Source organism: Dama dama, chromosome 6, assembly GCF_033118175.1.
Source record: "Dama dama isolate Ldn47 chromosome 6, ASM3311817v1, whole genome shotgun sequence".
Taxonomy (NCBI): Eukaryota; Metazoa; Chordata; class Mammalia; order Artiodactyla; family Cervidae; genus Dama; species Dama dama.
In genome coordinates, this window is record NC_083686.1 from 31,522,205 (window position 1) to 31,594,293 (window position 72,089).

A 72,089-nucleotide genomic window follows, 5' to 3' on the forward strand; every position below is an offset into this window, starting at 1 on the left:
GCAGAAGATATTAAGAAGAGGTGGCAAGAATACACAGAATGGCTGTACAAAACAGATCTTCATGACCCAGATAATCACGATGGTGTGATCACTCACCTAGAGCCAGACATCCTGGAATGTGAAGTCAGGTGGGCCTTAGAAAGCATCACTACAAACAAAGCTACTGGAGGTGATGGAATTCCAGTTGAGCCATTACAAATCCTGAGAGATGATGCGGTGAAAGGGCTGCACTCAATATGCCAGCAAATTTGGAAAACTCAGCAGTGGCCAAGGGACCAGAAGAGGTCAGTTTTCATTCCAATCCCTAAGAAAGGCAATGCTAAAGAATGCTCAGACTACTGCACGGTTACACTCAACTCACACACTAATAAAGCAACGCTCAAAATTTTCCAAGCCAGGCTTCAGCGATACATGAACCGTGAACTGCTGGAGGTTCAAACTGGTTTTAGAAAATAGAGAGGAACCAGAGATCAAACTACCATCTGCTGGATCATCGAAAAAGGAAGAGAATTCCAGAAAAACATCTATTTCTGATTTATTTGACTATGCCAAAGCATTTGACTGTTTCCGTCACCACAAACTGTGGAAAATTCTGAACGAGATGGGAATATCAGACCACCTGAATTGCCTCTTGAGAAATGTGTATGCAGGTAAGGAAGCAACAGTTAGAACTGGACATGGAGCAACAGACTGGTTCCAAATAGGGAAAGGAGTACATCAAGGCTGTATATTGTCACCTTGCTTATTTAACTTACATGCAGAGTACATCATGAGAAACTCTGGGCTGGATGAAGCACAAGCTGGAATCAAGATTGCTGGGAGAAATATCAATAACTTTAGTATGCAGATGACACCAAATTTATGGCAGAAAGTGAAGAAGAACTAAAGAGCCTCTTGATGAAAGTGAGAGAAGAGAGTGAAAAAGTTGGCTTAAAGCTCAACATTCATCGAGCTAAGACCATGGCATCTGGTCCCATCAGTTCATGGCAAATAGAAGGGGAAACAATGGAGATAGTGGCTGACTTTTTTTTTTTTTTTTTTTTTTGGACTCCAAATCACTGCAGATGGTGACTGCAGCCATGAAATTAAAAGAAAATTACTCCTTGGAAAGAAAATTATGACCAACCTAGACTCTATATTAAAAAGCAGCGACATTACTTGTCCAACAAAGGTCTGTCTAGTCAAGACTATGGTTTTTCAGTAGTCATGGATGGATGTGAAAAGTTGGACTGTGAAGAAAGCTGAGTGCCGAAAAAATCAATGCTTTTGAACTGTGGTGTTGGAGAAGACTCTTGAGAGTCCCTTGGATGGCAAGTAGATTCAACCAGTCCATCCTGAAGGAGGTAAGTCCTAGGTGATCATTGGAAGCACTGATGTTGAATCTGAAACTCCAAAAATTTGACCACCTAATATGAAGAACTGATTCATTTGAAAAGATCCTGATGCTGGGAAAGATTGAGGGCAGGAGGAGAAGGGGACGACAGAGGATGAGATGGTTGGATGCCATCACTGACTCGATGGACATGAGCTTGAATAGACTCCAGGAGTTGGTGATGGACAGGGAAGCCTGGCTTGCTGCAATCCATGGGGTTGCAAAGAGTCAGACACCACTGAGAGACTAAACAGAAACTTAACTCCATAGCACAGTTTTGCAGTATATCTGGGTCAGCCTCATCAAGGGACACAAATTTGGGCTACACACAAACAGAGCCACAGATGCCTACACAAGTGGTATATAGGATGTATGTGCATACTTAGTCACTCAGTCATGCCTGACTCTGCAATCCGAAGGACTGTAGCTGGCTAGGCTCCTCTGCCCATGGGTTTCTCCAGCAAAGAATACTGGAATGGGTTGCCATGCATTTCTGCAGGGGATGGTCCTGATCCATGGATTGAGCCAAGGTATCCTGCATTGCAGGCAGATTCTTTACTGGCTGAGCCCCTGGAGAATCCTGGTATATAGGACATCTGTGGGCAAACAGACCTCATTGACTTTAGCACTCTCCACCCTTGGAGAAGGGAGAAAAAAATAATATGAAAAAAAGCCTGATTAAACCTAACTCTTAGGACTTCTTTTCAGCAAGTTGGGAATAGACTCTACCCATGACAGGACGGCGACAGCTTTAGAGCAGAAAAGAAGTCCCACCTCACACCCTGCTATGTTTTAGAAACTTACACAGCACAACACTCCCTATCAAGGTTTTAACCCCCAGTACACACACTCTGAAGAAAGATGTGACTGACGCCGATTTCCAAACCACCGCTCACACCAAAGACATTGAAAACATGTAGTCTACACAGGAATAGTCACATATAGGTGAATACTCACCTTATCAGGACCACAAAATAGAATTATTTCTCCTAAAATCAGAGAGACAAAGTTAAGTGAAATGAAAAAGCAGAGGAAACAACCCACTAAAAGAGCAAGAGAAATCCCCTGAAGAAACACATAATGAAACAAGCATCACCAATCAACCACACCCTGAGTTTTAAAAGGAGATATTATAAATATTAATTAAATTTTAAGGAAAGTTATAGATAAAACACAAATAACTGTAACAAGGAGTTAGAAATTATAAAGATCAAACAACCCAAATTAGAGAATTCAATTTCTTAGACAAAAAGCTATTTATAAGCAATCAATAGCTAACTAAAGGACACAGAAGAATAAGTCATTTGGAAGACAGCATAGGAAAAAGTCACCCAATCAGAAGAGCAGATAGAGAAACAAACGAAAAAATGAAAGCAACATACAAGATCTGTGGGATAATATAAAATGAGCCAATTTATGCACAAGATGGATTCCAGAAGAGACAGAGAAGGAAATAAAAAAATTATTTGAAGAAATTTGGGCAGAAAATTCCCTAACATAAAGCAAGAAACAGATATCAAAATGGTATGAAACAAAATCAACCTAAACAGACCCACAACTAGACATGTGAGAATTAATATGGCAAGCATTAAGAATAAAGACAATATTCAAAGGTAGAAAGAAAACACAGAGAGTCGTTTTCAAGGAGACTTCCATAAGTCTATCAGATGATTTTTTGACAAAAACAAGCCATTGGAAGAGTCATGCTAAAATCAAAATCCTGAATGGGAAAACCCTTCAAACTTGCCCAAGAAGACTGTCATTTAGAATAGCAGGAAAGATAAAGAATTTCTCAGACATGTAAAAACTGAAAGAATTCAGCAGTACCAAGCCTCTCTTAAAAGAGAGGCTGAACGGTCTCTAAATGAAAAACAAGCAAAACTCTTTAGAAAGATAAGATCTGAATAAGAAAGGCAAGCATAGAGTAAGGGCTGAGGATCACTTAGATAAATCAGTACATGGAATAAAAAACAATCAAAAAATTGAAAAAACAACTATAATTATAGTAAACAGTCAAAGAATAAGCAGGATGAAAATAAAAATAAGATTAACAAAGTCAAAAAATGTGGGGAAAAGAAGTATAAAATATAAATATTTTAGAGTATGACTGAACTCAGAAGTTATTTAGTTTTAAGCAAGTAGACATATTTGGTGTCAACTTAAACAAATGCCATGGTAGTCACAAATCAAAAACATAGATAGATTCACAAAAACCAAAAACATAGGAACTATACCAGAATACAAGGGGAAAAAAAAAATCAAGAGATAAGTGGAAAAATAAAATGAAGAAATGGACACAGAAATACCCTATAATAAAAAATATAAATGTCTGTAACTACACAATTTTGAATAATTACTCTAAATGTCAATGGACTTAATGCTCTAATCAAAAGATATAAAATAGATGAATGGATTAAAAAATATAAGAATAATGATACTTCGGGGCGAAAACACACAGAGACAATGTAAAGGGATGAAAAAGGATATTTTATGTACATGGAAACAAGAGAGAAGTAGGGGCAGCCATACTTACATCAGACAAAATTAAAAGACAAAAAATAAAGAGTCATTACTTAATGATAAAGAGATGTGCATAAGAAGATATTATCCCACTTAACATACACACACCTGATTGAAGAACATCCATATATTTAAAGCAAATATTAACAGAAATAAAGGGAGAAATTCACAATAATACAATAAGAATAGCAAATGTTAACAACTGTCTGCCATCAATGGTGATATAACCCAGATAGAAAATCCATATGACAACAGAGGTCCTAAACAACACAGTATACTAGGGGTCTTAATAAATATCTATAGGACATTACTTCCAAACAAGAAGAATACATATTCTTTTCAAGCATATGTGGATGATTCTCTAGGACAGACCATGTCGTAGGTCAGAAAACAAGCCTCAACAAATACAAGAGGATGGAAGTTTTATCAATCATTTCATAAATCACAATGGTATGAAACTAGAAGTCACCTATAGAAAGACAAAGAAGATAAGAAAGAATATGTTGAGACTAAACAATATGCTGCTAGAAGACCAATGGTCAATGATGAAATCAAAGAAGAAACCACAAATACCTCAAGACAAACAAAAATCAAAATACAATTTTACAAAATCTATGGAATGCATCAAGAGTAATTCAAAAAGGGAAGGTCATAGTGATGAAGAGCTTCTTCACTAAACAAGAAAAATCTCAAATAAAAACCTAAACTACCACATACAAGAAGTAGAAATAGAAGAATAAGCAGGCCCCAAAACAGAAAAAGGAAGAGATTAATAAAGATCAGAGAGGAAATGAATAAAATAGAGATTTTTTAAAATTTTAATAAAAAAATTAAAGCCAAGAATTTGTTTTTTAAAGATAGAATTGACAAACCTTTAGCCAGGCTCACCTAGAAGAAAAGAGAGGCCCAAACCAAATAACAAATGAAAGAAAAGAATAATTAATATCACAGAGATAAAAAAAATACTATAAATATACCATGAAGAGTCCAACAAATTGGAAGAAATGGACAAATTTCTAGAAATAAACAACTTACTAAGACTAAATCAAGAAGAAACAGACAATGTGAACAGAATGATCATTATAAGTGAAATAGACTCTATTAAAAAAAAATAAGCTATCATCCAAGAAAAGAATAAGACAGCTTCAATGAGAATTCTACCAAACGTATAAATATGAGCTTATCTTTCTCAAATTCTTCCAAAATATTAAAGAGACAGAATGTCCCCAAATTCACTATAGAAGGGAAGTATTAACCTGATATAAAATCAGACAAGGACACAACACAAAATGTTACAGGCCAATACCTTTAATGAATTCAGATGCAAAAATCCTCAAAAAATAGTAGCAAATTGAATGTAACAATATAAAAAAAGATCATTCAACTCATTCTGTTTGAACTTTTCCATGGTCACAAGATGATTTGATATATGTAAATCAATCAATGGAAAACATACAGGAAAAAAAGAAACTGAAAAACCACACACTCATCTCAATAGCATTTAACAAAATCCAACATCCATTCATGAAAAAAGTGCTCTCATCAAAGTGGACATTGAAGGAACATATCTCAACATAATAAATGCTATTTATTGTAAAATCATAGTCTATATAATACTCAAAAGTGAAAACTTGAAAGACTTCCTGCTCAATTCAGAATTAAGACAAAGATGTCTACTTTCACTGTCTCTGTTTAGTGCAGAATGTAAATTCATACCCACAGCAATCAGAGAAGAAAAGCAGAATAAAATTATCCAAATTGGAAGGGAAGAGGTAAAACTGTCACCACTTGCAGATGACATGACCCTCTATGTGGAGAACCCTAATGTATCCTAATAAAAATTATTAGAATAAATGAATTTAGCAAAGTTGAAGGATAAATGATTAATACAGAAATCTGCTGTATTTCTATACCCTAATCTTGAAATATCAAAAAGTGAAAGAAAAAAGTCTCATTTAAAATCAAATCAAAAACAAGTAAAATACCTAAGAAGAAACCAAAGAGTTGAAAGTCTTAAACACTTGAAACACTGATGAAGGAAATTAGAAGTTACTCAAGGAAATGGAAGGCTATCCCTTGCGCTTGGATTAGAAGAATTAACATTGTTAAAATGGCCATATTGCCAAAAGAATCAATATATTTAATTCAATCCCTACAATAATAACCAGAACATTTTCACAAAACTAGAAGAAATAGTACTAAAATTTATAAGAAGGAAAAAGGGATCCAAATGGCAAAAGCAACCCAGAGGAAAATAAAGTTGATAGTATAACCTTTCCAGACTTCAGATAATACTACGAAGCTATGGTAATGAAAACATTGTGGTATTGGCACAGAAACAGACTCGCAGATCAGTGGAACAGAATAGAGGGTCTAGAAATAAACCCATCAAGCTAAAGCCAATTTATGGCAAAGGAGGCAAAAATATACAAAAAAGAAAAGAGTGTCTACAACAATGGTGAAGGAAAAGTAGACAGGCACATTAAAAACAATGAGATTGGAATATTCCATTTCACCATATGTAAAAATGAATTCAAAATGATTTAAAGACTGAAATATTAGATAGGACACCATAAAACTCCTAGAAGAGAACAAAGACAAAATACTCTCTGACACAAATCATAACAAAATTTTCTTAGATTATTCTTCCAAGGAAAAAGAAATAAAGGCAAAAATAAGCAAATGTGACCAAATCAAACACAAAAGCTTTTCACAGGAAAGAAAACAAAGCAAAAACACAACTTATGGAAATGGGGGAAAATATTTGCACATGATGTGACAAACAAGGGGATAATATCTCAAATATACACACAGCTTATAAAATTCAATATAAAAAAGAAAACAAGCCAATCAAAAAATGGACAGAAGACTTGAATAGATATTTCTACAAATAAGACAAACAGATAGTTAACGGGTACATAAAAAGATGCTCAATGCTACTAATTATTTGAGACATGCAAATCAAAACCACATAGAGGTATCACTTCACAGTGGTCAGAATGTCTATCATCAAAAAGTCTACAAACAGTAAATGCTAAAGAAAATGTGAAGAAAAGGGAATCCCCATACACTGCTGCTGGGAATGTGATTTCGTGTGACTGCTATGAAAAACAGTATGCAGGTCCATTAAAAACCAAAAAAAGAACTACTACATGATCCAGTAATTCCCCTCCTGGTTATATAGCTGAAAAAAATCAAACACTAATTCCAAAAGACACATGCAACTCAATATTCATATCAGCACTTTATATAACAGCCTAGACATGGAAGCCACATGAGTGCCCATTAACAGACAATTGTCTTAAGATGTGGGATATATGTATAAAGGTATATTACTCAGCCTTGGAAAGAATAAACTATTGCCATTTGTAGCAACATGGATGGAACTAGAGATCATTATTCTTAGTGAAATATGTCACACAGAGAAAAATACTATGTCACTTAATATAGAAAGTAAAAATATAATACAAATCAATCTATATACAAAAAAAATTGACAAATATAAACAATAAAATTATGCTTACTAAACAGCAGGGGAGAGCAACCAATTTAGAAGTATGGGGTAAGAGATGTAAACTACTATACATAAAATGAATAAGCAACAAAGTTCTACTGGATAGCACAGGGAATTATACTCAATATCTTGTAATAATCTATAATGGAATATACTTTACAAAAATATTAAATAATTTTACTATAGCCCTGCAGCTCTAACACAAATTTGTAAATCAACTACACATCAAGGTAGATAGAACAGATAAATAAAAATTTTGCACCTTGACCTCCCATTCCTTTTTCTTTTAATTTGTGGCTGTGTTGGATCTTCTTGATGCACAGGCTTTCCTCTAGTTGCAAAAACTGGGGGCTACTCTCTAATTGAGTTGCACATGCCACTCGTTGAGGTGGCTTTTCTTGTTGTGAGATGGAGGCTCTAGAGCATGCACGCTTCAGTACTTGCAATGCATGGGGCTCAGTAGCTAGTTTTCTGACACTAGAACTCAGGCTGAATATATGTGATGCATCACCTTAGTTGCCCCACGGTATGTGCCACCTTCCTGAATCAGGGATCAAACCTATGTCTTCTGCATTGCCAGGTTGATTCTTTACCACTGAGCCACCACTGAAGCCCCAAACCTCTCATTTGTTAGATAGTAACATGATATATTTTACAAATTCTTATGTGAAGTAAGAAACACTACTGAAAATTATTTTTTAAAACAGCTATTCAGTGTCTAGAAAGTGCCCTAAAGGTATACAAGCAAGTAAAGAAACATTTATTCCAAAAAAAATATATTACCAGAAAAATCATTGAAAGCCTATGCCATTTAAATCTAAAAGAGCTCCCTCTCTCACCATCCTTATTCAGAAAACTAGACTTCACTCTGAATAGGTTCAGAAAGAACACAAGTTTCACACTACCCACAGGTCACATTTGAGTGTTCTCATATCTTCTTAGAAGAGTCAAGTCACTTGAATTTCTCACACACACTCAATATAGCTATGGGTTATAGCCACTAAGTTCCAGATAGTGGTCAACAAAATTCTTCCTTCTTCCACCCAGTCCCACTCATAGGCCAGAGATTCTATTCAGGCACAGCATATTGAGAATACTGAATCATTTGTGATGAAAAGGTAAACTAAAATTAGACATTACTATTTACACATCAAAGAGGGATGTCACAGAGAAAGAAGTCTACCACTGTTCCTATCCCCAGCTCTGAAGGCAAAGTTCAGAGTATGACCAGAGGGAGACTTAAGGATATAAACACTATTCTCAAGGAACAAAGTTTATTTGAATCAGATGGTTGGAAGGTCAAGCTTATAAGTGCCCACAAATTATCAAAGGTTTGCTGGTAAGCAGTTAAGAAGAAAGCTGGTTGCTTCATGACAGATACAAGCTAAACATTGGCAAGCAAGTTTATCAGAGAAAATCAGAGAAAAACACAGCTATGAAGAGCATTCCTGAGGTCAGAACATACCTTAGACATTGACTTCTAAAACTATCCTTGCAGAAGAGAATGAACTTTTGGGGATCAGGTTCTGAATCAATTTATGCCCCCAAGATATTATAAAAAGCTGGAGTATAATCACTTGAATGATGAAAGCTAATGGTACAAAAAGAGACTGTTAAAAGGAGAGTGCTACCAAGAACAACAGCAACCCAAGGAATGTGCATATGCCTAAGGTTACATCTTCCAAGTAGCTGCATTAGAGACTTTACACTGTAGGGGAAAGTGACTTAAAATAGTGCATGGAATCACTAAACATATATCAGTAACAAGATATGGAATCAGAGTTGCTACACTGCACTGTCTAAATGTAATACTTTGACAATAATTTCACAAGACATATAAAGAAATACAAATATGTGACCTAAATGAGGAAAAGCAGTCAACAGAAACTGCCTATGAGAGGGACTAATGGTTAGCTGTAACAGGGAAAAGCTTTAAATTAGCTAATGTCAATGGGTTCAGTGACTCAAAGGAAACTACTAGAAAGACAAAACACTGAAATCAATAAAATGAGGAACTAAAATAAATATAGAAGTGATCATAGGAGACTATCGGAATCATTATATTACTTCAAACAGAGAACTTATGAGAAATGGAGAAATTCTTGGAAGCATATGACTTACCTTCATGAAACTATGATTAAAGAAGAAAAGTATAATAAAAAGGTCATATCTAATAGAGTCTATAAGTAAAAGATAGAAATCATATTTTCCAAATGAAAAAAATGGAAATTTTGGAGTTGAAATTTACTACATCTGAAATGAAAAATTCACTGGAGGGAGTCAACAGTCGATCTGAAGAAGTCGATGATAATGCAAGTGAACTTGAAGATAGATCAATAAGATAATATAATCCAAAGAACAGAGACAAAAAATGAATAAACAAACATGAACAGAGGCTTAGGAAAAAGCCTCGGTTGGTACATAGTAAAGCAAACTGAAATATACAAAAAAGGGGACTGCCAGGAAAAATGGAGCAAACTAAAATATTCAAAGGGCGTCCCTAGTAGCTCAGACAGTAAAGCTTCTGCCTGCAGTGCAGGAGACCTGGGTTGGACCCTGGGTCAAGAAATCCCCTGGAGAAGGAAATGGCTACCCACTCCAGTATTCTTGCCTGGAGATTCCCAAGAACAGAGGAGCCTGGTAGGCTGCGATCCATGAGATTGCAAAGAGTCAGACACGATTGAATGATTAACACACACACAAATATTCAAAACAAATAATGACTGAAAGCATATCAACTATGATGAAAAATATTAATCTACAAACCCCAATTGTCCAACTCCTTCCAAGCAGGATAAACTTGGGGAGCCATAAACAGATGCTACTGAAATGCTGAAAGCTAAAGTCAGAAAGTCTTTAAACACTAAAGAAAAATAACTAAATCTCACAAGCGAATATCAACGTAGGGCTTATATCTCATCAGAAACAATGGATGCTCTCTGGCAGTGAGATGACATAGTCAAAGTCCTAAAAGTCAAAACTGTCAGCCAAAAATTATATATCAAACAAAATACTCTTTCAAAAATGAGGGCAAAATATAGATAACCCTTTGCCCACATCTGCCCAAAAAGAATTTATTGGGCAGAATTCTGTATCAAAGTGATGCAGACACAATAGCCTCTCACTTGCTATTGTTTTACATTAGTCTTCTTTCTTAAATCATATAATTGATATAATTCATTTGTATGTACAAGGTCATCAACTTTTAGATAGGTGACAGCAAAGACAAAATGGAAGCATTCTACAACTTTACCATTTCACCTGTTTTCTACATCTGCTGACTATTTGTGTAATCTACTTATTTGAGGCATAGGCGTTATAATTTAACTTGCTGAGTGATTTCTTCTGGATATAAGCCTGAGCAATAGCAAAAGGATACAGTAATTCCATAAATTCTTTCATATGAGCAAGACATCTATGAAGTGGTGCTCACTTCTGCTGCTGCTACAGCTGACTTGATACTTTAGCTCTGGGAGTTGTGGAAAGGTGCTGGTGTGGCCAGTGGAATTTAGTCATTGGATGATGATAAAGACAATTCTGAATGGACTTGTCTCAAAGGGTCATGAGGTGACTGTTATAATATCTTCGGTTCTCACTCTCACTGACTCCAATAACCCATCTGTTATGAAGTTTGAGATTTACCCTACATCTTTTTTTTTTTTTTCTTTTCCAGTGGGTTTTGTCGTACATTGATATGAATCAGCCATGGATTTACATGTATTCCCAATCCCGATCCCCCCTCCCACCTCCCTCTCCACCCGATTCCTCTGGGTCTTCCCAGTGCACCAGGCCCGAGCACTTGTCTCATGCATCCCACCTGGGCTGGTGATCTGTTTCACCATAGATAGTATACATGCTGTTCTTTTGAAATATCCCACCCTCACATTCTCCCACAAAGTTCAAAAGTCTGTTCTGTATTTCTGCGTCTCTTTTTCTGTTTTGCATATAGGGTTATCGTTATCACCTTTCTAAATTCCATATATATGTGTTAGTATGCTGTAATGTTCTTTATCTTTCTGGCTTACTTCACTCTGTATAATGGGCTCCAGCTTCATCCATCTCATTAGGACTGGTTCAAATGAATTCTTTTTAATGGCTGAGTAATATTCCATGGTGTATATGTACCACAGCTTCCTTATCCATTCATCCGCTGATGGGCATCTAGGTTGCTTCCATGTCCTGGCTATTATAAACAGTGCTGCGATGAACATTGGGGTGCACGTGTCTCTTTCAGATCTGGTTTCCTCAGTGTGTATGCCCAGAAGTGGGATTGCAACTGGAAATAGAACTACCCTACATCTTTAACTAAAGATGATTTTGAGGATGCTGTCAAGCTTCTTAACTTTAAATGGATGCTTCTGGTGAAAGATTTCTTTTGGATCGATCTTTCAACAATGCAAAGTTTATTTTGGGAATTTTCAGATATTGGTATAAACATGTGTCAAGGACTTGTTTCAGACAACAAACTTATGACAAAACTGTAGGAATCGAGGTTTGATGTCATTCTTGCAGATGCTGTTGGACCCTGTGGACAGTTGCTGGCTGAGATACTTAAACCACCTCTAGTGTGGTCTCTGCTCTTCGCCTGGCTATTCAATTGAAAAGAATAGCGAAAGCCTTCTATTTCCACCATCCTATGTACCTGTTATGTTTGCAGAATTAAGTGGCCACATGAAATTCATAGAGAGGGTCAAAACTATGATATATGTTTCTTATTTTGACTTTTGGTTCCAGCTGTACGATGAGAAGAAGTGGAATCAGTTTCACAGTGAAGTACTAGGTAAGTCATGCTTCCCTGAGAGCTCAGCAGTAAAGCATCTGCCTGCCAATGCAGGAAACATGGGCTAGATCCCTGGGTCAGGATACTTCCCTGGAGAAGGAAATGGCAACCCATCCCATTATTCTTGCCTGTAAAATTTCATGGACAGAAGAGCCTGGCAGGCTACAGTCCATGGGGTTACAAAAGAGTTAGAAATGCTTAGCAACTAAACAACAAATAATACTTAGGTAATTTGTGTCTTTATTTGATAGGATTAAGTCCTATCTTTCCTAGTGTCATGAAGGATAGTTCATATATATATATATATAAATCCACAAAAATTTGTCTCAAATAAGCGAAAGAGTGAAATAAAAACACAAAATGGCCCATCAATCTTTCAAATATTATGGAAACACCTAAGTTACAAGATAGGTTAGAACCCTGAATTCCGTTAGTAGTATCGGACAGCAGGAAGTCATATAAAAAAAGTTGAAGCATTTAGGACTCCTGCAACTGACTATAAATCAAACTCACAAATTTTCTTTCTTTGGAATTTAAAAATTTTAAGTCATTAGAAATCTCATAAAATGTCTTGATAAATAAAGACATGCACATTGAAAATTACACACATATTTGTAGCACAAGTATCTAGGCAGCATTTAGAAGCCAGCTTGAATATCTGGAAGTTCTCGGATCATGTACCATATGAAGCTTAGCTTGGAGAATTTTGAGCATTACTTTGCTAGCATGTGAGATGAGTGCAATCATGTGGTTATTTGAGCATTCTTTGGCATTGCCCTGCTTTGGGATTGAAATGAAAACTGATCTCTTCCAGTTCTGTGGCCACTGTTGAGTTTTCCAAATTTGCTGGCATATTAAGGGCAGCTCTTTTGCAGCATCATCTTTTAGGATTTGAAATAGCTTAACTGGAATTCCATCACCTCCACTAACTTTGTTCTTAGTGATGCTTCCTAAGACCCACTTGACTTAACATTTCAGGATGTCTGGCTCTAGGTGAGTGATCATACCATCGTGGTTATATGGGTTATAAAATATTTTTGCATAGTTCTTCTGTGTATTCTTGCCATCTCTTCTTCATATCTTTTGCTTCTGTTAGGTCCATATCATTTCTGTCCTTTATTGTGCCCATCTTTGCAAGAAGTGTTCTTTAAAGGACATTCCATAATGGACTGCAGAGGAATACTCACAACATTTATGGAATATAAGTGTTCCATGAAGGACAGCAGATGAAATACTCCTAATCAAAAGAGCAAGAGTCATCTCCTGAAAGAATAACTAATGAAACTGGCATTACCTATCTACCAGACACTAAGCTTAAAAAGAAAGTAATAAAAATGTGAGTTGAATTAAGAAAAAATTATAGATATAATATAAACACATATGACTAGAAAAGGAATTATAAATTTTAAATAACAATGATTAAAAAAATAAATACTTCAATTTCTGAGATAAAAAGCAATCTAGATACAATGAATAGCTGACTAAATGCCACAGGAGAACAAACAAGTGATCTAGAAGAGAAAATAACAGATATCACCAATTAAAACAGCAGACAGAAAAACAAATTTAAAAAAAAATGAAATCAGCATAAGAGATCTATGGCATAATCTAAAAGGCGCCAACTGACACATATAGTGTTCCAGAAGGAGAAGAGACAGAAAAAGGGACCAAAAATGTATTTGAAGAAATTATGGATGAAAGCATCCCAAATCTAAAAAAGACAACATATATCCAAATACAGGAAGCAAAATGGATATGAAATAATAAAAAAAAAAAACACGATTATCTCAGTAGCTATGAAAAAAGCATTTACCAAAGTCCAATATCTATTCATGATAAAACTCTCATTAAAATGAGCACATTTGATGAGAAAATGTCTTACAACATAATAAAGGTCATTGACAATAAACCCACAGCAAACATAATACTCAACAATGATAAAGCCTTATTGCTAAATCCAGGAACAAGACAAGGATACCACATTACTACCTCTATTCAACACAGTATGTAAAGTTGTAGCCACAGAAAGTAGATAGGAAAAAGAAATAAAATGTACCCAAACTTCAAAGAAGAAAAACTGTCAGCATTTGCAGATGACATGATACTCTATGCAGAGAATCCTAAAGTCCCCACATGAAAGCTATTAGAACTAATAATACAATTTCAGCAAGCTAGCAGGATACAGGATTAATTTACAAAAATCTGTTGCATTTCTTTTTACTAATATTGAAATATCAGGATGAGAAAGTTTAAAAAGATAACCTCTTTAAAAATTGTACCCCAAAAATAAAACACATATGAATAAACCTGACCAAGAAAATGAAAGACTTACATGCTGAAAACTGTAAAACTTGAATAAAGGAAATTAAAGAGGATTCAAAGAAATGGAAAGACATCTCATGCTCTTGGATTAGAAGAATTAATATTGTTAAAATGGAAATACTACCCAAAGCTATCTACAAATTTAACGTGATCGCTATCAATTTACCCATGAGAGTTTTCACACAAAACTAGAATCAATAATCCAAAATTTTATATGGAACTATAAAAGATGCAGAATTGGGAGAGTAATCCTGAGTGGGGGAAAGGCAGGAAGTATAACTCTCCTAGACTTCAGACAATATTACAAAGCTGCAGTTGGTGGGAATGCAAACTAGTACAGCCGCTATGGAGAACCATTTGGAGATTTCTTAAAAAACTGGAAATGGAACTGCCATATGACCCAGCAATCCCACTTCTGGGCATACACATCAAGGAAACCAGATCTGAAGGAGACATGTGCACCCCAATGTTCATCGCAGCACGGTTTATAATAGCCAGGACATGGAAGCAACCTAGATGCCCATCAGCAGACGAATGGATAAGGAAGCTGTGGTACAATTACACCATGGAATATTACTCAGCCATTAAAAATAACACATTTGAATCAGTTCTAATGAAATGGATGAAACTGGAGCCCATTATACAGAGTGAAATAAGCCAGAAAGATAAAGACCAATACAGTATACTAACACATAAATATAGAATTTAGAAAGATGGTAATGATAACCCTATATGCAAAACAGAAAAAGAGACACAGATGTACAGAACAGACTTTTGGACTCTGTGCGAGAAGGCGAGGGTGGGATGTGTTGCGAGAACAGCATTGAAACATGTGTATTATCAAGGGTGAAACATCACCAGCCCAGGTTGGATGCACGAGACAAGTGCTTGGGGCTGGTGCACTGGGAAGACCCAGAGGGATGGGGTGGGGAGAGAGGCGGGAGGGGAGATCAGGATGGGGAATACATGTAAATCTATGGCTGATTCACGTCAATATATGGCAAAAACCACTACAATACTGTGAAGTAATTAGCCTCCAAATAATAAAAATAAATGGGAAAAAAAAAGCTGCAGTAACCTAAAGAGTGTAGTATTGATATAAAAATTAAAAATAGAACTACCATCTTGTTTTTTGTTCAGTCACTAAGTTGTGTCAGATTGTTTGCAACACCATGAACTGCAGAATGCCAGGCTTCCTTGCCCTTCACTATCTCCCTAAGTTTGCTCAAACTCATGTCCACCGAGTCGATGATACCATCCATCTCGTCTTCTGTTGCCCTTTTCACCATCTGCCCTCAATCTTTCCCAGCAACAGGGTCTTTTTCAATGAATCAGCTCTTTGCATCAGGTGGTCAGGGTATTGGAGATTCAGTTGCAGCATCAGTCCTTCCAATGAATATTCAGGCCTGATTTTCTTTAGGATTGACTGGTTCAATATCTTTGCTGTCCAAAGAACTCTCAAGAGTCTTCTCCAGCACCACAGTTCAAAAGCAACAATTCTTCAGTGCTCAGCCTTGTTTATGGTTTAAATCTCACATCCATACATGACTACTGGACAACTATAGCTTTGACTGTATGGACCTTTATTGGCAACATGATGTCTCTGCTTTTTAATATCCTGTCTAGGTTTGTCATAGCTTTCCTTCCAAGGAGCATGTGTGTTTTTAATTTCATGGCTGCAATCACCATCTGTAGTGACTTTAGAGCCCAATAAAATAAACTTTGTCACTGTTTCTGCTTTTTCCCCATCTATTTGCCTTGAAGTAATGGGAAGAGATGCCACAAACTTAGTTTTTTGAATGTTGAGTTTTAAACCAGCTTTTTCACTCTTCACTTTCACCCTCAAGAGGCTCATTGGTTCCTCTTTTCTTTCTGCCATTAGAATGATGGAGGTGGTTTAGTTGTAAACTCGTGTCTGAATGGTGCTCTCACATGGACGTATCCCTCCAGGATCTTGTTCATGGGATTTTCCAGGCAAGAATACTCGAGTGGGTTGCGATTTCCTTCTCCAGGGGATCTTCCCAACCCAGGGATAGGACTGGGGTGTCCTGCACTCCAGGTAGATTTTTTGCCGATTGAGCTACCAGGGAAGCCTGCATATCTGAGGTTGTTGATATTTTTCCAGCAATCTTGATTCCGGCTTGAGATTCATCCAGCCTGGCATTTTGCATGATGTACTCTGCTACATTGAACAAAGGACTGTTTCAAATTTGGAAAGAAGTACATCCAGGCTGCCTATTGTCACCCTGCTTATTTAACTTATGTGGAATTTCTATTATGAAAAGTGGCAAACTAAAAAGAGAGGCTAGTGTTTACACCCAAAGCAAGGATATCACTCAGAAAGAATTGTGCCATCGTCCCTATCACCAGCTCTGGAAGCCAGAGTTCAGAGGGTTTGTTCATAGGGTGATGCAGGAACTGAAACAGAGATCTCCAAGGTTCTACAAAGAAACTCATTTTATTTGAAACAGACTATGGAAAGGTCAGGGCTTCCCTAGTGGCTCAGATGGTAAAGAATATGCCTGCAGTACAAGAGAATGGGTTCTATCCCTGGGTTGGGAGCATCCCCTGGAGAAGGAAATGGCAACCCACTCCAGGGTTCTTCCCTGGAGAATTCTGTGGACAGAGGAGCCTGGTGGGCTACAGTCCATGGTGTCTCAAAAGGTTACACACAACTGAGAGACTATACTTTCCATTTCACAGGGAAAGGTTAAGCCTAAGAGTTGCCTCAAGCTATGAAAGATTTTGTTGATAAGCAGTTATGAGGAGGCTTATGAATTCATGACAGATTCAAGCTCAACCATTTGCAAGCTAGTTTATCATAGAAAACCAGAGAAAGACACAGCTAAGAGCCTTCCTGAGGTCAGAACACATCTCAAACATTGACTTCAAAAGTATCCTTGAAAAAGAGAATGAACTTTGGGGTGTCAGATTCTGGAACAATTTATGATCCCAAGGTATTATCAAAAACTATAAGGACTTCCTTGGTGGTCCATTGGTTGACTTCACCTTCCAATGCAGGAGGTGTGGGTTTGATCCCTGGTGTGGGAGCTAAGATCCCACATGGTGTGGGATCTTAAAACAGAAGCACTACTTTAACAAATCCAATAAAGACTTTAAGAATGGTCAACATCTATACCCATATATATATAGCAAATCACTCAACAATTGATGAAAGCTACCAGCCAGCGAATGTGAATATGCCCCAGGCTGCATACTCTAAATAGCTACATCAGAGGTTTTACACTGTAGTGGAAAAAGACTTCATTAAATAGTCCATGTAGTCACTAAATATATAGGAGTAACAATATGTGGAATTGGAGTTGCTACACTCCATTGTCTAAACGTAACAGTTAAACAATAATTTCACAAAACATGAAGAAATAAAGTATGTGACCTACAGAGGGAGAAAAGAGGCAATAGAATCTTCCTGTGAGATGCTAAATGATTGGCTCTAACAGGAAAATACTTCAAAATAGCCATTGGGCTCAGTGAACCAAAGGAAACTATCAAAAAGGCAAAAAACTCAAATTAATAAAATCAGACACTGAAATCAGAAATATAAAAGATTATAGGAGACAATTATGAATATAGGAATGTAGAAAATATTCCTACAAACTGGATAACTTAGAAAAATGGATACATTCTTATAAGCATACAACCTACTTTCAGGAAACTATTCTTTATTTTTCCATTTATTTTTATTAGTTGGAGGCTAATTACTTTACAATATTGTAGTGGGTTTTGCCGTGAATTGACATGAATAGAACAAAAGTATAATAACAAGGTTCCATCTGATAGAGTCTATAAATAAGAGACAGAAATCATATTTTACAAAAGTAACAAAAGGAAATTTTGGAGCTGAAAATTTCTATATCTGAAATGAAAAATTCACAAGCTGGAGTTAACAGTAGATTTGAAGAAGCTGATGAAAAAAGCAAGTGAACTTGAAGAGAGATCAATAAGTTAACATAATCCAAAGAAAAGGGAAGAAAAGAATAAAGAAAAGTGAACAGAGACTCAGAGAATGGTGCACATGCTGTGTGTGCTCAGTCCCTCCGTTGTGTCCGAATTTGTGACCCCACTGGCAGGACTGTGGCCCTCCAGGCTCCTCCGAACATGGCGATTCTCCATGCAAGAACATAGGCGTGGGTTGCCATGCCCTCAGGGATCTAACCCAGCTCTCCTGCATTGCAAGCAGGTTCTTTACCATCTGAGCCACCAGGGAAGCCCTATGTACTAACCTGCTTAGCTTCTGAGATCAGACAAGAGGGTGTGTTCAGGGTGGCATGGCCATAGAAGTAATAATGCACACTAACATACACAAAAATGGAGTGCCAGAAGAAAAAGGTGCAGAGTAAACTATTCAAAAAATAAAGCCTGAAAACGTCCCAATTATTATGTAAAACATTAATCTGTACAACCCAATTGTCCAATTAATTCCAAGAAGGATAAATATTGAAGAGTCATACACAGACACTAATGAAGTATTGAAAACTAAAAACAGAAAGTCCTAAAGCATTAAAAAAAAAAAAAGGGTTAAACAAAAAGCGTTAAAGAAAAATAATTCATCCTTACAAGCGAATGTCAAGATATTGCTTATTTCTCATTAGACACAAGGAATGTTCTCTGGCAGTGAGATGATATATTGAAAGTGCTAAAAGACAAACCTGTAAGCCAAAAATTCTATACCAAGAAAAACTATCTTTCAAAAATGAGGTCATGGGGTTCCCTGGTGGCTCAGTGGAAAAGAACCATCTGCCAATGCAAAAGACATGGCTTTGATCACTGATCCAGGAGAATCCCAGATGGCGCAGAGCACAATGCACCACAACCAGGTCCATGCACCACAAGTAGTGAGCCTGAGCTTTGAAGCCCAGCAGCCCCAACCACTGAGGCCACCTGCCACAACTACTGAACCCCAGATGCCCTAGAGTCTGTGCTAGGTAATAGGAGAAGCCACTGAAATGAAAGATTAGCCCCCACTTTTGAAGCTAGAGAAAGCTCTCGCAGCAGCAAAGATCTAGCACAACCAAAAATAAATAAATACTTATTTTAAAATGAAGGCAATATAGAGATAGTCTTATTCTCCCTATCATCCCAGAAAAGAGTTTATTACTGGGAAATCTGCCTTATAGAACTTGAAGGAAGGCCTCTGACTGAGGAAAATAAACCTAGACTACAATCCTAATCATGGTGATAGGCCAAAGGGCCCTGGTAAAGAGAAGCAACTATGTAAGATAGTGTAAGTGCATAAATCTTCTCCTTTCTTCTCTTAACAAATATAAGAAGCAAGCAAGTAAACTGTGTTTAGTTGCATTTCTAGACATATGACATGGTTATTTAACAATATATTTGAGAGGTGGGGGAAGGCAGCGGTGGTTTAGGCCCTGAGATGACAGGGCTGTGCAGTGGCCCAGGCCCAGCTGCTGTACCTGGGATGCACAGCCTGGGGATGATGAGTCCAAGTTCCACTTCTGGCCACAGAGGAAGGGAGACAACTTCAGTGGTTATGTTCCTAGTAATGACCTATCAGAGTCACATGTTGGGCCCCAAGGGTGAGGTGCAGAGAAGCAGTGGTGTGAACATGGTAATTGTGGATCGGAACCCTGACTAGGACCCATGTTGAGGCACAGAGTATCTGCACTGGTGCCCCAGCAATGACAGGCTAAAGCCATGTCTCACGACCCAGGAATGGTGTGTAAAACAGTAGCAGCTCAGCCTGGGTAATGGCCAGTCAAAACCAGAATTAGGAATAACAGGGTGAGACCCAAATAAATAGCAGCATGGCCACAGTTCTTAAGGACAAGTCACTGACTTAGAACCTGGGAGCTGGGCACAGATCAGAAACTCTAGTTGCACAGATAGTAAGGCACTGTGACACCTCGATCAGGGAAATTGGGTACAGGAGAGATGCGGAGACTCCTTGACCCCAAGGAGTCTCACCACAGTGGCATTTCCAGCCTCAGGAAGGACACAGCAGCAGGGCCCCTGGGCAGCTGAATCAGTGTAGGTGCGCACTGTGGAAGCGTTCAGGAGCAAGGCTGCAAAGGTCATGATGATGAGGTTGCCGGAGTTCCCTTGCGTGATTGTTCCTCATGGGCTGAAATCCCTCCGAGGGGATCTCTGCCCGTGCCAAGCTCCTCTGAACTGAAGGAAGGGGTGTGGGGGTAAAATCTTTCCCATGCTTTTCTACACAGTAGTCCTCAGATTTTGCAACCTGCAGGGTTTCCACTGCTTCTTCATTGTAGCCCAGAAATTTTGAAAAGTAATTTATATTGGTTCATAGTTGTTCATTTATTGTTTTTCTTGTTTCTGTGAAGGATGCAAGTGTTGGGACCTCCTAATGGTCCATCTTGTTGATGTCACCTTTCTCCCATTCCATGTCAAAGTGACTGAAGACACAAGGGCCTCTCACTTGCTATTGTTTTACATAGTTTTCACTCTTACATAATTGATACAACTGATTTGTGTGTACAAGGTCATCGACTTTTAGCTGGGTGATAGCACTGAAAAATCAATATAAACACACTGTATAATGTCGAAGTAGTCTACACTTTGCCCTTTCATCTGATTTCCACATCTGCTGACTATTCATGTAACCTATTTATTTGAGACAAAGGAGTTATAATTTAACTTCTGAATGATTTCTTCTGGATATAAGCCTGAGCAATAGCAAAAGGATATAGTAATTGTTTAAACTACGGCATATGAACACGATGTCTATGAAATGGCTCTCGCTTCTGCAGCTGGTACAGCTCACTTGCTACTTTAACTCTGGGAGTTGTGGAAAGGTGCTGGTGTGGCCAGTGGAATTTAGTCACTGGATGAATATGAAGACAATTCTGGATGAACTTGTGATGAGGGGTCATGAGGTGACTGTACTGGAATCTTCAGCTTCCACTCTTATTGATCCAAACAAACCACTAGCTATGAAATTTGAGACTTTCCCTATATCTTTAACTAAAGATGATTTTCAGAGCGTTATCAAGGTTTTCATTGAGACATGGATGCTTGCAGTGAAAGATTACTTTTGGATCCATCTTTCAACAATGCAAAGATTATTTGAGGAATTTTCTGATATTGATATGAAGATATGTAGTGAAGTGGTTTCAAACAAGAAGCTTATGACAAAACTACAGGAATCAAGGTTTGATGTCGTTCTTGCAGATGCTGTTGGACCCTGTGGAGAGCTTCTGGCTGAAGTACTTAAAGTACCATTAGTGTACAGTCTCTACTTCTCACCTGGCTATTTGGTTGAAAAGAGGAGTGGAAGACTTTCATTTCCACCGTCCTATGTACCTGTTATGTTGTCTGAATTAAGTGATCATATGACATTCATGGAGAGGGTAAAAAATATGATATATGTACTTTATTTTGACTACTGGTTTCAGATGTACAATGAGAAGAAGTGGAATCAGTTTTACAGTGAAGTACTAGGTAAGTCAGGCTTTCCTAATGGCTGAGTGATAAAGAATCCGCCTGTAAATAAAGGAGATGTGGGATAGATCCCTGGGTTGAGAAGATCCCCTGGAAAAGGAAATGGCAACCCATTCTGGTATTCTTTCCTGGAAAATCCCATGGATGGATGAGGCTACAGTCCATCGGGTTGCCAGAGTCAGACACGGCTTAGAGACCAAACAACACACGACAACTAGGTAATTCATGTTCTTACTTGGTAGCATTAAATCCTATCTTTCCTTGTGCCTTAGAACGTGAGTTTGTATAAATATAATTTCATATAAACCTGTCTCAAATAAGTGAAAGAGTGAAATAAAGATATAAAATGACCCATCAATCTTATAAATATTATGAAAATGCTTAAATTATAGGGTAAAGTAGAACCCATTACTAGTTTCAGATACTAGGAATTCATATACCACAAATTGAAACACATAGGACTTCTGCAAGTGAATATTATCCAACTCACAAAAATTCTTTTTTTAAATTTAAAAAAAATCACTAGAAATCTTATAAAATGTCTTAATAAATGAAGACATGTACACAGAGAATTACACACATATTATATTATACTATGTTATGTTTATATTTATCAAAGAACAGATACATTCAAACATCTTTGACCACATCATCCCAAACTCCTTTACAAAAACTACATAAAATATATACACATGGCAATATTCTCATTTGATCCAACATTTATTGTTGCTTTTTGTTTTTTATTTCACTTTCAGGAAGGCCGACTACATTAGTTGAGTTAATGGGAAAAGCTGAAATGTGGCTTATTCGAAACTACTGGGATTTTTCATTTCCTCGCCCACGGCTACCAAATGTTGAATTTGTTGGAGGCCTCCACTGCAAACCTGCCAAACCCCTGCCTAAGGTCACCTGCTCCTCTTTGTTCTTCTTTGTTAACTTTGTGTTTGCAATAGGAATCATTCTGCATTCTTCATTTAAAATGTTTGATTACAGTGAGTCAGATGTGGGAAGCTGGATAAAGTGACCTTCTAGTTAGATACTGATATATTTCTATATGAACAAAGTATCTGAATTTCACTGTCATTACCAAATAAGCTAGAATATGTGGGACACTTTAAGAATATGTCAGTTAAATAACAGCTTCATTATTCGACACATAATGAAGCACAATCAGATAGTCACTAAACAATATTTATAGTTATATTACATTTTATCTAAGTAATATAATATTAGCTATATTATTATTATTATTGTAAGGTTATAGGATGATTACATATTTCACATATTCTAGAATTGAGTTCTAATATTCACTAATGGTGTAGACACAGTTTTTGCTACCTGACACTCCACATGGAAAGACAGAATACAAGCAAGTCATAAAAATTGTGTGAAAGTGTTATAAAAAGGAAAGTACAGAATGCTAAAAATATCCAGCATGAATCATGGACAGTATCTCTGATTCACTGATAATTAAGGTGAAATCAGAAGAATGCTCAAGAATAAACAGAAGGGATAGGGCAGGGGTAGCAGAAGATAGATAAGAAAAGCATGTAGAGTCGTAATGGCAGTTGCCAAGAAGTCCAAGCTTCGTCTAAACAGGAAGAGCCCAAGTAAAGAGACAGATGATGCTGGTGAAGTCAGCTGGCAACAGACAGCAACTTTAAACATCTAGTAGGGGTATTGGGAAAACATTGAAAGGATTAAGAGAGAAAAGTGCAGTCAAATATTGTTTAAACAGGTTTTCCTGGTAGCTCAGCTGATAAAGAATCCACCTGCAATGCAGGAGACCCCGATTGGATTCCTGGGTGGGGAAGATCCCCTGGAGAAGGGATAGGTTCAGTTCAGTTCAGTCACTCAGCTGTGCCCGATTCTTTGCGATCCCATGAATCGCAGCATGTCAGGCCTCCCTGTCCATCACCAACTCCTGGAGTGTACTCAAACTGATATCCGTCGAGTTGGTGATGCCATCCAGCCATCTCATCCTCTGTCGTCCCATTCTCCTCCTGTCCCCAATCCCTCCCAGCATCAGGGTCTTTTCCAGTGAGTCAAATCTTCACATGAGGTGGCCCAAGTATTGGACTTTCAGCTTCAGCATCAGTCCTTCCAATGAACACCCAGGACTGATCTCCTGTAGGATGGACTGGTTGGATCTCCTTGCAGTCCAAGGGACTCTCAAGAGTCTTCTCCAACACCACAGTTCAAAAGCATCAATTCTTTGGCGCTCAGCTTTCTTCACTCCAACTCTCACATCCATACATGACCACTGGAAAAACCATAGCCTTGACTAGACAGACCTTGGTTGGCAAAGTAATGTCTCTGCTTTTTAATATGCTGTTTATGTTGGTCATAACTTTCCTTCCGAGGAGTAAGCGTCTTTTAATTTCATGGCTTCAATCACCATCTGCAGTGATTTTGGAGACCAAAAAAAATAAAGGCTGACACTGCTTCCACTGTTTCCCCATCTATTTGCCATGAAGTAATGGGACCAGATACCATGATCTTAGTTTTCTGAATGTTGAGCTTTAAGCCAACTTTTTCACTCTCCTCTTTCACTTTCATCAAGAGGCTTTTTAGTTCCTCTTCACTTTCTGCCATAAGGGTGGTGTGATCTTCATATGTGGTTTTTGATATTTCTCCTGGGAATCTTTATTCCAGCTTGTGCTTCTTCCAGCCCAGCGTTTCTCATGATGTACTCTGCATATAAGTAAAATAAGCAGGGTGACAATATATAGCCTTGACGTCCTCCTTTTCATATTGGGATAGGTCACCCACTTCACTATTCTTACACTTCCCTAGTGACTCAGACAGTGAAGAATCCATCTGCAATGTGGGAGACCTGGATTCAATCCCTGGGTTGGGAAGATCCCCTGGAGGAGGGCATGGCAACCCACTCCAGTATTCTTGTCTGGAGAATCCCCATGGACAGAGGAGCCTGGTGAGCTACAGCCCTTGGGATGGCAAAGAGTTGAACATGACTGAGCAGCTAATCACTATACTATAATATTGCTTAAACAAACAAACAACAAGACAACAAGCAACATGTAGTCACTGGGTTAGATGTAAAGGGTAAATTGTGGGGGAAAAGACCACTTTGCAGGTTGTTACTAGATGTAGGTAACAATGAGTGAAAACTAGACTACACTATTCATAGCTATATGACCATACTATAACTTATGATTTTACCAACCTTATATTGTTGAGAGAAAAAATTTGTAAGTACATGTGAAACATCCAAAATGTCACTGGCATATACCCAGTGGTTCAGAAGAAATATTAACTGTTGTCATTATTTTTATTTTGTTATAACATACTATCATTAAACCAATATGTGCCAGCCACCTTGATCTAATTCCTAATTGAAATTGATTTTCTTAATCATCAAGATTATAGTATTCAGCAAACTGCTAGAGATTAGATATCCGAGTGTTTTAATGGTCAGTTATAAAAGTTTACATAAAAATTAATGAAAATAATTTAATAAATTTAATAAAATTTACTCTACATAAAATTTAATTTAACATACTTAATGTAAACTTTTTTAATGTTATGAATTTTTAAGATTTTTGCCAATCAGATATATAAGATGAAATGCTAAAATCTTTTTGTGAGTTTTGAGGCTCTTCACCTGTGCTTTGGCTAAAATGAACATCCTTCTTCTATCATGTAAATGTATGTATTTATAAGGAATATTTAACTACACTAAATCATATATAATATTTAGTTGAAAAACATCAGATATAATAAAATCACAATTTTCTCTAACATTAAAAAAACATAAACTGGAATTACAATTTTCAAGATTAAGAAATTTCTTTTTATGTTCCATAAGGGCTAAACCAACTTTCTAACAGAGGTGAGGTAATATCTCATTGTGATTTTGAAATACATTTCCCTGATGATTAGTGATTTTGAGCATCTTTTCATATACCTGGTGGTGATTTGGAAGTCTGCTTTAGAAAATGTCTATTTTGTTCTCCTGCCCACTCTTTAACTGAATTTTGTTGTATGAGTTCTATATGTATTATGGACATTAACCCCTCATTCAATATATGGTTAAAACATTCTTTTTTCCATTCTGTAGGTTGCATTTTCACGCTGTTGATTGTTTCTTCTACTGTGCAGTTGCTTTAAGTATAATATAGTACCACTTGTGGGTTTTTTTCCTTTTGTTGTGGTTTTGAAGTCATCATAAAAAAAAAAAATCATTTTTAAGGCCAATGCCAAGGAGTTCCATACTTACCTTTTCCTTTAAGAATGTTATGGTATATAAAATCCTTTATGGATGTTATAAGTTATAGTCTTATGTTTAAGTCTCTGGAGTTATTTTAAGTCACTTGGAGTTATTTTTGTGAGGGGTCTAAGGCAGGGGTCTCATCTCATTTCCTGTGTTTATACTTATTCAATTTTCTCCAAAAAGAAAGAAGTGACTATTCTTTCCACAGGAGGTGTTCTTGTTGAATTGGTTGGCTATATATTCAGAGTTTTAATTCTAAACCCTATATGAGGTTGCAATTGTCTATTTGGGGGCCAGTACACTATCATTTGAAATGTTGCAGCTTTAGTATAATTTAAAATTGGGAGGTATGATACTTTTGGTAGTGTGAATATTTTAACAATATTAAATCTTCTGATCCATGATCTTAGGATGACATTCCATTTATTTGTGTTTTATTCTATTTCTTACAACATAATCTTTTCTTTTTTTTTTTTAGTTGGAGGCTAATTATTTTACAATATTGTAGTCGTTTTTGCCATGCATTGACATGAATCAGCCATGGATTTACATGTGTTCCCCATCCTGATCCCCGCTCCTTCCTCCCTCCCCATCCCATCCCTCTGGGTCTTCCCAGTGCACCAGCCCTGAGCACTTGTCTCTTGCATCCAACCTGGGCTGCCGATGTGTTTCACACTTGATAATATGCATGTTTCAGTGCTATTCTCTCAGATCATCCCACCCTCACCTTCTTCCACAGAGTCCAAAAGTTTATTCTATACATCTGTGTCTCTTTTTCTGTCCTGCATATAGGGTTATCATTACCATCTTTTAAAATTCCATATATATGCGTTAGTAAACTGTATTGGCGGAGAAGGCAATGGCACCCCACTCCAGTACTCTTGCCTGGAAAATCCCGTGGATGAAGGAGCCTGGTAGGCTGCAGTCCATGGGGTCGCTAAAAGTACGCTGCAGTCCATGGGGTCTCTGAGTCCGACGACTAAGCGACTTCACTTTCACTTTTCATTTTCACTCATTGGAGAAGGGAATGGCAACCCACTCCAGTGTTCTTGCCTGGAGAATCCCAGAGAAGGGGGAGCCTGGTGGGCTGACGTCTATGGGGTCACACAGAGTTGGCCACGACTGAAGTGACTTAGCAGTAGCAGCAGCAGCAGCATACCGTATTGGTGTTTATCTTTCTGGCTTACTTCACTCTGTATAATGGGCTCCAGTTTCAGCCATCTCATTAGAACTGATTCAAATGTGTTATTTTTAATGGCTGAGTAATATTCCATTGTGTATATGTACCACAGCTTCCTTATTCATTCGTCTGCTGATGGGCATCTAGGTTGCTTCCATGTGCTGGCTATTATAAACAGTGCTGTGATGAACATGGGGGTGCACGTGTCTCTTCCAGATCTGGTTTCCTCAGTGTGTATGCCCAGCAGTGGGATTGCTTGGTCATATGGCAGTTCTATTTCCAGTTTTTTAAGAAATCTCCACACTCTTCTCCATAGTGGCTGTACTAGTTTGCATTCCCACCAACAGTGTAACAACATAATCTTTATAGTTATCACATATAGATCTTTCATGTCACTGGGTAAATTTATTTCTAGTTATTTTCTTCTTTTGATGCTGTTCTGAATGGGATGGTTTTCTCAGATGTTTCATTATTTGCATATCAAAATTGAATTGATTTCTGTATGTTGCTTTTATACCCTGCAACCTTACTAAGCTTGTTGATTAGTTAAGAGTTTTGGTTGAATCTGAGATTTTCATACAAAAAATCATGTCTTTTGCAAACACACACACACACACACACACACACACACACACACACACACACAATTTACCTCTTCCTCTCTATTTAGGATGCCTCTTATAATTTGTGTCACCTAATTGTTCTAGCTAGAACTTCCAGTACTATGCTGAAGCACTGTGAGAGTAGGAATCCTTGTTTCATTTCTGATTTTAGAGAAAAAGTTTTCAAATATTCACTGTTGAATGTGATGTTAGCTTTGAGTTTGTCATATAAGTTTTTTATTACATCGTTATGTTCCTTCTATATCCGATATGTTGACAGTTTTTATCATGAAAGAATATTGTATCTTATCAAATGTGTTTTGTACATCTGTTTGGAAAATCAAGTTATTTTATATTGCATTCTATTTGTGCAATGCATTAAAATTCTTAATATGAGTACACTGATCCAACCTTGCATCCCAAGGATAAATCTCACTATCTCACTTGCTCACTCAATATAATGCTTTCACTGTGTTCTTGAGTTTGAACTGCTGATATTTTGTGGAGGATTTTTACATCTATACTCAGTGTGGGTATTGGCCTATCGTTTTCTTTCCTTGTAATGTTCTTATCTATTTGGTATCAGGGTAATGTTGGCCTTGTAGAATAAGTTTGAAAATACTCCTAACCTCCTCTTTAATTTTTAAAGATTTTTTTCAAAAACTTACATTAATTATTCTATAATGCTTCAAAGAATGTATCAGTGAAGCCATCTGGTCCTGGGCTTCTGTGTATTCTTAGGTTTTTGATTAATGATACAATCCCTTTACTTCTTAAAACTGTTGAGATTTTCTACTTCTTTCTGATTCAGTCTTGATAGGTTGTGTTTTTAAAAAGTTATCTATTTTTGTTTCTCATGTAGGTAATTTTTGGCATATAGTTATTCATAGCTGTCTCTTGGGAGCCTATGTACTTTTGGAGTATCAGTTGTAGTGTCTCCCCATTCTTTTCTTATTTTATTTATTTGAGTCAGTTGTTTTCTTGCTTAGTCTGGCAAAGATTTTTAATTCTGCTTAGCTTTTTGAAAAGACAAAGACAAATACTGTATATTATCACTTGTATGTGAAATCTAAAAATGCTGAATTCATATAATAGGAGTAATATGGTGGTTACTAGGGGCTAAGAGGTGGGAGAATAGGAGAGACATTCTTTAAGGATACAAATTAGTATTTCTTAGTAAACAAATCCTAGAGACCTAAGGTACAGGATAGTGAATAGAGACAACAATATTTTATTATTATCACCATCATATTTACTTAGAGAATAGAGGTTAAGAAAAATAGAAACTATAATTATATGATAAGTGGAGGTTCAAAACATCATTAAAATGTCAATCCTATTACTGTATATAAATGTATCAATCATGTTATACACCTTAACTTACATAACGTTATATATCAAATATATATCAACCTTTGCTAAAAGGATATAAATTTGAAAACAAGGATATCTCTGAATGGAGCATTTCAGTACATCTTATTTCCTTTTATATAAATTTTCATACATTTGCATATTTTCTTGCCATGATCTTATATTATTTTCACAAAGATATCAGAGTATGAAATGAATACATCCACATCAGTGATTAATTTGTACAGATACTGTATATTAAAATAATACCAAATCGATGTATCTTTCACAGCATAGATGAAACATCTTTGGTTAGCGAGCCAACATGACAATGCAATGAAGACAAGTAACTTTAAATGCTACTACTGGTCAGGAAAATTTTGCTCCTCTACGTTTATTAAACAGGATCATTGAGCAATGTGTAATTATTCTAGTACAGAGTGTGCATTTTTTAAATTAGAAAGGAAAAAGGACCAAAGACAAAATAATTCAGAAACAATACAGGCAAATACAGATTCACGTGCAGTTTTATATTGTTTAAAGTGAACTACTAAAAAGGTGACCAGATCTCTGCTGCAGAAAGCCCTGGGGCACCTCCCCCACTGTCGGGCAGGTGCTCACTGGGGGCACTAAATAGGGGGCTCTGAGGGTCCTTCACCACAGCTGACATTATCCATCCTACTGCGACATCAATTATGTGAAGGATAAAGGGCGCCACAGGTAAGCAAATTCAGCAATATGGTCAGTCAAATCAGTAACTACACAAGTATACCTCTGCGTTATAAACAGGACTTATAGGACTGTCTCATAGAACTTCCCAACAATAATACAAGATTTCTCAATGTCAGGGGTTTATAATTCAGACAGTTTGGGAAATTATGACAAATTTTAAGATAAGGATTATAGAGCTGAGTAAATGATAGACTTAAGTGATTCAAATATAAGTTTTCATAGTGCTAATAGAGAAATGAAATATTAATGACTAACCTAAGATAATTCTCAAGAAAAAGCATGTCTGGAATAAATAAATGATTTAGTAGACCTATAATAAAAAAGAATTTAAGGTCAGTTGAATCCTGCAGTAAGAGTTCCTTCTAAGAATCTATGTTAGTAATTAATAACATAATAGATGAAAAGTCTCAGTATAATAGTGTTTAACAGTATCCTCTTGCCACCAGTGTGTATTGGCCTTATCTCGTTTCCTGCATATACAGAAATACATTTGCATAAATATACATAATACTTCCACTTCATTGACTATACCAAAACCTTTGACTGTGTCGATCACCACAAACTGTGGAAAATTCTGAAAGACATGGGAATACCAGACCACCTGACCTGCCTCTGGAGAAATCTGTATGCAGGTCAGGAAGCAACAGTTAGAACTGGACATGGAACAACATACTGGTTCCAAATAGAAAAAGGAGTACATCAAGGCTGTATATTGTCACCCAGCTTATTTAACTTATATGCAGAGTACATCCTGAGAAACACTGGATTGGATGAAGCACTAGATGGAGTCAAGATTGCTGGGAGAAATATCAATAACCTCAGATATGCAAATGACACCACCCTTATGGCAAAAAGCAAAGAAGAATTAAAGAGCCTTTTGATGAAAGTGAAAGAGGAGAGTGAAAAAGTTGGCTTAAAGCTCAACATTCAGAAAACTAAGATCATGACATCCGGTCCTATCACTTCATGGCAAATAGATGGGGAAACAATGGAAATGGTAACAGACTTCATTTTCTGGGGCTCCAAAATCACTGCAGATGGTGACTGCAGCCATAAAATTAAAAGAGGTTTGCTCCTTGGAAGAAAAGTTATTACCAACCTAGACAGTATATTAAAAAGCAGAGACATTATTTTGCCCATAAAGGTCTGTCTGGTCAAAGCTTTAGTTTTTCCAGTAGTCATGTATGGATGTGAGAGTTGGACTATAAAGATAGCGGAACACCAAAGAATTGATGCTTTGAACTATGGTGTTGGAGAAGACTCTTGAGAGTCCCTTGAACCTCAAGGAGATCCAACCAGTCCATCCTAAAGGAGATCAGTCCTGAATATTCATTGGAAGGACTGATTCTAAAGCTGAAACTCCAATTCTTTGGCTACCTGATGCAAAGAACTGACTCATTTGAAAAACCCTGATACTTGGAAAGATTGAAGGCAGGAAGAGAAATGGATGACAGAGGGTGAGATGGTTGGATGACATCACTGACTCAATGGATATGAGTTTGAGTAAACTCTGGAAGTTGGAGATGGACTGGGAAGCATGGCATGCTGCAGTCCATGGGGTCTCAAAGAATCGGACATGACTGAGCGACTAAACTGAACCCCACATAATAGAAGAAATCAACCTTATATCACCCATTTCTTGCCCAAGGACCTCAGGGATGATTTATGTTTAAAAAAAAAAAAAAAAAAAACACCATTATGGAAAATAATGTTTTTTTTTTTTTCAAAATTTAAAAATATTTTTTTAGTACTGAATATTTATTACCACAACTAACCAATGTCCAAAATGTGAAGTTAACATATATAAGGAACATGAGGAGGAAAATCACTTTATATACTATATAGTATGTGGCAAGAATAATATAAAACATATCAACACCTGTGGCTCAGCAATTTCTCTTCTGTGGGCACATATACAAAAGAATTGAAATTATTACCCCAATGAGATATCTGTACATGTGCATAAAAGCTCAACTCAGAAGAGTCAAGAGGTTGAAGCCACCCAAGGGTCCACCAACAGATGAAGCAATAAACAAAATGTCATATATATAAGCGATGGAATATTACATTTAAAAGGAAATTCTGGCAAATGTCACAACATGAAGGAAACTTACACTAAGTGAAATAAGTCAGTCAGAAAAAGACAAATACTGTACAATTCAACTTATAAGAAGTTTCCAGACTAATCACATTTGTAGAAACATAGGGTAGAATGAAACTTGCCAGAGGCTAGAGAACAAGGAATGTGGAGTTTCTTAATGAGCATAGAATTCCAGTTTTGCCAGATGAAAAAAGCTCTGGAGATTGGTTGCACAGTGTGAATATACTTAATGATGCTATATTATGCATTTAGGAATGATTAACAAAGTAAATTTCATGTCATGTGTATTTTACCACAATATTTTTTTTTAAATCTACACTCCAGACGATATTTGATTTCCTTGGTTTAGTTGCTGGTAGTAATCCCTTCAATAATGTTTTCTATGCTCCTTCTCTTTTATGATGGGACAAATTCTTTTTTCACAGGAAATGGAAGAATTTGTGCAGAGCTCTGGAGAACATGGTATTGTGGTGTTTTCGCTGGGGTCAATGATCAGTAACATGTCAGAAGAAAGAGCCAATGTGATTGCATCAGCCCTTGCCCAGATTCCACAAAAGGTACACACAGTAACTTAACAGTGAACAACTATTTAATGTCTGTTAAAGTCTATAAAGGGTCTGATTTTAGACATTTTCCAACAGAAAGGTAAAGTATATGAGAACTCCAATTTATCTCTCGTATATATAAACCAAAATATAAATATAGGTGCTATAGAATTACAAGGAGTGTCTTTCATCCATAATAAATTTAGATTAACATTGTAATAAAAATAGAATGATATTAAAGAGATACAGTATGAATTTTGGTATTCTAATGGTATCATGGGGCCAGAGAAGAAACCACCAAATTCTGCTTTGTCACTTGTTCCATTTCCTTGAATGATATCTGAGGTACAGTACACATACAAATGTTCTCTGGGGTTAAATTTTAACAGAAAATATAGTCACACAATAATGTTAAGCAATATTGATAGAAGGCCGTTGTGCTTCTTGCAGTGTACACTTAACATGTAATCCTGGTCTTTTTTGTATCCCATAAATTTTGGAGCAGACCTATCAGTGTGTTTTTCAGAGAGCTACTCAGAGAAAGGATGGACAAGATTCCCCAAACTGCCATCCAACCACACTGATTTAGAGAAACATCTGCCTCCCTGGTTGACTAGGCCCTGCTAAAATCTGAAGCAGGAAGATCAATGTGAAACAGTGAAGACAGGGTCCTGCCTTTAAGGTGAACTCTGTAAAGTCTGGTCCTTAATGAACTCTGCTTCTAACCTGTCATATTCTTCCTCCTGATTGAAGAGGGAGAAGGGACTATAAGAAGCAGTCGAACATAAGGAAGACTGGAATGGTGAAGATTCAGCTGCCTTCTTCTTCAGAAATTGCAACAGTAACTTTTTTTCTAATATATAAAGTACCCCTGGGGTCTTCAGATATTTGTGAACAACTTTTTTTTAGTTTGCAATCTGATAGGCCTCTCCTAATAATCTATGCTATTTTTTGCTGAGAAACTAAAATTAATTTACATTCATTCACAGAGCAAATAGAAGTTAAACACTAATAAATTATAATCCAGTTTATGAGAATTGCTTGGAATTCCAAACTTGTTCCTTATTTTTGTACTGGATCTAGAGACCACACTAATCAATTCTGTCAATGCTTTGTGCTTCATTGTTGAAGTATTCAGGATCAGTTGAATAAACTTTGGTGCCACTATTTTGGAACTTTTTCAATAGCCCTATTGTCTGTTTCAAATTTTCAACTGGCTCTTCTATTATAAAGGTAAAACAACCAAGTCTAGTAATAATGGTAATACTTTGGATTCATGTCAAAAAATTCCAGTTGTCATTGCTTTTGCAAGAGCTTAACAGTTTATAACTTAAATGAAGCTATACTTCCTAAGAAGCACTAATTAACTTATTATTAATAAAGTATGAATAAGCAAAGGTATTTATTTCTAAGTGGCTGATGCATGCATTTTCCTCTCTGTAACAAAATGTGTGAAATTCTAAAAAAATAACTTGTTATACTAAAATTGATATAACTAAACTGCCTTCTATAATGGTCACAAAGAAATCAGTGAATATTAAATTTGAAGATGACAGCTAGTGTAAAAAGAAGGTAAATAAGTGTGTAGGTTACTTGTAATCTGTCACTGTCTCTTTGTACTTGAAATAAGACGACCTAGAAATTATTTAAGTTTTCATGTTGGCACTGGCATCTGAATTGTCTATGCCATCATGTGTATATAAAATGTAGGTGTTCCTCTTCATGTCAGGGTATTGTGCATGGGTGCTAATTCACTTCAGTCATATCTAGTTCTTTGCGACCCTATGGACCATATCCCTCCCAGCCCGTCTGTCCATGGGATTCTCTAGGCAAAAATACAGGAGTGTGTTGCCGTGCCCTACTCTAGGGCATCTTCCCAACTTAGGGACTGAACCCACATCACTTATGTCTCCTGCATTGGCATATGGGTTCTTTACAAGCAGCGCCACCTGGGAAGCCGGTCAGTGTATTAACAGTTAATATTACTTAATATGCCCTCATTTCTTACATGTCATATGGAAGACATGTAACTACATATATTTTGATCACTTTAGAATTGTGACTTTGAAGCTCAACTCATAGAATAAGATATTACCCTTACCCTAACAGGTTCTATGGAGATATGATGGCAAAAAACCAGACACCTTAGGACCCAATACTCGGCTGTATAAGTGGATCCCCCAGAACGACCTTCTTGGTAAGACTTGGTAGAAAAAAATATTGAAAACTTGAGTAACAGCTGAGCAAAGTGACAGCACTTCAAAAGGAAACAAATGTATAGAGAATTATTGAAACACTTGAAAAATGTATTATTTTATTTTTATTTCCTATGCAAGGGGAAAAAGGAAGAATGTATAACAATTGGCCTTTTATTGTACACAGTCACACCCCTTATGGCCAGAACCTTTATTTTGGCTCTAATTTCTACTCACCATGATCTTCTCAATAACTTCCTAGATTGTTGTTCTGTCTCTGAATTCTTTCCTTATACCTCTCTTTTCTCCTCTGTAGGGGTATGCTAAATGCTACTGAAAACAAGTTCCCTTTTTATTACAGGTGACTTTCCATTTTCTCTAAAAGAAAAAAATCTGCAATCATTTTTATGGCACAATAACACACTTCATGACAAAAGGTTGCTTTTCCTTCCTCTGGTTCCAGTGCCACTACCATTATCCTTCTTTCCCCTGATACCATTCCCGTCAGACGAAATGACTCCACTATATCTTTAAGAGAATAATTTCTGGCATGCCCTCCTCTTTATTTTGCACATGTGGTTTCTTTTACCCAGAATGTTTTCTCAAGTTGTTCACCTGCCAATCATGGATTCATCTGTGACGTTTGAGTGACTCAGCACTTCTTTCACAAAGTCTTCATTTACTTTCAGCAGACATAGCAGTTCTTTTCTGAGTACTGAAAGCAATTTAAAAGCACTCTCACATGTGTAATAATCTGTTATCTTAAAAAACACTGCTTCTTTCAGTGCCTTATGAAGCCCATTTCTCATTTTATTCTGAAAGTTATAATTAATGATTTTATTGAAATTCACTCAATCCTAGGCCATCCAAAAACCAAAGCCTTTATAACTCATGGTGGAAGCAATGGCATCTACGAGGCCATCTACCACGGCATCCCTATGGTGGGCCTTCCTTTGTTTGCTGATCAACCTCATAACGTTGTTCACATGACGGCCAAGGGAGCAGCTATCAGATTGGACTTGGAAACAATGTCAACAGAAGATTTGCTCAATGCATTGAAGGAAGTCATTAATAATCCTTTGTGAGTATACATTTTTACCTGACATTCTATCCAGAGAAGTTCTCATCTGAAGGCCAAGGAGGCAGAAATGAGCCTTCACATAAGTATAATGAAGAGTAAGATTTACTCAATGTTTTGAAAACAGTCAATAATAACCTATTTTGAGTGTCTCAACATTTTTTTATGGTTTTATGGGAAAGGTTTGTCAATAGTTTAAAGATAGTAGAGAATTTCTGAAAGACTAAGCATTCAAATGAGAAGAATCACTGAAATGGTAATAGAAGGATTAAGACGCATTGAGAACAAAGGTAAGTAGGGAAACAAGCATCGTATTAATATGAACACTCATCTGCCCACTTTACTTTCTTTCTGCCTGTGAACTCCTCAAATGTTTTAAACTCTACAAAGATACTTTATTTTCAGTAAACTACTTTGACATAATCAATCTTAAATTCCCATTACACTGAATATTTTCCAAGTTTTCTATGCTAATATTCTGACCCCATCACTGACAAATGGTTAACACCTAGAACTTTCTAATTACTCAGTTTCAACTATGTAAATAATATTTATAAATACAGGTTTATTCCTAGGTTTTCTGATTGTGATAATTTTTGTCTAATTTAGAAGAATTATAAATCTGAATGCAATTGATTTGGAAGGATATGTTGAGATATTCCTTTTTAAAAAATTTTTACACAATTTTTAAAGCCTATTTTCCATTCAAAATTATTACCAAATATTGGTTATGTTCACAGTGTTGTACAATACAACCTTGAGCTTATATTATTCCCAGTAACTTTAGCTTCCTACACCCCTATGCGTATATTACTCTTCCTCCAATCTGGTAACCAAAATTTGTTCTCTATATCTGCAAGTTTTTAATAATACTTTGCTAATAAAACTTTCTAACTTAATTTCAACTAGGTAGATATTGCTTATAAATGTAGATATATCCTGAGTATTTAGGTTGTGATTGATTTTGTCTTATTTGGAAGAGATATGATGGGATATTATTGTCTAAAAGCCAAATTTTCAAAAAAGAGAAATATTTGATTTCCAAATCACTTCAGGATATACATGAATTTCAGTAACACAATTATATTAATATCATAAATATGATATATATATGTTTCCCCTTATTGTTTCATAACAACTTTGCAATGAAACATTTTGAGAATGTCAGTCATAGTAGCACAGTGTGTATTTGTGTCTTTATAGCAGTGTTATTTAAATTTAATTTTAGGACAGCTATTGTCCTAAATGAGCAGTGCAAAAAAAAAAAAGCAAAAAAATTTTATTTTTTTCTTAAGTAATAGATCTTTCATTTGCTGATCCTATATAAATGTACATCTCTTTAGTATCTTTATATTTTTTAATTTTAATAATGTAAAGTTAGTGTCAAAAATGAAGATTTTTTAGCTGTTATATACTGAATGTTCATGATATGCTACATATTTTATTTAGTAGCATAGTGTTACTTTACACATATTAAGCAACTTCTTTATTGTAGTCTATTCATGAGATTGTTAGATGCTATCACCGACTCGATGGACATGAGTCTGAGCAAGCTCTGAGAGTTAGTGATGGACAGGGAAGCCTGGCGTGCTGCAGTCCATGGAGTCACAAAGATTCGGACATCACTGAGTGACTGAACTGATCCCTATTGTATCACAAAAATGTTTCCTGATTACTGCAATCCTTGCAAACACCAAGTGCTCCCCCTGTGTTTTGACAGAAAAGGGAGAAAAGTTAACTCCATTGTTATCGCTGCAGTGCCATGTTATAGCACTCTGTGAGTTAGAGTTCATGAACCATATCTCATTATTCTTCCTACTTTCTTGTCCGTTAGCCATCATACCTAGGTCAGGAAAATCCCCTGAAGAGAATGGCTACCGACTCTAGTATTCTTGCCTGGAGAATTCCATGGACAGATGACCCTGGCAGGCTACAGTCTATGGGATTGTAAAGAGTCAGACACAACTGAACACAAACACACACACAGTCCATCATCATTTCAACAGTAGAAACAGTAGTTCGGGCAGTGTAACTGCAATGCCTGAAAGTGAAATTTTGAGTCTTCTCCACATTCTAAGAGAATCTTGTTCTAAAAGAACAAGAAACAGAAGAACAATATGAGAAAACATTTTCTGAGAGTATACTAGATTCTAAGAATGCCTATAAGAATCAGAATGATATTCTCAAAATAATCAGATAAGTTACTATTTCTATCAATTTTATACAAAAATGAAAACCTGAGGAACAGACTCTATTGTGATTGAGCCTTCCAGTTATGAAATGAAAAGTTTAAAAGATAAAAATGCTTTTAAAACTTAATAAAATTAAGTTTTTAAAAAACTAAGGGACAGAAAGAATAAGAAGCAGCCAGCAAGTATCAGAGTCAGAAATCAAACCAAGTCAATCCACTTTCATAGTTTCAACTACTACTTCACTAATGTAAGATCAGTCCTTTCTGGACCTGTCTCTCACCTCATCATAGGTTTACTTGCTATAGCTGGATTATGACTGCATTTTAAAACATGTTTACCAGGTCAATTAACAATTCTTTACTAGATAATTCAATCTTTGAACAAACAAATTATGATTTTTTTTCTTTTTTTTTTCATTTTGGAACAACTCATGCCACTTTAGACTACACAGTCTTTTCCCTCTCATTTTCTTTCTTTTCTTTGTAACTTGAAATCCTAAGAATTTAAGAAATCCTAGCCCATAAGCTGGGCTTCCCTTGTAGCTCAGATGGAAAAGAATCCACCTGCAATGCAGGAGACCCTGGTTCAATTCCTGGGTCGGGAAGATCCTGGCAAAGGGACAGAATAATCCAGTATTCTTAGGCTTCCTTGGTAGCGCAAATAGTAAAGAGTCTGCCTGCAATGCAGGAGATCTGGATTCAATCTCTGGGTTGGCAAGATCCCCTGGAGGAGGGCATGGCAACCAACTCCAATATTCCTACCTGGAATATCACCATGGATAGACTAGCCTAGCTGGCTACAGTCCATGGTGTGGCAAAGAGTCGGGCATGACTGACTGATAAGCACAGCACAGCCCATAAGCTAAGGTCTCAGTCATCACCTTGGAGGAAAATTAGCTACTTTCCTTCCACTGTGTTGCACTATTTGCTACCATTTGCAAGAACATTTCACTTATTTATCTATTATAGCTCATTCTATAAATTGATCACTGATTTTCCTTCAGCTACAAAGGGAATGTCATGAGGTTATCAGCCATTCAACATGATCAGCCTATGAAACCCTTGGACCGAGCGATCTTCTGGATTGAATTTGTCATGCGGCACAGAGGAGCCAAGCACCTGAGGCCCGCCGCCCACGACCTCACCTGGTTCCAGTACCACTCTCTGGACGTGATCGGATTCCTGCTGGCCTGTGTGGCAACTGCTGTGTTTGTCATCACAAAGTGTTGCCTGTTTTGTTGCCGAAAGTGTGCTAGCATAGGAAAGAAGGGGAAAAGAGACTAGCTGTTTCTGAGATGTCTAGCAGGTTTACCCCATGAATAGAACTCCTCATATTTATTACAGTAAGATGAATTATGATCAAGTTCGACTCCTCTTGTGACAAAATGTAAATTTTACCTTCAAGGGATTTTCTACCTGACAACAAATATGTCTTGCCAAGAAAAAACACTGATGAAAAATGAAATAAACAATAAAACTATATGCATACATATTGAAATTGATTATTTTAATTCAAAAATTAATCTAAAAAGAAATGATTGTGTTTAACTACTTTTCACATGCTCTATGTAAAAACAACAACGATAAGAAGTCTACTTAAAGCATGTGTTATTTTCTTGATATTCACAATTCTTAACTTCATTTTCATGTCAAATTTTATAGGTTTTTCTTGTTATTGAAATTGTTCAATAATTGGAATTCTGTAAAAAGATTCAGTCCTTTATTCTATTTGTGAGACCACTATCAGTTCTTCATTTTTACTGTGCATGGAGCCTCAGCATCACTTCCTACCTAGAGCCATGGCAAGATATTTGCTTTCATTCAGTTTAGCTTATTTCCCAGAAGAGTGTTTGTAGAATTCGAAATATAGCAACTGCTACCTGCTTCCTATTATAAAATTGAAATATTTGTGAAAATCTTTAATTTCATGACTCGATTCTCCTTTTCTCATCCACCTTTTAGTCACCAATTATTTTCCCTCCCGTATTCAACTTTTAATAATGGATGTAAGTTCTCAACTCTATATTAAGAAATTATGTATCCTAGACTCTAAATGGACTTAGAGAATTTTCATTCTCTCATAGTGTACCTGAATTTATCTGCAGATCATATCTATATCTAAATACATATCTAAGTCTATATATACTCTTACAAAACAAGACACAGCATCACTTATCTACTTGCAGATATGATGTGCTATCCATTGGGTTTGTTGACCATAGATTGAATTATTTACTATTCCAATATAATGCATTTTGAACCACACTTTATTAGTTTAGCATTTATCATTCTTTTGTGTCTTTCTTCAAGCAGCTATTGCCTCATTCCTTACCATAGCACTTCTATGTAAAATTCAATTCTTTATCATGACAGAAAATAACATAGACATCATGTTCTTTAAACCTGGGCCCACTATGAATGACATAATCAGCAACAATGAGAACAATACAAAAACTACAGATGTGTTAAGTAAAATTGGTGATTCAGATGAAAGCAATCTGAAGCCACATTCATGAAAATTGTACATCAGGAAAGCAGTTTATGATCGAAGTGGTCCAGGTGAAGAAATGAGTATTTTAGTCAAGAAGATCACCATCCACACCGTATGACATTCATCAACCTAAGACATAACTAATATTAAAAATAAATTCAAACATTGATGCTCGGAGAATAATAGGAAGATTTACCACAGGACTTTCCATATAACCCTTCTAGATAATTGACACATTTCTGAAGAAAAGCAGAAATAATATGCTGTCATAGTAGAGAGTATTGTTAACTCACATATATAGGCTTATATAATTTGCCTCAAATCTATCCAGCAATAATTGTAACATAAAAAGGATTGGTAGTCACTGTACAATAAGAATGACGACAGATCAACAACAGAAATTCAAGCAGCCCAAAATGAAAATAAAGAAAGAATAAGAACAGGAAATTCACAGAAGTAAAATTGCCAATGATAATTTAAAGGTGACAAAAGTCACATAGAAATTGAGTCAAAAAATTATTTTTTTTACCAAAACTTTGCAGAGCAATTAATCTGGTAGAACCAATTTGGAGAAGTATAATAACATGGAAAGAATCATTTCAAATGAAATTTAAACACACATTTGTTTTACATTCGAACCCAAAAGGGAGACACCATCCCATAGAGTTTAAGGTATTGTACTGGAAATGCAAATAGTGTAGAGTTAAATCACTACAAAATTACTATGGATTAGTTGGGATCATTGCAGTTACTTAACTTCCCTATGCCTCAGCTGTTCCATCACATGAAGTAATGACGATAAAGTAATGGTATCAGTCAGTTCATGGGGTTAACAGAGTCTGAATACATTAACATCATAAGGACTAAACAAATGCTGTACATAGTGGAATGTAATTTGCACTAACTTTTCTCATTAAAATGAATAAGAAATGTCAACAATGATTTTAGTCTAATTTTTAGTGTAATGTTTCAAATATAAGTGATAATAAAAACATCTTCTATTAAATTTGTAGAAATTAAATATGTCAGAATTAAATTTGTCATACAGGATGGGATCAAGGTGGTGGAACAAGAGGACATGGTGTTCACATCCCCCCACAAACACATCAAAAATGGATCTTCCTGGGGAACAATTCTCACAGAAAACTATCTTCCGACTGGAAGAACTCATACAAATATGGGCCCAAGAAAGATTTCCATGTAACTCACAGGATGGAAAGTAGTCATAAGATTGGCTGTTCCTGAGAGGTATATAAAGAGAGAAGGTCCAAACAGGTGAACTGTCCCCTTGGGGAACTAAGGAGTCAAGCCACAGAACGGGTGTCCCAGATTGGGGTCCGAATGGAGGGGGAAAGCCCACTGGTTGCTGGGAGAACTACGGACCAAAGTGCATGGCTGAGAAGTCTAGACTCTGTTCTCAGAGAGTACACAGGTGCTACTTGCCTACAAACAGTAAGGAGAAGCTCCACACTGGCAGCTTTCACCTTGCCATGCACCTGAATCCAAGCAAGATAAACATTCCACCTCTTCATTTCACACCACACCTTGGCACATGATCTGGGTAAGCTGGGAAAACACTCAGACTAGCCATGATGAGAAGGCCTGGGGCTCGGGTGTGTTCTGGATGGGGTGCCCACTGGCAGTACTGGCACTTATTGGGCTTTGTTTAAAAAATAACCAGGATCACATGCCATAGTCCATCCACCAGCTGACCAAGAGCTTTGGCTCCACCTACTCCACTGGTCATAGCAAACACCTTCTTCCAATAACACGGGAGAAGACTCTGCACATGGACATTACCAGATGGCCAACACTGAAATCAGACTGATTCTATTCTTTGCAGCCAACGATGGCGAATTCTATACAGCCAGGAAAAACAAGACCGGGAGCTGACTGTGGCTCAGACCATCAGATCATGAACTTCTTATTGCCAAATTCAGATTTAAATTAAAGAAAGCGGGGAAAACCAATAGACCATTCAGGTATGACCTAAATCAAATCCCTTATGATTATACAGTGGAAGTTGGAAATAGATTTAAGGGACCAGATCTGATAGACAGAGTGTCTGATGAACTACGGTTTGTGGCATTGTACAGGAGACAAGGATCAAGATCATCCCAAGAAAAGAAATGCAAAAGAGCAAAATGGCTGTCTGAGGAGGCCTTACAAATAGCTGTGAAAAGAAGACAAGCCAAAAGCAAAGGAGAAAAGGAAACATATACCCATTTGAATGTAGAGTTCCAAAGAATAGCAAGGAGAGATAAGAAAGCCTTCCTCAGTGATCAGTGCAAAGAAATAGAGGAAAACAATAGAAGGGAAGGACTAGAGATCTCTTCAAGAAAATTAGAGATACCAAAGGAATATTTTAGGCAAAGATGCACTCAATAAAGGACAGCAATGGTATGCACCTAAAAGAAGCAGAAGATATTAAGAAGAGGTGGCCAGAATATACAGAATGGCTGTACAAAAAGATCTTCATGACCCAGATAATCACGATGGTGTGATCACTCACCTAGAGCCAGACATCCTGGAATGTGAAGTCAGGTGGGCCTTAGAAAGCATCACTACAAACAAAGCTACTGGAGGTGATGGAATTCCAGTTGAGCCATTACAAATCCTGAGAGATGATGCGGTGAAAGTGCTGCACTCAATATACCAGCAAATTTGGAAAACTCAGCAGTGGCCAAGGGACTAGAAAAGGTCAGTTTTCATTCCAATCCCTAAGAAAGGCAATGCTAAAGAATGCTCAGACTACTGCACAGTTACACTCAACTCACACACTAATAACGCAACGCTCAAAATTCTCCAAGCCAGGCTTCAGCGATACATGAACCGTGAACTGCTGGAGGTTCAAACTGGTTTTAGAAAATAGAGAGGAACCAGAGATCAAATTACCAACATCTGCTGGATCATCGAAAAAGCAAGAGAGTTCCAGAAAAACATCTATTTCTGTTTTACTTGACTATCCCAAAGACATTGACTGTGTCCGTCACAGCAAACTGTAAAATTCTGAAAAAGATGGGAATATCAGACCACCTGACTTGCCTCTTGAGAAATCTGTATACAGATAAGGAAGCAACAGTTAGAACTGGACATGGAACAACAGACTGGTTCCAAATAGGGAAAGGAGTACATCAAGGGTGTATATTGTCACCTTGCTTATTTAACTTACATGCAGAGTACATCATGAGAAACGCTGGGCTGGAGGAAGCACAAGTGGAATCAAGATTGCTGGGAGAAATATCAATAACTTTAGTATGCAGATGACACCAAATTTATGGCAGAAACTGAAGAAGAACTAAAGAGCCTCTTGATGAAAGTGAGAGAGGCGAGTGAAAAAATTGGCTTAAAGCTCAACATTCAGAAAACTAAAAAAGACCATGGCATCTGGTCCCATCAGTTCATGGCAAATAGAAGGGGAAACAATGGAAATAGTGGCTGACTTTATTTCTTTGGGCTCCAAATCACTGCCGTTGGTGACTGCACCCATGAAATTAAAAGACAATTACTCCTTGGAAAGAAAGTTATGACCAACCTAGACAGTATATTAAAAAGCAGAGACATTACTTTGCCAACAAAGGTCTTTCTAGTCAAGACTATGGTTTTTCCTGTAGTCATGGATGGATGTGAAAGTTGTACTGTGAAGAAAGCTGAGTGCTGAAAAAAATCAATGCTTTTGAACTGTGGTGTTTGAGAAGACTCTTGAGAGTCCCTTGGACGGCAAGTAGATTCAACTAGTCCATCCTGAAGGAGATAAGTCCTGGATGTTCATTGGAAGCACTGATGTTGAATCTGAAACTCCAAAAATTTGGCCATCTGATATGAAGAACTGATTCATTTGAAAAGACCCTGATGCTGGGAAAGTTTGAGGGCAGGAGGAGAAGGGGACGACAGAGGATGAGATGGTTGGATGCCATCACTGACTTGATGCACATGAGTTTGGGTAGACTCCAGGAGTTGGTGATGGGCAGGGAGGCCTGGCTTGCTGCAATCCATGGGGTTGCAAAGAGTCAGACACCACTGAGAGACTAAACAGAAACTTAACTCCACAGCACAGTTTTGCAGTATATCTGGGTTAGCCCCATGAAGGGACACAAATTTGGGCTGCTCACAAACAGAGGCACAGATGCCTACACAGGTGGTATATAGGATGTATGTGCATACTTAGTCACTCAGTCATGCCTGACTCTGCAATCCAATGGACTGTAGCTGGCTAGGCTCCTCTGCCCATGGGCTTCTCCAGCAAAGAATACTGGAATGGGTTTCCATGCATTTCTGCAGGGGATGGTCCTGATCCATGGATTGAGCCAAGGTATACTGCATTGCAGGCATATTCTTTACTGGCTGAGCCACCGGAGATCCTGGTATATAGGACATCTGTGGGCAAACAGACCTCATTGACTTTAGCACTCTCCTCCCTTGGAGAAGGGAGAAAAAAATAATATGAAAAAAAGCCCGATTAAACCTAACTCTTAGGACTTCTTTTCAGCAAGTTGGGAATAGACTCTACCCATGACAGGATGGCGAAAGCTTTAGAGCAGAAAAGAAGTCTCACCTCACACCCTGCGAGGGTTTAGAAACTTACACAGCACAACACTCCCTATCAAGGTTTTAACACCCAGTATACACACTCTGAAGAAAGATGTGACTGACGTCCATTTCCAAGCCACCACTCACACCAAAGACATTGAAAACATGTAGTCTACACAGGAATAGTCACATATAGGTGAATACTCACCTTATCAGGACCACAAAATAGAATTATTTCTCCTAAAATCAGAGAGACAAAGTTAAGTGAAATGAAAAAGCAGAGGAAACAACCCACTAAAAGAGCAAGAGAAATCCCCTGAAGAAACACATAATGAAACAAGCATCACCAATCAACCACACCCTGAGTTTTCAAAGGAGGTAATATAAATATGAATTAAATTTTAAGGAAAGTTATAGATAAAACACAAATAACTGTAACAAGGAGTTAGAAATTATAAAGATCAAACAACCCAAATTAGAGAATTCAATTTCTTAGACAAAAAGCTATTTATAAGCAATCAATAGCTAACTAAAGGACACAGAAGAATAAGTCATTTGGAAGACAGCATAGGAAAAAATCACCCAATCTGAAGAGCAGACAGAGAAACAAATGAAAAAAATGAAAGCAACATACAAGATCTGTGGGATAATATAAAATGAGCCAATTTATGAATAAGATGGATTCCAGAAGAGACAGAGAAGGAAATAGAAAATCTATTTGAAGAAAGTTTGGTTGGAAAATTCCCTAACATAAAGCAAGAAACAGATATCAAAATGGTATGAAACAAAATCAACCTAAACAGACCCACAACTAGACATGTGAGAATTAATATGGCAAGCATTAAGAATAAAGACAATATTCAAAGGTAGAAAGAAAACACAGAGAGTCGTTTTCAAGGAGACTTCCATAAGTCTATCAGATGATTTTTTGACAAAAACAAGCCATTGGAAGAGTCATGCTAAAATCAAAATCCTGAATGGGAAAACCCTTCAAACTTGCCCAAGAAGACTGTCATTTAGAATAGCAGGAAAGATAAAGAATTTCTCAGACATGTAAAAACTGAAAGAATTCAGCAGTACCAAGCCTCTCTTAAAAGAGAGGCTGAACGGTCTCTAAATGAAAAACAAGCAAAACTCTTTAGAAAGATAAGATCTGAATAAGAAAGGCAAGCATAGAGTAAGGGCTGAAGATCATTTAGATAAATGAGTACATGGAATAAAAAATAATCAAAAAATTGAAAAAGCAACTATAATTATAACAAACAGTCAAAGAATAAGCAGGATGAAAATAAAAATAAGATTAACAAAGTCAAAAAATGTGGGGAAAAGAAGTATAAAATATAAATATTTTAGAGTATGACCGAACTCAAATGTTATTTAGTTTTAAGCAAGTAGACATATTTGGTGTCAACTTAAACAAATGCCATGGTAGTCACAAATCAAAAACATAGACAGATTCACAAAAACCAAAAACATAGGAACTATACCAGAATACAAGGGGGGAAAAAACATCATCAAGAGATACGAGGAAAAATAAAATGAAGAAATGGGCACATAAGTACTATATAATAAAAAAATATAAATGTCTGTAACTACCAATTTTGAATAATTACTCTAAATGTCAATGGGCTTAATGCACTAATTAAAAGATATAAAATAGATGAATGGATTAAAAAATATAAGAACAATGATACTTCAGGGCAAAAACACACAGAGACAATGTAAAGGGATGAAAAGGGATATATTATGTACATGCAAAGAAGAGAGCAGTAGGGGCAGCAACACTTACATCAGGCAAAATAGACTTTTAAAGAAATATAATAAAAAGTCATTACTTAATGATAAAGGGATCTGCACAAGAAGATATTATCCCACTTAACATGCACACACCCGATAGAAGAACATCCATATATTTAAAGCAAATATTAACAGAAATAAAGGGAGAAATTGACAATAATACAATAAGAATAGCAAATTTGGAGGGAGGAGCCAAGATGGCGGAGGAGTAGGACGGGGAGACCACTTTCTCTCCTACAAATTCATCAAAAGAATAACTGAATGCAGAACAAACTTCACAAAACAACTTCTGATCGCTAGCTGAGGTCATCACGCGCCCAGAAAAGCAGCCCATTGTCTTCGAAAGGAGGTAGGACAAAATATAAAGATAAAAAGTGAGACAAAAGAGCTAAGGGCGGAGATCCGTCCTGGGAAGGGAGTCTTAGGCGGCATTGCTTGGGGTAGGGTCCGGGCCTGAGTGCCCTGAGGACAATCGGAGGGAGCTTCTGTGATTTGCCAACTTGAACTGTGGGAGACCAAAAGAGAGAGAGTACATTAACCGGCCCGAACACACTGCCGGCCGTTCGCAGAACAAAGAGACCGAGAGAGTCCAGAGAAGAGGTCGCAGGCTACGGACCGGCCCAGCCCCGCTGGAGGCAGGAGGCAGGGGGGAGGGGAAGGTCGCGGCGAGACACAGGGTGCAGGCACCCGACCGGCGCGGGCGGGGACTGGGGCTGGGGACGCGGAGGGCAGAAGGCGCGCGCACCCGACTGGCGCCAGCGGAAACTGAGACTGGGTCCGCGGAAGGGAGGGGGCGCGCCACACCTGGGGAGAGTGCGCCCACCAAGCCCCTGGCTGCCTGGACCGCTCTGACGGGGAAGGCACAGAGAGCAGGCGCAGCTTTTCGTTCCGCGCTTTTGTGGAACACCCGAGGGCTGGAACCTCTCGCAGCGCGGGGCGCGCTCCATATAGAACAGCCGGGAGCCTGAGCAGCGCAGACGGAGAAAGCAGCGTCAGCCCTGCCCGGCAGCGCCAGCCCCTCCCCGCAGCGCCAGCCCCTCCCCGCAGCGCCAGCCCCTCCCTGCAGTGCCAGCCGTACCCGCCCCCCCGTGCAGCGACGGAACTAGCTACCTAAATAAGAGTCCACCTCCGCCCGCCTGTGTCAGGGCGGAAATGAGGCTCTGAAGAGACCGGCAAACAGAAGCCAAATAAACAAAGGGAACCGCTTCAGAAGGGACTGGTGCAACAGATTAAAATCCCCATAGAAAACACGGACTACACTGGAAGGGCCCTATAGATATTGAGAAGTGTAAGCTGGAACGAGGAGCTATCTGAAACTGAGCCAAACCCACACTGACTGCAACAGCTCCAGAGAAATTCCTAGATATATTTTTCCTTTTTTTTTTTTCCTAAGGAAGGAAAAAAAAAAATTTTTTTTTCTTTTTTTATTTTTTCTTTTTTATTTTTTCTCTTTTATTTTCCTTTAAAATTCCTTATTACTCCCCCATTACTCCTTCACTTCATTTTCATAGATTTTTACGATTTTTTTAATTAGGAAAAAAAAAATTTTTTTTCTCTTTCTTTTTTTTTTTCTTTTTTCTTCTTTTTTTTCTTTCCTTTTTCTCTTCTTTTTTCTATTTTTCTTTTTCTCTTATTTCTTTTAAAGTCCTCTAGTACTCCTCTACTACTCCTTAATTTTCATTTTCAATACACTATAACCTTACAAAAAAAAAAAAAAGGAAGAGAAGCTCTATATTTAAACCGAAGATTATTCTCTCCCAATCTTGACACTCTGTTTTCTACCTCAGGACACCTCTATTTCCTCCTTTCCCCTTCTCTTCCCAATCCAATTCTGTGAATCTTTGTAGGTGTCTGAGATACGGAGAACACTCTGGGAACAGACAGCTGCGTAGATCTGTCTCTCTCCTCTTGAGTCCCCCTTTTTCTCCTCCTGCTCATCTCTATCTCCCTCCTCCCTTTTCTCCTCTTCATGTAACTCTGTGAACCTCTCTGGGTGTCCCTAACGGGGGAGAATCTTTTCACCATTAACCTAGAAGTTTTATTATCAGTGCTGTATAGTTGGAGAAGTCCTAAGACTACAGGAAGAATAAAATTGAAATCCAGAGGCAAGAAACTTAAGCCCAAAACCTGAGAACACCAGAAAACTCCTGACTACATGGAACTTTAAGTAATAAGTGACCGTCCAAAAGCCTCCATACCTACACTGAAACCAACCACCACCCAAGAGCCAATAAGTTTTAGAGCAAGACATACCACGCAAATTCTCCAGCAACGCAGGAACATAGCCCTGAACGCCCACATACAGGCTGCACAAGGTCACACCTAACACATAGACCCATCTCAAAACTCATTACTGGGCACTCCATTGCTCTCCAAAGAGAAGAAATCAAGTTCCATGCACCAGAACACTGACGCAAGCTTCCCTAACCAGGAAACCTTGACAAGCCAATCATCCAACCCCACCCACTGGGTAAAACCTCCACAATAAAAAGGAACCACAGGCCTCCAGAGTACAGAAAACCCACTCCAGACACAGCAATCTAAACAAGATGAAAAGGCAGAGAAATACCCAACAGGTAAAGGAACATGAAAAATGCCCACCAAGTCAAACAAAAGAGGAGGAGACAGGGAATCTACCTGAAAAAGAATTTAGAATAATGATAATAAAAATGATCCAAAATCTTGAAAACAAAATGGAGTTACAGATAAATAGCCTGGAGACAAAGATTGAAAAGATGCAAGAAATGTTTAATAAAGACCTAGAAGAAATAAAAAAGAGTCAATTAAAAATGAATAATGCAATGAATGAGATCAAAAACACTCTGGAGGGAACCAAGGGTAGAATAACGGAGACCGAAGATAGGATAAGTGAGATAGAAGATAAAATGGTGGAAATAAATGAAGCAGAGAGGAAAAAAGAAAAAAGAATAAAAAAAAAAAATGAGGAGAACCTCAGGGACCTCTGGGATAATGTGAAACACCCCAACATTCGAATCATAGGAGTCCCAGAAGAAGAAGACAAAAAGAAAGGCCATGAGAAAATACTCGAGGAGATAATAGCTGAAAACTTCCCTAAAATGGGGAAGGAAATAGCCACCCAAGTCCAAGAAACCCAGACAGTCCCAAACAGGATAAACCCAAGGCGAAACACACCAAGACACATATTAATCAAATTAACAAAGATCAAACACAAAGAACAAATATTAAAAGCAGCAAGGGAGAAACAACAAATAACACACAAAGGGATTCCCATAAGGATAACAGCTGATCTATCAACAGAAACCCTCCAGGCCAGAAGGGAATGGCAGGACGTACTGAAAGTAATGAAGGAGAATAACCTACAACCTAGATTACTGTATCCAGCAAGGATCTCATTCAGATATGAAGGAGAATTCAAAAACTTTACAGATAAGCAAAAGCTGAGAGAATTCAGCACCACCAAACCAGCTCTTCAACAAATGCTAAAGGATCTTCTCTAGACAGGAAGTGCAGAAAGGTTGTATAAACGTGAACCCAAAACAACAAAGTAAATGGCAACTCGACCACACCTATCAGTAATTACCTTAAATGTAAATGGGTTGAATGCCCCAACCAAAAGACAAAGATTGGCTGAATGGATACAAAAACAAGACCCCTATATATGCTGTCTACAAGAGACCCACCTCAAAACAAGAGACACATACAGACTAAAAGTGAAGGGCTGGAAAAAAATATTTCATGCAAATGGAGACCAAAAGAAAGCAGGAGTCGCAATACTCATATCAGATAAAATAGACTTTCAAATAAAGGCTGTGAAAAGAGACAAAGAAGGACACTACATAATGATCAAAAGATCAATCCAAGAAGTAGATATAACAATTATAAATATATATGCACCCAACATAGGAGCACCACAATATATATGGCAAACGCTAACGAGTATGAAAGAGGAAATTAACAGTAACACAATAATAGTGGGAGACTTTAATACCCCACTCACAACTATGGATAGATCAACTAAACAGAAAATTAACAAGGAAACACAAACCTTAAATGACACAATGGACCAGCTAGACCTAATTGATGTCTATAGGACATTTCACCCCAAAATAATCAACTTCACCTTTTTCTCAAGTGCGCACCGAACCTTCTCCAGAATAGATCACATCCTGGGCCATAAATCTGGTCTTGGAAAATTCAAAACAACTGAAATCATTCCAGTCATCTTTTCTGACCACAGTGCAGTAAGATTAGATCTCAATTACAGGAAAAAAATTGTTAAAAATTCAAACACATGGAGGCTAAATAACACGCTTCTGAATAACCAACAAATCATAGAAGAAATCAAAAAGGAATCAAAATATGTATAGAAATGAATGAAAATGAAAACACAACAACCCAAAACCTATGGGACACTGTAAAAGCAGTGCTAAGGGGAAGGTTCATAGCATTACAGGCTTACATCAAGAAACAAGAAAAAAGCCAAATAAATAACCTAACTCTACACCTAAAGCAATTAGAGAAGGAAGAAATGAAGAACCCCAGGGTTAGCAGAAGGAAAGAAATCTTTAAAATTAGGGCAGAAATAAATGCAATAGAAACTAAAGAGACCATAGCAAAAATCAACAAAGCTAAAAGCTGGTTTTTTGAAAAAATAAACAAAATTGACAAACCATTAGCAAGACTCATTAAGAAACAAAGAGAGAAGAAACAAATTAACAAAATTAGAAATGAAAATGGAGAGATCACAACAGACAACACTGAAATACAAAGGATCATAAGAGACTACTACCAGCAGCTCTATGCCAATAAAATGGACAACTTGGATGAAATGGACAAATTCTTAGAAAAGTATAACTTTCCAAAACTGAACCAGGAAGAAATAGAAGATCTTAACAGACACATCACAGGCAAGGAAATCGAAACTGCAACTAGAAATCTTCCAACAAACAAAAGCCCAGGACCAGATGGCTTCACAGCTGAATTCTACCAAAAATTTAGAGAAGAGCTAACACCTATCTTACTCAAACACTTCCAGAAAATTGCAGAAGAAGGTAAACTTCCAAACTCATTCTATGAGGCCACCATCACCCTAATTCCAAAACCAGACAAAGATGTCACACAAAATGAAAACTACAGGCCAATATCACTGATGAACATAGATGCAAAAATCCTTAACAAAATTCTAGCAAACAGAATCCAACAACATATTAAAAAAATCATACACCACCACCAAGTGGGCTTTATCCCAGGAATGCAAGGATTCTTCAATATCCGCAAATCAATCAATGTAATACACCACATTAACGAATTTAAAGATAAAAACCTTATGATTATCTCAATAGATGCAGAGAAAGCCTTTGACAAAATTCAACACTCATTTATGATTAAAACTCTCCAAAAAGCAGGAATAGAAGGAACATACGTCAACATAATAAAAGCTATATATGACAAACCCACAGCAAGCATCACCCTCAATGGTGAAAAATTGAAAGCATTTCCACTGAAATCAGGAACAAGACAAGGGTGCCCACTCTCACCACTACTATTCAACATAGTGTTGGAAATTTTGGCCACAGCAATCAGAGCAGAAAAAGAAGTAAAAGGAATCCAGATAGGAAAAGAAGAAGTGAAACTCTCACTGTTTGCAGATGACATGATCCTCTACATAGAAAACCCTAAAGACTCTACCAGAAAATTACTAGAGCTAATCAATGAATATAGTAAAGTTGCAGGATATAAAATTAACACACAGAAATCCCTTGCATTCCTATATACTAACAATGAAAAAACAGAAAGAGAAATTAAGGAAACAATACCATTCACCATTGCAACAAAAAGAATAAAATACTTAGGAGTATATCTACCTAAAGAAACAAAAGATCTATACATAGAAAACTATAAAACACTGATGAAAGAAATCAAAGAGGACACAAACAGATGGAGAAACATACCTTGTTCATGGATTGGAAGAATCAATATTGTCAAAATGGCTATTCTACCCAAAGCAATCTATAGATTCAATGCAATCCCTATCAAGCTACCAACGGTATTTTTCACAGAACTAGACCAAAGAATTTCACAATTTGTATGGAAATACAAAAAACCTCAAATAGCCCAAGCAATCTTGAGAAAGAAGAATGGAACTGGAGGAATCAACCTGCCTGACTTCAGACTCTACTACAAAGCCACAGTCATCAAGACAGTATGGTACTGGCACAAAGACAGAAATATAGATCAATGGAACAGAATAGAAAGCCCAGAGATAAATCCACGAACCTATGGACACCTTATCTTTGACAAAGGAGGCAAGGATATACAATGGAAAAAAGACAACCTCTTTAACAAGTGGTGCTGGGAAAACTGGTCAAACACTTGTAAAAGAATGAAACTAGAACACTTTTTAACACCATACACAAAAATAAGCTCAAAATGGATTAAAGATCTAAATGTAAGACCAGAAACTATAAAACTCCTAGAGGAGAACATAGGCAAAACCCTCTCCGACATAAATCACAGCAAGATCCTCTATGACCCACCTCCCAGAATATTAGAAATAAAAGCAAAACTAAACAAATGGGACCTAATGAAACTTAAAAGCTTTTGCACTACAAAGGAAACTATAAGTAAGGTGAAAGGACAGCCTTCAGATTGGGAGAAAATAATAGCAAATGAAGCAACAGACAAAGGATTAATCTCAAAAATATACAAGCAACTCCTGCAGCTCAATTCCAGAAAAATAAATGACCCAATCAAACAATGGGCCAAAGAATTAAACAGACATGTCTCCAAAGAAGACATACAGATGGCTAACAAACACATGAAAAGATGCTCAACATCACTCATTATTAGAGAAATGCAAATCAAAACCACAATGAGGTACCATTACATGCCAGTCAGGATGGCTGCTATCCAAAAGTCTACAAGCAATAAATGCTGGAGAGGGTGTGGAGAAAAGGGAACCCTCTTACACTGTTGGTGGGAATGCAAACTAGTACAGCCACTATGGAAAACAGTGTGGAGATTCCTTAAAAAACTGGAAATAGAACTGTCATATGACCCAGCAATCCCACTTCTGGGCATACACACTGAGGAAACCAGATCTGAAAGAGACACGTGCACCCCAATGTTCATCGCAGCACTGTTTATAATAGCCAGGACATGGAAGCAACCTAGATGCCCATCATCAGATGAATGGATAAGGAAGCTGTGGTACATATACACCATGGAATATTACTCAGCCATTAAAAAGAATTCATTTGAATCAGTCCTAATGAGATGGATGAAACTGGAGCCCATTATACAGAGTGAAGTAAGCCAGAAAGATAAAGAACATTACAGCATACTAACACATATATATGGAATTTAGAAAGATGGTAACGATAACCCTATATGCAAAATAGAAAAAGAGACACTGAAGTACAGAACAGACTTTTGAACTCTGTGGGAGAAGGTGAGGGTGGGATATTTCAAAAGAACAGCATGTATATTTTCTATGGTGAAACAGATCGCCAGCCCAGGTGGAATGCATGAGACAAGTGCTCGGGCCTGGTGCACTGGGAAGACCCAGAGGAATCGGGTGGAGAGGGAGGTGGGAGGGGGAATCGGGATGGGCAATACGTGTAAATCTATGGCTGATTCATATCAATGTATGACAAAACCCACTGAAATGTTGTGAAGTAATTAGCCTCCAACTAATAAATAAATTAAAAAAAAAAAAAAATAGAATAGCAAATTTTAACAACTGTCTGGCATCAATGGCGATATAACCCAGATAGAAAATCCATATGGCAACAGAAGTCCTAAACAACACAGAGTACTAGGGGGTCTTAATAGATATCTACAGGACATTACTTCCAAACAAGTAGAATACATATTCTTTTCAAGCATATGTGGATGATTCTCTAGGACAGACCATGTAGTATGTCAGAAAACAAGCCTCAACAAATACAAAGGATGGAAGTTTTATCAATCATTTCATAAATCACAATGGTATGAAACTAGAAGTCACTTATAGAAAGACAAAGAAGATAAGAAGGAGTATGTTGAGACTAAACAATATGCTACTAGAAGACCAATGGGTCAATGATGAAATCAAAGAAGAAACTACAAATACCTCAAGACAAACAAAAATCAAAATACAATTTTACAAAATTAGGGAATGCAGGAAGACTAATTCTAAAAGGGAAGGTCATAGTGATGAAGAGGTTCTTCACTAAACAAGAAAAATCTCAATGAAAAACCTAGACTACCATGTACAAGAAGTAGAAATTGACGAATAAGCAGGCCCCAAAGCAGAAAAAGGAAGGGATTAATAAAGATCAGAGAGGAAATAAAAAAATAGAGATTTTTTAAAATTTTAATAAAAAACTTAAAGTCAAGAATTTGTTTTTTAAAGATAGAATTGACAGACCTTTAGCCAGGCTCACCTAGAAGAAAAGAGAGGCCCAAACCAAATAATAAATGAAGGAAAAGAATAATTAATATCACAGAGATAAAAAAAAAAAATACTATAAATGTACCATGAAGAGTCCAACAAATTGGAAGAAATGGACAAATTTCTAGAAATAAACAACTTACCAAGCCTAAATCAAGAAGAAACAGACAATGTGAACAGAATGATCACTATAAGTAAAATAGACTCTATTAAAAAAAAATTAGCTATCATCCAAGAAAAGAACAATATAAGACAGCTTCAATGAGAATTCTACCAAACATATAAATATGAACTTATCCTTCTGAAACTCTTCCAAAAAATTAAAGAGACAGAAAGCCCCCAAATTCACTATAGAAGGGAAGTATTAACCTGATATAAAATCAGACAAGGACACAACACAAAATATTACAGGCCAATACCTTTAATGAATTCGGATGCAAAAATCCTCAAAAAATAGTAGCAAATTGAATGTAACAATATAAAAAAAGATCATTCAACTGTTTCTGTTTGAACTTTTCCATGGTCACAAGATGATTCGATATAGGTAAATCAAACAGTGGAAAACATACAGGAAAAAAAGAAACTGAAAAACCACACACTCATCTCAATAGCATTTAACAAAATCAAACATCCATTCATGAAAAAAATGCTCTCATCAAAGTGGACATTGAAGGAACATATCTCAACATAATAAATGCTATTCATTGTAAAATCATAGACTATATAATACTCAAAAGTGAAAACTTGAAAGACTTCCTGCTCAATTCAGAATTAAGACAAAGATGTCTACTTTCACTGTCTCTGTTTAATGCAGAATGTTAATTCATACCCACAACAATCAGAGAAGAAAAGCAGAATAAAATTATCCAAATTGGAAGGGAAGAGGTAAAATTGTCACCACTTGCAGATGACATGACACTCTATGTAGAGAACCCTAATGTATCCTAATAAAAAATTATTAGAATAAATGAATTTAGCAAAGTTGAAAGATAAATGATTAATACAGAAATCTATTGTATTTCTATACCCTAACCTTGAAATATCAAAAAGTGAAAGAAAAAAACTCTCAGTTAAAATCAAATCAAAAACAAGTAAAATACCTAAGAAGAAACCAAGGAGTTGAAAGTCTTAAACACTTGAAACACTGATGAAGGAAATTAGAAATTATTCAAGGAAATGGAAAGCTATCCCTTGCGCTTGGATTAGAAGAATTAACATTGTTAAAATGGCCATATTGCCAAAAGCAATCAATATATTTAATTCAATCCCTACAATAATAACCAGAACATATTCACAAACCTAGATGAAATAATACTAAAATTTATAAGAAGGAAAAAGGGATCCAAATGGCAAAAGCAACCCAGAGGAAAATAAAGTTGATAGTATAAGCTTTTCAGACTTCAGATAATACTACAAAGCTATGGTAATGAAAATATTGTGGTATTGGCACAGAAACAGACTCGCAGATCAGTGGAACAGAATAGAGGGTCTAGAAATAAACCCATCAAGCTAAAGCCAATTTATGGCAAAGGAGGCAAAAATATACAAAAAAGAAAAGAGTGTCTACAACAATGGTGAAGGAAAAGTAGACAGGCACATTAAAAACAATGAGATTGGAATATTCCATTTCACCATATGTAAAAATGAATTCAAAGTGATTTAAAGACTGAAATATTAGGTATGACACCACAAAACTCCTAGAAGAGAACAAAAACAAAATACTCTTTGACACAAATCATAACAAAATTTTCTTAGATTATTCTTCCAAGGAAAAAGGAATAAAGGCAAAAATAAGCAAATGTGTCCAAATCAAACACAAAAGCTTTTCACAGGAAAGAAAACAAAGCAAAAACACAACTTATGGAAATGGGGAAAAATATTTGCACATGATGTGACAAACAAGGGGATAATATCTCAAATATACAAACAGCTTATAAAATTCAATATAAAAAAGAAAACAAGCCAATCAAAACATGGACAGAAGACCTGAATAGACATTTCTACAAATAAGACAAACAGATATTTAACAGGTACACGAAAAGATGCTCAATGCTCCTAATTATTTGAGACATGCAAATCAAAACCACATAGAGGTATCACTTCACAGTGGTCAGAATGTCTATCATCAAAAAGTCTACAAACAGTAAATGCTAAAGAAAATGTGAAGAAAAGGGAATCCCCATACACTGCTGCTGGGAATGTGACTTCGTGCGACTGCTATGAAAAACAGTATGCAGGTCCATTAAAAACCAAAAATAGAACTACTACATGATCCAGTAATTCCCCTCCTGGTTATATAGCTGAAAAAATCAAATACTAATTCCAAAAGACACATGCAACTCAATATTCATATCAGCACTTTATATAACAGCCTAGACATGGAAGCCACATGAGTGCCCATTAACAGACAATTGTCTTAAGATGTGGGATATATGTATAAAGGTATATTACTCAGCCTTGGAAAGAATAAACTATTGCCATTTGTAGCAACATGGATGGAACTAGAGATCATTATTATTAGTGAAATATGTCACACAGAGAAAAATATTATGTCACTTAATATAGAAACTAAAAAAATAATACAAATCAATCTATATACAAAAAAAATTGACAGTTATAAACAATAAAATTATGCTTACTAAATGGCAGGGGCAGAGCAACCAATTTAGAAGTATGGGGTAAGAGATGTAAACTACTATACATAAAATAAGTAAGCAACAAAACTCTACTGGATATCACAGGGAATTATACTCAATATCTTGTAATAATCTATAATGGAATATACTTTACAAAAATATTAAAAATTATACTATAGCCCTGAAGTTCTAATGCAAAATTGTAAATCAACTACACATCAAGGTAGATAGAACAGATAAATAAAAAATGTTGCACCTTGTCCTCCCATTCCTTTTTCTTTTAATTAGTGGCTGTGCTGGATCTTCTTGATGCACAGGCTTTCCTCTAGATGTAGAAACTGGGGGCTACTCTCTAATTGAGTTGCACATGCCACTCGTTGAGGTAGCTTTTCTCGTTGTGGGACGGAGGCTCTAGGGCATGCACGCTTCAGTACTTGCAATGCATGGGGCTCAGCAGTCAGTTTCCTGGCACTAGAACTCAGGCTGAATATATGTGATGCATCACCTTAGTTGCCCCACGGTATGTGCCACCTTCCTGAATCAGGGATAAAACCTATGTCTTCTGCATTGCCAGGTTGATTTTTTACCACTGAGCCACCACTGAAGCCCCAAACCTCTCATTTGTTAGATAGTAACATGATATATTTTACAAATTCTTATGTGAAGTAAGAAACACTACTGAAAATTATTTTTTTAAACAGCTATTCAGTGTCTAGAAAGTGCCCTAAAGGTATACAAGCAAGTAAAGAAACATTTATTCCAAAAAAAATACATTACCAGAAAAATCATTGAAAGCCTATGCCATTTAAATCTAAAAGAGCTCCCTCTCTCACCATCCTTATTCAGAAAACTAGACTTCACTCTGAATAGGTTCAGAAAGAACACAAGTTTCACACTACCCACAGGTCCCATTTGAGTGTTCTCGTATCTTCTTAGAAGAGTCAAGTCACTTGAATTTCTCACACACACTCACTCTAGCTACGGGTTATAGACACTAAGTTCCAGATAAGGGGCCAACAAAATTCTTCCTTCTTCCACCCAGTCCCACTCATAGGCCAGAGATTCTTTTCAGGAACAGCATATTGAGAATACTGAATCATTTGTGATGAAAAAGTAAACTAAAAATAGACATTACTATTTACACATCAAAAAGGGATGTCACAGAGAAAGAAGTCTGCCACTGTTCCTATCCCCAGCTCTGAAGGCAAAGTTCAGAGTATGACCAGAGGGAGACTAAAGGATATAAACACTATTCTCAAGGAACACAGCTTATTTGAATCAGACTGTTGGAAGGTCAAGCTTATAAGTGCCCACAAATTATCAATGTTTGCTGTAAGCAGTTAAGAAGAAAGCCGGTTGCTTCATGACACATACAAGCTAAACATAGGCAAGCAAGTTTATCAGAGAAAATCAGAGAAAAACACAGCTATGAAGAGCATTCCTGAGGTCAGAACATACCTTAGACATTGACTTCTAAAACTATCCTTGTAGAAGAGAATGAACTTTTGGGGATCAGGTTCTGAAGCAATTTATGCCCCCAAGATATTATAAAAACTGGAGTATAATCACCCGAATGATGAAAGCTAATGATACGAAAAGAGACTGTTAAAAGGAGAGTGTACTAAAAACAACATCAACCCAGAGAATCTGAATATGCCTAAGGTTACATTTCCAAGTAGCTGCATTAGAGACTTTACACTGTAGGGGAAAGAGGTTTAAAATAGTGCATAGAATCACTAAACATATATCAGTAACAAGATATGGAATCAGAATTGCTACACTGCACTGTCTAAATGTAATACTTTGGCAATAATTTCACAAGACATATAAAGAAATACAAATATGTGACCTAAATGAGAAAAAGTAGTCAACAGAAACTGCCTATGAGAGGGACTAATGGTTACCTGTAACAGGGAAAAACTTTAAATTAGCTAATGTCAATGGGTTCAATGACTCAAAGGAAACTAGTAAAAAGACAAACACTGAAAGCAATAAAATGAGGAACTAAAATAGAAATGATCATAGGAGACTATTGGAATCATTATATTATTTTTTTTTTTCTTTTTATTAGTTGGAGGCTAATTACTTCACAACATTTCAGTGGGTTTTGTCATACATTGACATGAATTACCCATGGAGATACATGTATTCCCCATCCCGATGCCCCCTCCCACCTCCTTCTCCATCCAATTCCTCTGGGTCTTCCCAGTGCACCAGGCCCGAGCACTTGTCTCATGCATCCCTCCTGGGCTGGTGATCTGTTTCACCATAGATAATATACATGCTGTTCTTTCGAAACATCCCAGCCTCACCTTCTCCCACAGAGTTCAAAAGTCTGTTCTGTACTTCAGTGTCTCTTTTTCTGTTTTGCATATAGGGTTATCATTACCATCTTTCTAGATTCCATATATATGTGTTAGTATGCTATAATGTTCTTTATCTTTCTGGCTTATTTAACTCTGCATAATGGTCTCCAGTTTCATCCATCTCATTAGAACTGATTCAAATGAATTCTTTTTAACTGCTGAGTAATATTCCATGGTGTATATGTACCACAGCTTCCTTATCCATTCATCTGCTAATGGGCATCTAGGTTGCTTCCATGTCCTGGCTATTATAAATAGTGCTGCGATGAACACTGAGGTGCACGTGTCTCTTTCAGATCTGGTTTCTTCAGTGTGTATGCCCAGAAGTGGGATTGCTGGGTCATATGGCAGTTCTATTTCCAGTTTTTTAAGAAATCTCCACACTGTTTTCCATAGTGGCTGTACTAGTTTGCATTCCCACCAACAGTGTAAGAGGGTTCCCTTTTCTCCACACCCTCTCCAGCATTTATTGCTTGTAGACTTTTGGATAGCAGCCATCCTGACTGGCGTGTAATGGTACCTCATTGTGGTTTTGATTTGCATTTCTCTAATAATGAGTGATATTGAGCATCTTTTCATGTGTTTGTTAGCCATCTGTATGTCTTCTTTGGAGACATGTCTGTTTAGTTCTTTGGCCCATTTTTTGATTGGGTCATTTATTTTTCTGGAATTGAGCTGCAGGAGTTGCTTGTATATTTTTGAGATTAATCCTTTGTCTGTTGCTTCATTTGCTATTATTTTCTCCCAATCTGAAGGCTGTCCTTTCACCTTACTTATAGTTTCCTTTGTAGTGCAAAAGCTTTTAAGTTTCATTAGGTCCCATTTGTTTAGTTTTGCTTTTATTTCTAATATTCTGGGAGGTGGGTCATAGAGGATCTTGCTGTGATTTATGTCGGAGAGGGTTTTGCCTATGTTCTCCTCTAGGAGTTTTATAGTTTCTGGTCTTACATTTAGATCTTTAATCCATTTTGAGCTTATTTTTGTGTATGGTGTTAAAAAGTGTTCTAGTTTCATTCTTTTACAAGTGTTTGACCAGTTTTCCCAGCACCACTTGTTAAAGAGGTTGTCTTTTTTCCATTGTATATCCTTGCCTCCTTTGTCAAAGATAAGGTGTCCATAGGTTCGTGGATTTATCTCTGGGCTTTCTATTCTGTTCCATTGATCTATATTTCTGTCTTTGTGCCAGTACCATACTGTCTTGATGACTGTGGCTTTGTAGTAGAGTCTGAAGTCAGGCAGGTTGATTCCTCCAGTTCCATTCTTCTTTCTCAAGATTGCTTGGGCTATTCGAGGTTTTTTGTATTTCCATACAAATTGTGAAATTCTTTGGTCTAGTTCTGTGAAAAATACCGTTGGTAGCTTGATAGGGATTGCATTGAATCTATAGATTGCTTTGGGTAGAATAGCCATTTTGACAATATTGATTCTTCCAATCCATGAACAAGGTATGTTTCTCCATCTGTTTGTGTCCTCTTTGATTTCTTTCATCAGTGTTTTATAGTTTTCTATGTATAGATCTTTTGTTTCTTTAGGTAGATATACTCCTAAGTATTTTATTCTTTTTGTTGCAATGGTGAATGGTATTGTTTCCTTAATTTCTCTTTCTGTTTTTTCATTGTTAGTATATAGGAATGCAAGGGATTTCTGTGTGTTAATTTTATATCCTGCAACTTTACTATATTCATTGATTAGCTCTAGTAATTTTCTGGTAGAGTCTTTAGGGTTTTCTATGTAGAGGATCATGTCATCTGCAAACAGTGAGAGTTTCACTTCTTCTTTTCCTATCTGGATTCCTTTTACTTCTTTTTCTGCTCTGATTGCTGTGGCCAAAATTTCCAACACTATGTTGAATAGTAGTGGTGAGAGTGGGCACCCTTGTCTTGTTCCTGATTTCAGGGGAAATGCTTTCAATTTTTCACCATTGAGGGTGATGCTTGCTGTGGGTTTGTCATATATAGCTTTTATTATGTTGAGGTATGTTCCTTCTATTCCTGCTTTCTGGAGAGTGTTAATCATAAATGAGTGTAGTATTTTGTCAAAGGCTTTCTCTGCATCTATTGAGATAATCATAAGGTTTTTATCTTTCAATTTGTTAATGTGATGTATTACATTGATTGATTTGTGGATATTAAAGAATCCTTGCATTCCTGGGATAAAGCCCACTTGATCATGGTGTATGATTTTTTTAATATGTTGTTGGATTCTGTTTGCTAGAATTTTGTTAAGGATTTTTGCATCTATGTTCATCAGTGATATTGGCCTGTAGTTTTCATTTTGTGTGGCATCTTTGTCTGGTTTTGGAATTAGGGTGATGGTGGCCTCATAGAATGAGTTTGGAAGTTTACCTTCATCTGCAATTTTCTGGAAGTGTTTGAGTAAGATAGGTGTTAGCTCTTCTCTAAATTTTTGGTAGAGTTCAGCTGTGAAGCCATCTGGTCCTGGGCTTTTGTTTGCTGGAAGATTTCTAGTTGCAGTTTCGATTTCCTTGCCTGTGATGTGTCTGTTAAGATCTTCTATTTCTTCCTGGTTCAGTTTTGGAAAGTTATACTTTTCTAAGAATTTGTCCATTTCTTCCATGTTGTCCATTTTATTGGCATAGAGCTGCTGGTAGTAGTCTCTTATGATCCTTTGTATTTCAGTGTTGTCTGTTGTGATCTCTCCATTTTCATTTCTAATTTTGTTAATTTGTTTCTTCTCTCTTTGTTTCTTAATGAGTCTTGCTAATGGTTTGTCAATTTTGTTTATTTTTTCAAAAAACCAGCTTTTAGCTTTGTTGATTTTTGCTATGGTCTCTTTAGTTTCTATTGCATTTATTTCTGCCCTAATTTTAAAGATTTCTTTCCTTCTGCTAACCCTGGGGTTCTTCATTTCTTCCTTCTCTAATTGCTTTAGGTGTAGAGTTAGGTTATTTATTTGGCTTTTTTCTTGTTTCTTGATGTAAGCCTGTAATGCTATGAACCTTCCCCTTAGCACTGCTTTTACAGTGTCCCATAGGTTTTGGGTTGTTGTGTTTTCATTTTCATTCGTTTCTATACATATTTTGATTTCTTTTTTGATTTCTTCTATGATTTGTTGGTTATTCAGAAGCGTGTTATTTAGCCTCCATGTGTTTGAATTTTTAACAATTTTTTTCCTGTAATTGAGATCTAATCTTACTGCACTGTGGTCAGAAAAGATGACTGGAATGATTTCAGTTGTTTTGAATTTTCCAAGACCAGATTTATGGCCCAGGATGTGATCTATTCTGGAGAAGGTTCTGTGTGCACTTGAGAAAAAGGTGAAGTTGATTATTTTGGGGTGAAATGTCCTATAGATATCAATTAGGTCTAGCTGGTCCATTGTGTCATTTAAAGTTTGTGTTTCCTTGTTAATTTTCTGTTTAGTTGATCTATCCATAGTTGTGAGTGGGGTATTAAAGTCTCCCACTATTATTGTGTTACTATTAATTTTCTCTTTCATTCTCATTAGCGTTTGCCGTACATATTGTGGTGTTCCTATGTTGGGTGCATATATATTTATAATTGTTATATCTTCTTGTTGGATTGATCATTTGATCATTATGTAGTGTCCTTCTTTGTCTCTTTTCACAGCCTTTATTTGAAAGTCTATTTTATCTGATATGAGTATTGCGACTCCTGCTTTCTTTTGGTCTCCGTTTGCGTGAAATATATTTTTCCAGCCCTTCACTTTTAGTCTGTATGTGTTTCTTGTTTTGAGGTGGGTCTCTTGTAGACAGCATATATAGGGATCTTTTTTTGTATCCATTCAGCCAATCTTTGTCTTTTGGTTGGGGCATTCAACCCATTTACATTTAAGCTAATTATTGATAGGTGTTGTCCTGTTGCCATTTACTTTGTTGTTTTGGGTTCACGGTTATACAACCTTTCTGCATTTCCTGTCCAGAGAAGGTCCTTTAGCATTTGTTGAAGAGCTGGTTTGGTGGTGCTGAATTCTGTCAGCTTTTGCTTGTCTGTAAAGCTTTTGAATTCTCCTTCATATCTGAATGAGATCCTTGCTGGGTACTGTAATCTAGGTTGTAGGTTATTCTTTTTCATTACTTTCAGTACGTCCTGCCATTCCCTTCTGGCCTGGAGGGTTTCTGTTGATAGATCAGCTGTTATCCTTATGGGAATCCCTTTGAGTGTTATTTGTTGTTTCTCCCTTGCTGCTTTAAGATTTGTTCTTTGTGTTTGATACTTGTCAATTTGATTCATATGTGTCTTGGTGTGTTTCGCCTTGGGTTTATCCTGTTTGGGACTGTCTGGGTTTCTTGGACTTGGGTGGCTATTTCCTTCCCCATTTTAGGGAAGTTTTCAGCTATTATCTCCTCGAGTATTTTCTCATGGCCTTTCTTTTTGTCTTCTTCTTCTGGGACTCCTATGATTCGAATGTTGGGGTGTTTCACATTGTCCCAGAGGTCCCTGAGGTTGTCCTCATTTTTTTTTTTATTCTTTTTTCTTTTTTCCTCTCTGCTTCATTTATTTCCACCATTTTATCTTCTACCTCACTTATCCTATCTTCGGTCTCCATTATTCTACCCTTGGTTCCCTCCAGAGTGTTTTTGATCTCATTCATTGCATTATTCATTTTTAATTGACTCTTTTTTATTTCTTCTAGGTCTTTATTAAACATTTCTTGCATCTTTTCAATCTTTGTCTCCAGGCTATTTATCTGTAACTCCATTTTGTTTTCAAGATTTTGGATCATTTTTATTATCATTATTCTAAATTCTTTTTCAGGTAGATTCCCTGTCTCCTCCTCTTTTGTTTGACTTGGTGGGCATTTTTCATGTTCCTTTACCTGTTGGGTATTTCTCTGCCTTTTCATCTTGTTTAGATTGCTGTGTCTGGAGTGGGTTTTCTGTACTCTGGAGGCCTGTGGTTCCTTTTTATTGTGGAGGTTTTACCCAGTGGGTGGGGTTGGATGATTGGCTTGTCAAGGTTTCCTGGTTAGGGAAGCTTGCGTCAGTGTTCTGGTGCATGGAACTTGATTTCTTCTCTTTGGAGAGCAATGGAGTGCCCAGTAATGAGTTTTGAGATGAGCCTATGTGTTAGGTGTGACCTTGTGCAGCCTGTATGTGGGCGTTCAGGGCTATGTTCCTGCGTTGCTGGAGAATTTGCGTGGTATGTCTTGCTCTAAAACTTATTGGCTTTTGGGTGGTGGTTGGTTTCAGTGTAGGTATGGCAGCTTTTGGACAGTCTTTTATTACTTAAAGTTCCATGTAGTCAGGAGTTTTCTGGTCTTCTCTGGTTTTGGGCTTAAGTCTCCTGCCTCTGGATTTCAGTTTTATTCTTCCTGTAGTCTTAGGACTTCTCCAACTATACAGCACTGATAAAAAAAACTTCTAGGTTAATGATAAAAAGATTCTCCCCTGTTCGGGACACCCAGAGAGGTTCACAGAGTTACATGAAGAAGAGGAGAGGGAGGAGGGAGATAGAGATGAGCAGGAGGAGAAAAAGGGGGACTCAAGAGGAGAGAGACAGATCTACGCAGTTGTCTGTTCCCAGAGTGTTCTCCATAGCCCAGACACCCACAAAGATTCACAGAATTGGATTGGGAAGAGAAGGGGAAAGGAGGAAATAGGTGTTCTCAGGTAGAAAACAGAGTGTCAAGATTGGAAGAGAATAATCAACACACTCCTGAATAAAAATGGGAACTGAATATTGGATTCTTAAATGTTCACAATTTATATCATATACTGAAAAACAAAAATTAAAAATCTAGATTAGAGGTTAGACTCTTAAAAATACTATATTAAAAACAAAAACCAAAACACACACAAAAAATTTTAGAAATATATATGAAGTTCAGTTTAAAAATACGGCTTCTCTGTTTTTTTTTTTTTTAAGGTTATAGTGTAATGAAAATGAAAATTAAGGAGTAGTAGAGGAGTAATAGAGGACTTTAAAAGAAATAAGAGAAAAAAAATAGAAAATAGAAGAGAAAAAGGAAAAAAAAAGAAGAAAAAAAATTTTCCCTAATTAAAAACTTCGTAAAAATCTATGAAAATGAATGTTAAGCAGTAATGGAGAAGTAATAGGGAATTTTAAAAGAAAATAAAAGAGAAAAAATAAAAAATGAAAAAAAAAATTTTTCTTACTTAAAAAAAAAAAAAAAAAGTAAAAATATATCTAGGAATTTCTCTGGAGCTGTTGCGGTCAGTTTGGGTTCGGCTCAGTTTCAGATAGCTCCTCTTTCCAGCTTACACTTCTCGATATCTACAAGCCCCTTCCTGTGTAGTCGGTGTTTTTTACAGGGATTTTAATCTGTTGCACCAGTCCCCTCTGAAGTGGTTCCCTTTGTTTTTTTGGCTTCTGTTTGCTGGGCTCTTCAGAGCCTCATTTTCGCACTGACACAGGCGGGTGGAGGTGGTCTCTTATTCAGGTTGCTACTTCCGTTGCGTTGCGGGGAGGGGCTGGCGCTGCTTTCTCCGTCTGCGCTGCTCAGACTCCCGGCTGCTCTATATGGAGCGTGCCTTGCGCTGCGCGTGGTTCCAGCCCTCAGGTGTTCCACAAAAGCGCAGAATAAAAAGCTGCACCTGCTCTTTGTGCCTTCCCCGTCAGAGCGGTTCAGGCAGCCAGGAGATTGACGGGCGCACTCTACTCGGGTGCGGCGTGCCTTCTCCCTTCCGCGGTCCCAGTCTCAGTTTCTGCCGTCGCCAGTCGGGTGCGTGCGCCTTCTGCCCTCCGCGTCCCCAGCCCCAGTCCCCGCCTGCGCCGGTCGGGTGTCTGTGCCCTCTGTCTCGCCACAACCCTCCCAGTGGATGTCGACCATCCAGAATCTCAGCAGGCCTTTGATTAGAAACTGGGGGCCTGTTTGCAGTGCGGTAGGGGATGCGGTCCTTGGGACCAAGCCTGCCCCTTCCCCTCCCCCCTGCCTCCTGCCTCCGGCGGGGCTGGGCCAGCCCGCAGCCTGCGAGCTCTTCTCTGGACTTTCTCGGTCCCTTTGTTCTGCGAACGGCCGGCAGTGTGTTCGGGCCAGTAAATTTTCTCTATCTCTTTTGCTCTTCCACAGTTTAAGTTGGTAACTCACAAAAGCTCCCTCCGATTGTCCTCAGGGCACTCAGGCCTGGTCCTTAAGCTAAGCAATGCCGCCCGCTCCTCTCTGTTCCGCCCCCACTTGCTGGTGGCGGATGCGGGTGTCTGGGGTACTTTTCTGCTGGGAGTTGCTTTTAGGCTTGTAACCTGTGGGTTTTATTTATTGTTCCCCTCCCAGTCAGGTTGCCCTCCGAGATTCAAACACTTCCCCCAGACCCGCCATTGCGAGGGTTTCCTGGTGTCTGGAAACTTCCTCTATTAAGACTCCCTTCCCGGGACGGATCTCCATCCTTAGCTCTTTTGTCTCTCTTTTTATCCTTTATATTTTGTCCTACCTCCTTTAGAAGACAATGGGCTGCTTTTCTGGGAGCCTGATGACTTCAGCTAGCGATCAGAAGTTGTTTTGTGAAGTTTGCTCTGCATTCAGTTATTCTTTTGATGAATTTGTAGGAGAGAAAGTGGTCTCCCCGTCCTATTCCTCCACCATCTTGGCTCCTCCCCCTTCTGCTAGTGAGAGGAGCCCAGGAGTCCAGGAAAAGAGGAGTGGTGGGTGGAGACGTTGCCTGCTGCAGCAGAAGCCTCTGCAAGTCCTGCTGTTGGGAGGACGCACAGAGCGAAGTCCAGGGTCATGGACCTTCCAGGAGTGGCTGTCTGTCAGTCCAGGTCTTGCTCTGAGGGGCTCAGGGTCTGCTCTGGTCAGGAGACAGGCTGGGGGTGCTCTGGAATCATTATATTGTTTCAAACAGAGAACTTATGAGAAATGGAGAAATTCTTGGAAGCATATGACTTACCTTCATGAAACTATGATTAAAGAAGAAAAGTATAATAAAAAGGTCCTATCTAATAGAGTCTATAAGAAAAAGATAGAAATCATATTTTCCAAATGAAACAAATGGAAATTTTGAAGTTGAAATTTACTACATCTGAAATGAAAAATTCACTGGAGGGAGTCAACAGTCGATCTGAAGAAGTTGATGATAATGCAAGTGAACTTGAAGATAGATCAATAAGATAATATAATCCAAAGAACAGAGACAAAAAATGAATAAACAAACATGAACAGAGGCTTAGGAAATAAGCCTCTGTTGGTACATAATAAAGCAAACTGAAATATACAAAAAAGGGGAGTGCCAGGAAAAATGGAGCAAACTAAAATATTCAAAGGGCGTCCCTAGTAGCTCAGACAGTAAAGCTTCTGCCTGCAGTGCAGGAGACCTGGATTGGACCCTGGGTCAGGAAGTCCCCTGGAGAAGGAAATGGCTACCCACTCCAGTATTCTTGCCTGGAGATTCCCAAGAACAGAGGAGCCTGGTAGGCTGCGATCCATGAGATTGCAAAGAGTCAGACACGATTGAATGATTAACACACACACAAATATTCAAAACAAATAATGACTGAAAGCATATCAACTATGATGAAAAATATTAATCTACAAACCCCAATTGTCCAACTCCTTCCAAGCAGGATAAACTTGGGGAGCCATAAACAGATGCTACTGAAATGCTGAAAGCTAAAGTCAGAAAGTCTTGAGGCACTAAAGAAAAATAACTCAATCTCACAAGCGAATATCAACGTAGGGATTATATCTCATCAGAAACAATGGATGCTCTCTGGCAGTGAGATGACATAGTCAAAGTCCTAAAAGTCAAAACTGTCAGCCAAAAATTATATATCAAACAAAATACTCTATCAAAAATGAGGCCAAAATACAGATAACCCTTTGCCCACATCTGCCCGAAAAGAATTTATTGTGCAGAATTCTGTATCAAAGTGACTGCAGACACAAGAGCCTCTCACTTGCTATTGTTTTACATTAGTCTTCTTTCTTAAATCATATAATTGATATAATTCATTTGTGTGTACAAGGTCATCAAGTTTTAGATGCGTCAAAGCAAGGACAATATTGAAGCATTCTACAACTTTACCATTTCACCTGTTTTCTACATCTGCTGACTATTTGTGTAATCTATTTATTTGAGGCATAGGTGTTATAATTTAACTTGCTGAGTGATTTCTTCTGGATATAAGCCTGAGCAATAGCAAAAGGATACAGTAATTCCTTAAATTCCTTGCATATGAGCAAGACATCTATGAAGTGGCGCTCACTTCTGCTGCTGCTACAGCTGACTTGATACTTTAGCTCTGGGAGTTGTGGAAAGGTGCTGGTGTGACCAGTGGAATTTAGTCATTGGATGATGATAAAGACAATTCTGAATGGACTTTTCTCATAGGGTCATGAGGTGACTGTTCTAATATCTTCGGTTCTCACTCTCACTGACTCCAATAAACCATCTGTTATGAACTTTGAGATTTACCCTACATCTTTAACTAAAGTTGATTTTGAGATGCTGTCAAGCTTCTTATCAATAAATGGATGCTTCTGGTGAAAGATTTCTTTTGGATCGATCTTTCAACAATGCAAAGTTTATTTTGGGAATTTTCTGATATTGGCATAAACATGTGTCAAGGAGTTGTTTCAGACAAGAAACTTATGACAAAACTGCAGGAATCGAGGTTTGATGTCATTCTTGCAGATGCTGTTGGACACTGTGGACAGTTGCTGGCTGAGATACTTAAACCACCTCTAGTGTACAGTCTCTACTCTTCGCCTGGCTATTCAATTGAAAAGAATAGCGAAAGGCTTCTATTTCCACCATCCTATGTACCTGTTATGTTTGCAGAATTAAGTGGCCACATGACATTCATAGAGAGGGTCAAAACTATGATATATGTTTTTTATTTTGACTTTTGGTTCCAGCTGTACGATGAGAAGAAGTGGAATCAGTTTCACAGTGAAGTACTAGGTAAGTCATGCTTCCCTGAGAGCTCAGCAGTAAAGCATCTGCCTGCCAATGCAGGAAACATGGGCTAGATCCCTGGGTCAGGATACTTCCCTGGAGAAGGAAATGGCAACCCACCCCATTATTCTTGCCTGTAAAATTTCATGGACAGAAGAGCCTGGCAGGCTACAGTCCATGGGGTTACAAAAGAGTTAGAAATGCTTAGCAACTAAACAACAAATAATACTTAGGTAATTTGTGTCTTTATTTGATAGGATTAAGTCCTATCTTTCCTAGTGCCATGAAGGGTAGTTCATATATATATAAATCCACAAAAATTTGTCCCAAATAAGTGAAAGAGTGAAATAAAACACAAAATGGCCCATCAATCTTTCAAATATTATGGAAACCCCTAAGTTATAAGATAGGTTAAAACCCTTAAGTCCATTAGTAGTATCAGACAGCAGGAAGTCATATACAAGACGTTGAAGCATTTAGGACTTCTGTAAGTGACTATAAATCAAACTCACAAATTTTCTTTTTTTGGAATTTAAAAATTTTAAGTCACTAGAAATCTCATAAAATGTCTTGATAAATAAAGACATGCACATTGAAAATTACACACATATTTGTAGCACAAGTATCTAGGCAGCATTTAGAAACTGTTTCATCTTGTGTAGCTCAGTTTCCAGACATATTATATTATATTTTACTACATTATGCTTATATTTATCAGCATATAAATAAAGAACAGATATATTTAAACATCTTTGGCCACATTATCCCAAGCTCCTTTTAAAAAATTACCTAAAATATATAGACACAGCAATATTCTCATTTGATCCAACATTTGTTTTCATTTTTATTTTCACTATCAGAAAGGCCCACTACATTATCAAAAACAATGGGAAAAGCTGAAATGTGGCTTATTCGAAACTATTGATATGGGAAAAAAAAAAAGAAAAGAAACTATTGGGATTTTTCATTTCCTCGCCATGGCTACCAAACTTTGAATTTGTTGGAAGCCTAAACTGCAAACCTGCCAAACCTCTGCCTAAGGTCACCTACTCCTCTTTATTAACTTTGCACTTTCAATAGGAATCATTCTGCATTCTTTATTTAGAAAGTTTGATTACAGTGGGTCAGATGTGGGAAGCTGGATAAAGTGACCTTCCAGTTAGAAACTGATATATTTCTATATCAACACAAGTATCTGAATTTCATTTGTTGCTGTTCAGTCACTCAGTTGTGCCTGACTTTTTGTGACCCCATTCACTGCAGGATGCCAGGCTTCCAGTTATCATTCAAAATAAACTGGAATATGTGGGACATTTTGAGAATATGTAAGTTAAGTTACAACTTTATTATTCAACACATAACGAAGCATCAGACATTCACTAAAAGATATCTATCACTATATGATATCATATTTTATATAAATAATATAATATTAGGTATATTGTTATAATTGGATTATAATTGTATTTATTGTAGGGTAATTACATATATGACATATTCCAGGATAAATCCCAACATAGACAAATGGTGTGGACACAATTTCTGCTACCTGACACTCCACCTGGAAAGACAGTATTTAAAAGTCATAAAAATTGTTCAAAAATGTTATAAAAGGGAAAGACCACAATGGTAAAATATCCAGCATGAATCATAGACAGTATCTCTGATTCACTGATAATTAAAGTGAAATCTGAAGGATGTTCAAGAATCAACAGAAGGGATAGGGCAAGGGTAGAAGAAGTAGAGTAGTAATGGTGGTTGCCAAGAAGTCCAAGTTTAGTCTAAATGGGAAGAGACAGTAATGAGGCGGAAGATGCTGGTGAGAAGAGTTGGAAACAGCGATTTGAAACATTTAGTAGGGA

General features: G+C 37.2%; 1 protein-coding gene and 1 pseudogene across 1 annotated transcript; both read left to right on the forward strand.

The window, feature by feature from the left end:
• The first annotated feature begins 10,823 nt into the window (after positions 1-10,823).
• LOC133058703 (UDP-glucuronosyltransferase 2B4-like) lies at positions 10,824-20,125 on the forward strand (annotated as a pseudogene).
• Positions 20,126-21,218: 1,093 nt separating this feature from the next.
• LOC133058537 (UDP-glucuronosyltransferase 2B4-like) lies at positions 21,219-39,600 on the forward strand. The gene is made up of 6 exons (XM_061145243.1): positions 21,219-21,948; positions 22,704-22,852; positions 32,573-32,704; positions 34,802-34,889; positions 35,749-35,968; positions 39,161-39,600. Exons 1-6 carry the CDS (start codon positions 21,219-21,221, stop codon positions 39,438-39,440), a joined length of 1,599 nt encoding a protein of 532 aa, XP_061001226.1. The 3' UTR covers positions 39,441-39,600.
• Positions 39,601-72,089: the final 32,489 nt, after the last annotated feature.

Coding starts and splice junctions, on each gene's coding strand:
- LOC133058537 (XM_061145243.1), top strand. CDS start 21,219: ATGAACACGATGTCTATGAAATGGCTCTCGCTTCTGCAGCTGGTACAG. Junction 22,853..32,572: donor CTGCCAAACCCCTGCCTAAG/GTCACCTGCTCC, acceptor CTTTTTTCACAG/GAAATGGAAGAATTTGTGCA. Junction 35,969..39,160: donor GAAGTCATTAATAATCCTTT/GTGAGTATACAT, acceptor ATTTTCCTTCAG/CTACAAAGGGAATGTCATGA.